The sequence below is a fragment of the Staurois parvus genome, unplaced genomic scaffold (genome assembly GCF_062004578.1).
Source record: "Staurois parvus isolate SC_StPar_1 unplaced genomic scaffold, SC_StPar_1.0 ptg000783l, whole genome shotgun sequence".
Taxonomy (NCBI): domain Eukaryota; kingdom Metazoa; phylum Chordata; class Amphibia; order Anura; family Ranidae; genus Staurois; species Staurois parvus.
Genome location: NW_028318579.1, coordinates 2427095 through 2499183, shown reverse-complemented (window position 1 = coordinate 2499183; position 72089 = coordinate 2427095).

Genomic DNA, 72089 nt, shown 5'->3' with positions numbered 1-72089 from the left:
CAAATATGTATATTACAGTATTGCAAACACGGAACATTATTTGTGTAAAACAAAAAAAAAAAAAAAATTTGAAAAATGCAAAAAAAAACCTGAAAATATGTTATAATTAAATTTTTTGCTCTTTTAAAATAATAAACAGACGGTTCCTTTCCACAGATACAGCAGCTTTTATTTGTTATTAAACTATTGAGATAGCAGACCACAAATGCACTCGCAAAGTGCACAGTCCGTTTGCCTTTAGTGAATCAACCCCTATCTGTGCATATGTATACGTTTTGAGCAATCTGAGAGCCATTTCCCATGACTTATTGTATCACATTTTACATATTCATTAAAACAAAATACAAATATGTATATTACAGTATTGGAAACATGGAACATTATTTGTGTAAAACCAAAAAAACAAAAAAAAAATTGAAAAATGCAAAAAAAAATCATATTTTTTTTTAACTGAAAATATGTTATAATTTAATTTTTTTCTTTTTTAAAATAAGAGACAGACGGTTCCTTTCCACAGATACAGCAGCTTTTATTTGTTATTAAACTATTGAGATAGCAGACCACAAATGCACTCGCAAAGTGCACAGTCTGTTTGCCTTTAGCGAATCAGCCCCTATCTGTGCATATGTTTAAGTTTGAGCAATCTGAGAGTCAATTCCCATGACTTATTGTATCAAATTTTACTTATTCATTAAAAAAAAATTACAAATATGTATATTACAGTATTACAAACATGGAACATTATTTGTGTAAAACAAAAAAAAAAAAAAAAAGAAAAATGCAAAAAAAAAAAATCAGATTTTTTTTTTAACTGAAAATATGTTATAATTTAATTTTTTTCTTTTTTAAAATAAGAAACAGACGGTTACTTTCCACAGATACAGCAGCTTTTATTTGTTATTAAGCTACTGAGATAGCAGATCACAAATGCACTCGCAAAGTGCACAGTCCGTTTGCCTTTAGTGAATCAGCCCCTAGCTGTGCATATGTTTAAGTTTGAGCAATCTGAGAGCCATTTCCCATGACTTATTGTATCAAATTTTACTTATTCATTAAAACAAATTACAAATATGTATATTACAGTATTGCAAACATGGAACATTATTTGTGTAAAACATAAAAAAACAAAAAAAAATTGAAAAATGCAAAAAATAAACCTGAAAATATGTTATAATTTATTTTTTTTCTCTTTTAAAATAAGAAACAGACGGTTCCTTTCCACAGATACAGCAGCTTTTATTTGTTATTAAACTATTGAGATAGCAGACCACAAATGCACTCGCAAAGTGCACAGTCCGTTTGCCTTTAGTGAATCAGCCCCTATCTGTGCATATGTATACGTTTGAGCAATCTGAGAGCCATTTCCCATGACTTAGTTATTTTCGTTTGGTAACTTGGTACAGCTGCAGCACCGGATGGCGGTATGATAGACAGCAACCAGGGGCAATATTTCTGGATATTCTTCTTTGGATGTTGAAAGAATACAGCTACTCAACCTGCAACCTGGAGCTCTCTAGTTTTTCTTTTTGTATAAAATTTTACTTATTCATTAAAAAAAAAAATACAGATATGTATATTACAGTATTACAAACATGGAACTATATTTGTGTAAAAAAAAAATAGAAAAATGTAAATAATTCAATTAAAATCATGTTATAAATAATTGTATCAAATTTTGCTTATTCATTAAAAAAGTACAAATATGTTTATTACAGTTTATTCCAAAAAAATACCACTCCTAAAATTAGTGATAATTAGCGGCGAATTATATATATAAGTCACACAAATTCCTTTTGATGGTCCCTATGTGCAAACTTATTTACGCAAATATTAAGTGACATAAAATATATGTGACAAAAAAGAAACACAAAGCCCACAAAACACCGTAAAATATAAGTCCAGTGTAATCAATAATGAATTACAAAAAAAAAAAAAAAAATAGGGATCCCTATGATTAAGTCAGGTATGACGAAACATGTCAGGGTGTGACAGTGCAGCGGACCAGAAGTGATGCAGATACGCAACCGGAAGTGACGAGGCGGCTCAGGGAGCGCGCAGCGCAGCGATCGGCGGTGCGCTGTGTCCCTCGGACACAGCGGATCACCGATCTACGGAAAGAGCTGAAGATGACGGCTCGGTCATGTGATCAGCTGTGTCCAATCACAGCTGATCACATGTACAGACGGAAATGCCTGTTATCGGCATTTCTATCCTCTCAAGCTGTCATGCTGACAGAGAGGAGAGCCAGTAATCGGCTTTCCGCGGAGGGGACATGTACACTGATCATCAGGGCACTGATGATCAGTGTGTCCTGATGATCAGTGTGGCCCCAGAAGTGCCACCTGTCAGTGTCCATCAGTGCCAGCAGTCAGTGCTCATCAGTGCCACGTGCCAGTGCCCATCAGTGCCACATCAATGGCACATACCAGTGCATACCAATGCCACATATCAGTGCCCATCTGAGCTGCCTTTCAATGTCACCCATCAGTGCCAGTCAGTGCCACCTATCAATGCCAATCAGTGCCACCTATCAGTGCTGCCAATCAATGCCAACTATCAGTGCCAGTCAGTGTCGCCTATCAGTGCGCATCAGTGCCACCTATCAGTGCCAGTCAGTGCTGCATATCAGTGCCAGTCAGTGCCGCCTATCAGTGCCATATATCAGTGCCATATATCAGTGTCATGTATCAGTGCTGCCTTTCAGTGCCCATCAGTGATGCCTGTCAATGCCCATCAGTGCAACCTACCAGTGCCTCCTCATCAGTGCCCATCAGTGCCACCTATCAGTGTCCATCAGTGCAGGCTATCAGCGCCCATCACTGCAGCCTCATTAGTGCACATCAGTGAAGGAGAAAAATCACTTATTTACAAAATTGTATAACAAAAACTAGGAAAAAACTTTTTTTAAAAAAAACTTTCAGTGGTTTTTGGCTTGTTTAAGAAAAACTAAAAATCCCAGAGGTGATTAAATACCACCAAAATAAAGCTCTATCTGTCTCAAAAAAATGATAAAAATTTCATATGGGAACAGTGTTGCATGACCGCGCAATTGTCATTCAAAGTGTGATAGCGCTGAAAGCTGGAAATTGGCCTGGGCAGGAAGGGGGTATAAGTGCCCGGTAGGCAGGAAGGGGGTGACAGTGCCCGGTAGGCAGGAAGGGGGTATAAGTGCCCGGTAGGCAGGAAGAGGGTATAAGTGCCCGGTAGGCAGGAAGGAGGTATAAGTGCCTTGTGGGCAGGAAGGGGGTATAAGTGCCCGGTAGGCAGGGAGGGGGTATAAGTGCCCGGTAGGCAGGAAGGGGTATAAGTGCCTTGTAGGCAGGAAGGGGGTATAAGTGCCCGGTAGGCAGGAAGGGGGTAGAAGTGCCCTGTAGGCAGGAAGGGGGTATTAGTGCCCGGTAGGCAGGAAGGGGGTATAAGTGCCTTGTGGGCAGGAAGGGGGTATAAGTGCCCGGTAGGCAGGAAGGGGGTATAAGTGCCTTGTGGGCAGGAAGGGGGTATAAGTGCCCGGTAGGCAGGAAGGGGGTATAAGTGCCCGGTAGGCAGGAAGGGGTATAAGTGCCTTGTAGGCAGGAAGGGGGTATAAGTGCCCGGTAGGCAGGAAGGGGGTAGAAGTGCCCTGTAGGCAGGAAGGGGGTATTAGTGCCCGGTAGGCAGGAAGGGGGTATAAGTGCCTTGTGGGCAGGAAGGGGGTATAAGTGCCCGGTAGGCAGGAAGAGGGTATAAGTGCCTTTTGGCAGGAAGGGGGTATAAGTGACCGGTAGGCAGGAAGGGGGTATAAGTGCCCGGTAGGCAGGAAGGGGTATAAGTGCCTTGTAGGCAGGAAGGGGGTATAAGTGCCCGGTAGGCAGGAAGGGGGTATAAGTGCCTTGTGGGCAGGAAGGGGGTATAAGTGCCCGGTAGGCAGGAAGGGGGTATAAGTGCCCGGTAGGCAGGAAGGGGTATAAGTGCCTTGTAGGCAGGAAGGGGGTATAAGTGCCCGGTAGGCAGGAAGGGGTATAAGTGCCTTGTAGGCAGGAAGGGGGTAGAAGTGCCCGGTAGGCAGGAAGGGGGTAGAAGTGCCCGGTAGGCAGGAAGGGGGTATAAGTGCCCTGTAGGCAGGAAGGGGGTAGAAGTGCCCGGTAGGCAGGAAGGGGGTAGAAGTGCCCGGTAGGCAGGAAGGGGGTAGAAGTGCCCGGTAGGCAGGAAGGGGTATAAGTGCCCGGTAGGTGAGGGGTTAAGAATCACTCTGTAAAATAACGTTTAGTACAGTATTGCAAAATAATGTAAAAAATATTTTTTTTCCCCCGAAAATATGTTATAGTTTAATTTTTTTTCCTCTTGTAAAATGAGAGACAGACGGTTCCTTTCCGCGGACACAGCAGCTTTTATTTGTTAATAAACTATTGAGATAGCAGAGCACAATAGGGATCAGGAGCGGGGAGGAGAACAAACAGAATCCATCGTAGGCAGACGAACGCTTAACCTTTGTAGCTGCTTAAACAGCTCGCTGAAGATTGCGTGCAGATCCGGCGCGCTCCACGCTTGTCATGTCTCACTTCTAGTCGATAATATTGTTAGACTTACCGAGTTTACTCAGCTAATCCTTTTCATGCCCAATAATGAGGATGAGAGCGTGAACAATTAATAAATCATTACCAGCTGTGTTACATTGTATCATTTATTTGCCTGAACATGAGGGATGTACACATGAAATGGCAGCATTTATTGAGGGCTAAGAGGTGCGCCATTGCTGTGACGATCGTGCCAAATCTGGCGGTATACTGTACTTCAGACCCGCTTCAATGCTCGTCCTTATTCCATCAACAAGCAGACGCGGAGGCCTTAGGCCTCATGCATGCAACCCTCTGGGAAAAAAAAAAACGCATAACGCTGGTAAAAATATCTAACAAGTAACAAAACTGTGTAAAGGTGAATGCCCCGGAAGACGTTTGCTTATGACGAAACACGTTGGGTGGAGCTTCCCTTCTGACGTCATCGCGTCTGACGTCATTGCGTAAGAATTGCAGTTGTTTCTGCTGACTGACGGTCTATGGTTGCCCTTTAATTTACTATGCTTGTAAGTGCATTTTTGTTCATTTAATAAATTCATTTTTAACCTACTGCACTAGGAGGGGCACCTCTTCATTGTATAGGAGTACATGTCCACCTCATGGCACCAGGATGGCCTGAGGAGCCTCGGATGGTACACGGTATCTGATCATATGAGTCTGCACGGAATTACGTTTTACTGCATTTTTCCGCATTCCAGTACAGTTCTGTGCAGAAAAAATTATAAATGTTAATTATAAATAGGGGCCAGGGGCAGACTGACCATTTGGAAACTCTGGCACTGCCCGAGGGCCCGGGGTCAGTAGGGGGCCCCATGAGATGCCCCTGGTACCTTTTTCATAGGCTTTTTTGAGTTTTGGTAAGGACACAGGGGCCCCATGAGTTGTCAGTCCGCCCCTGATAGGGGCATGTGCGTTTCGGTGTGTTTTTGATGTGTTTTGCTGCGTTCCAGTACGGTTCTGCGCAGGAAAAATGCAGCATGTTCTACTTTTCTTTTTCACAAATGTAACACACTGGAACTGCGAGCACTGATGTGAACTATGACACTGACAAACATATAACCTGCTTTCTGTGTGTTTTGGATGCAGAATAAAAGCAACTGAAGCGCATGTAGTGTGAACTGGCCCTAAATAGGGACATGTGTGTTCCAGTGCATTTTTTGGTGCTTTGTGGTGCATTCTGGTGCATTTTTTATGCATTTTACCGCGCTCCACTACAGTTCTGTGCAGAAAAAAGTGCAGACTGTTCTACTTTCTTTCTGTAAACGGAATGCACTGTTACTGCAAGCACTGATGTGAACTATGTCATTGACAACCATATCACCTACTTTCTGTGCATTTTGGATGCAGAAAAAAAGCAACTGAAACGCATGAAGTGTGTACTGGCCCTAAATAGGGACATGTGCGTTCCAGTGCATTTTTGATGCATTTTGGTGCATTCCTATGTGTAATTGATGCATTTTACTGCGTTCCAGCACAGTTCTGTGCAGAAAAAATTATAAATGTTAATTATAAATAGGGGCATGTGCGTTCTAGTGCATTTTTGGTGCGTTCCAGTGTGCTTTTGATGCATTTTACTGCATTCCAGTACAGTTCTGTGTAGGAAAAATGCATCCTGTTCTACTTTTTTTCTGCAACCGGAACGCATTGGAACTACAAGCATTGATGTGAACTATGACATTGACCACCATATCACCTACTTTCTGTGCGTTTTGGATGCAGAAAAAAAGCAACTGAAACGCATGTAGTGTGAACTGGCCCTAAATAGTGCTTTCCAGTGCATTTTTGGTGCATTTTGGTGCATTCCTGTGTGTTTTTGATGCATTTTACTGCACTCCAGTACAGTTCTGTGCAGAAAAAATATGTCTTAATTATAAATAGGGGCATGTGTGTTCCAGTGTGTTTTTGGTGCGTTTCTGTGCGTTCTGATGCGTTTTTGATGCATTTTATGAGTTCCAGTACAGTTATGTGCAGAACAAATTATGCATTTTAATTATAAATAGGGGCATGTGTGTTCTAGTGCATTTTTGGTGCATTCCAGTGCGCTTTTGGTGAGTTTTACCGCGTTCCAGTACAGTTCTGTGCAGGAAAAATGCAGCCAGTTCTGCTTTTCTTTCTGCACCCGGAACGCACTGGAACTGCGAACACTGATGTGAACTATGACATTGACCACCATATCACCTACTTTCTGTGTGTTTTGGATGCAGAAAAAAAGCAACTGAATCGCATGGAGTGTGAACTGGCCCTGAAGGCTTACCAGAAGCCTTGTGACCCTCATAAGAGAAATCAACAAAAGTTTGAAAGACTGAAACTACTACATAAAATGTTTATTAGCTGCTTCTGTGCCGCTCCATGGCAGAAATACGGCTACAGGGCGGCACGTGTGCGCAAATTCACATATATATACATGATTTCGCAGTTCCGGGTAAGGGCCCTACCCACACTGCCATTCGCGGCCAGGACTGTCAATCACCAGGTCCCGGCATGTGATTCCTCGCCGGAACCCGGCGATCTCCAAATATTACTGACATGGGAGAGACCTGTATGTAAGCAATAGCGATCTCTCCCCTGTCGGCTCCTGCACACTGCTTTGTATGGCTCTGCATAGCAGCGTGCTTACAGTGAAACACACAGCCCCCATAGTAAAACAGCACACAGTTAACCTTTTGATCGCCCCACATGTTAACCCCTTCCTGCCCAGTGCCATTAGTACAGTGTCAGTGCTTTTTATTAGCACTGATCACTGTATTGGTGTCACTGGGGATGTCAGTGACACCAAGTAAGTTCCCCCCCAGTGTCAGAATGCCTGCCGCAGTCCCACTATTTGTTGATAATGCGACTTTACTGCTGCCATTACTAGTAAAAAATGTAAAAAAATTCCAGTATCTATATCTATACCGCCATTTGTAAACGCTATAACTTTCACGTAAACCGATTAATTTGCACGTATTGGGTTTTTTTTTTTTTTAGCAAAGACATGGAGCAGGATACATTTTGGCCTAAATTTATGACGAAATTTGATTTTTAATTTTTATTTTTTATTGGACTTGTTTTATGGCAAAAAGTCAAAAATATATATTTTTTTTAATTTTTTGGTATTTTTTTGTTTATAGTGCAAGAGAAAAAACACACAGAGGTGATCTAATACCACCGAAAGAAAGCTCTATTTTCTAGTTCTGTGGGGGAAAAAGGATGTAAATTTCATCTGGGTGCAGCGTGATGTCAGTGACACCAAGTCAGTTCCCCCCCAGTGTCAGAATGCCCGCCGCAGTCCCGCTATAAGTCACTGATCACCACCATTACTAGTAAAAAAATTGTTGGTCTTTTTTTGTTTATAGTGCAAAAAATAAAAACACACAGGTGATCAAATACCACCGAAAGAAAGCTCTATTTGTGGGGAAAAAACGATGTAAATTTAATTTGTGTGCAGCGTTGCATGACCGCGCAATTGTCAGTTAAAGTAACGCAGCGGCGTAACGCAAAAAAATGGCCTGGTTAGGAACGAGGGGTAAATCCTCTGGAGGGAAAGGGGTTAAAGGTGCATTGCTGTGAGCCAAATTTTTAAATTGTTTTTACTGGGTGTGTTTTATAGCAAAAAGTCAAAAATAAATGTTTTTTTTTTTTCAAAATTGTCGGTAATTTTTTAGTTTATAGCAGGGGCGGACTGACAACTCATGGGGCCCCCCGGGCAATTGGGGATCATGGGCCCCTGTGTCCTTGCCCAAACTCAAAAAAGCCTATGGAAAAGGTACCAGGGGCATCTCATGGGGCCCCCTACTGACCCCGGGCCCTCGGGCAGTGCCCGAGTTTCCAAATGGTCAGTCCGCCCCTGGCCACAGGTATAGCATATACATACTATGACATTGCTGGGCCCTGCCACTGTGTACAAAGAGATAACTAGCACGCAGGATTCTCAAGGATGCGGATGAATGGGTTCCAGAATGGCTATTATGAACAGAGAAAATTGGGTTTTCAGTTTTCTCCAGGGTTTCTAATTCCTTTATTGGGTTCTGGAGTTCAGAGGCTTCAAAGAGCCTTGTGAGGGAAGAAGCCTTTAATCCTATGTCCAGGTCTTACTGAAGACTAGTAGGCTGAGATGTGTACAGCCTTTATAATCATGGGCCTGTCTGTAGTTCAGGGCACCACCCAGGATACAAGAAGTACCCTGCCTAGAGGCCATGGCATGGGCCAGTGCAGCAAGAATTCCAAGACTGCAATAGAGAAAGGTACAGAGTTTTATATATGAGCACACTGTAATGATCTGGAGGACCAGACCAAAGGCCTAAGCTTGAGGCCTGAGAAGCAGTGCTGCGAGCAGGGGCGGACTGACAACTCATGGGGCCCCCGGGCAATAGGTGATCATGGGGCTCCTGTGTCCTTGCCCAAACTCAAAAAAGCCTATGAAAAATGTACCAGGGGCATCTCATGGGGCCCCCTACTGACCCCGGGCAGTGCCCAAGTTTCCAAATGGTCAGTCCGCCCCTGTGCAAGTGGCTTCCTTTCCTTTTCCATTTGTGTTTGAAGTGATGGTGGAACCCCTGTGAGGGCAACCTTTTGTTTTTATTGGAACTTTAGCTCCTTTAAATAAACGGCACCACCTGCCTGGAGTTTGCATGTTCTCCCTGTGACTGCGTGGGTTTCCTCCGGGTACTCCGGTTTCCTCTCACACTCCAAAGACATGCTGGTAGGATAATTGGATCCTGTCTAAATTGGCCCCAGTATGTGTATGTATGAATGTGAGTTAGGGACCTTAGATTGTACACCCCTAAAGGGTTAGGGACTGATGTGAATGTACAATATATATGTAAAGCGCGGCGTAAATTGACAGCGCTATATAAGTACCTGAAATAAATAAATGTCCAGGATCCGTCTGTGTGTGGTGGCTCTTGATGCACTGACTCCAGCCTCAGTCCACTCCTTGAGTGAAATCCCCTTGAAAATCACAGTACCTACATGGGTCCTAGCTGGATGAATGTAACCATGCAGAAAAGTCTATACTTAGGATTCCGCCTTAAGGGCTTTCGAATGAAACTAGTTGACTCAAAGATGACAATGCCAAGACAGTTGCCATTCCAATGTTCCATGTCATTCTCTTACCCTCTGTTTGTGTTGTAACACAACTTGATCCGTGATGAAAGCACAATACAGCGACAGGATATATAAAGAGCCACAAGTCAAGCTTTTTGCTTATATTCATTTCGCTCTAACATTGGCAAACGCCATTTAACAGATGGGCTGCGTTTCACTGCTCCAATCTGCTTGATAGATTACTGTCCAGGTTTATTATTTCCTCATGTTGTTTTATGCAGCTAGGAAGAATAAAAGAAAAAAAAAATAACTCAAGCAAAAAAAACATGGAGGAAATGATGCCCTCTGCAAGCTGAATTTTGGAACTCCTAACATTTCCAATTGAACCTCCACATGTATGAACTTGTTCATGGATTAAATACCATTTGTACGCAACGTAAGCTCTAAGCTCTTCGTCTTCCATCTGGTTCTTTGTTGAATATTTTAGTTGGAAAGAACTAGGGAACCTCTCGAGGCATGCAAAATGGAGTCTCTCCTGCCAAGTCTGTTAGTGACGATCCAAGCCAAGCAAGGATAATTATACCTCTGAGATGCTTGTTTAACCCCTAAATCTTCCATTTAGCTCAGGAAACATACTAAGTCAATATTGGATTGATGCTACCTCTTCGATGAGCCAGCCAAGCATAATACAGTAGCATAATTTGCAGCATGGCAGAGCAAAAGGGTTGTTTGTGATATCAGATGTACCATTTTGTTCATCTGATAGACATCTGTTAACATGTACAGACCATCTGTGATCAAAAATCTATATTTAGCAAGAGCTCAACCAAGACTGATAGTAAGGTCCTTTGCTGCTGCTATAGGCTGAACATTCTGGACTAAGCATGACCCCATTGGTAACTTAGACTCTTATGTTGAACATTCTGGACTAAGTATGACCCCCTTGGTAACTTAGACTCTTATGCTGAACATTCTGGACTAAGTATGACCCCATTGGTAACTTAGACTCTTATGTTGAACATTCTGGACTAAGTATGACCCCCTTAGTAATTTAGGCTCTTAGGCTGAACATTCTGGACTAAGTATGACCCCATTAGTAATTTAGGCTCTTAGGCTGAACATTCTGGACTAAGTATGACCCCATTAGTAATTTAGGCTCTTAGGTTGAACATTCTGGACTAAGTATGACCCCATTGGTAACTTAGGCTCTTATGTTGAACATTCTGGACTAAGTATGACCCCATTAGTAATTTAGGCTCTTAGGTTGAACATTCTGGACTAAGTATGACCCCCTTAGTAACTTAGGCTCTTATGTAGAACATTCTGGGCTAAGTATGACCCCATTGGTAACTTAGGCTCCTAGGTTGAACATTCTGGACTAAGTATGACCCCATTAGTAATTTAGGCTCCTAGGTTGAACACTATGGACTAAGTATGACCCCATTGGTAACTTAGGCTCTTAGGTTGAACATTCTGACTAAGTATGACCCCATTGGTAATGTAGGATCTTAGGCTCATTTCACAATGCTATAAAGATTGTTTTCTATAACAACTGTTGCTTTCACCAACGGTAACCAATGAGGTTTAAAAATAAAAGTCTTGTTGTTTAACTGCTTAAGGACCGCCCTATAGCAGATGTACTGCTACAGGGTGGCACCTGTGTGCAGAATCACGTGCACCCTTATGTATTATATAGTGATCATATCCCCCCCTTATGTATTATACATGGTGATCATATCCCCCCTTATGTATTATACATGGAGATCATATCCCCCCTTATGTATTATACATGGAGATCATATCCCCCCTTATGTATTATACATGGAGATCATATCCCCCCTTATGTATTATACATGGAGATCATATCCCCCCCTTATGTATTATACATGGAGATCATATCCCCCCTTATGTATTAAACATGGAGATCATATCCCCCTTATGTATTATACATGGAGATCATATCCCCCCTTATGTATTATACATGGAGATCATATCCCCCCTTATGTATTATACATGGAGATCATATCCCCCCTTATGTATTATACGTGGAGATTATACCCCCCCTTATGTATTATATGTGGAGATCATATCCCCCCCTTATGTATTATATGTGGTGATCATATCCCCCCTTATGTATTATACGTGGAAGTCATATCCCCCTTAAGTATTATACATGGAGATCATATCCCCCCTTATGTATTATACATGGAGATCATATCCCCCCCTTATGTATTATACATGGTGATCATATCCCCCCTTATGTATTATACATGGAGATCATATCCCCCTTGTGTATTATACATGGAGATCATATCCCCCCTTATGTATTATACGTGGAAGTCATATCCCCCTTATGTATTATACATGGAGATCATATCCCCCCCTTATGTATTATACATGGTGATCATATCCCCCCTTATGTATTATACATGGAGATCATATCCCCCTTGTGTATTATACATGGAGATCATATCCCCCCTTATGTATTATACATGGAGATCATATCCCCCTTATGTATTATACATGGTGATCACATCCCCCTTATGTATTATACATGGAGATCATATCCTCCCTTATGTATTATACATGGAGATCATATCCCCCCCTTATGTATTATACATGGAGATCATATCCCCCCTTATGTATTATACATGGAGATCATATCCCCCCTTATGTATTATACATGGAGATCATATCCCCCCTTATGTATTATACATGGAGATCATATCCCCCCTTATGTATTATACATGGTGATCATATCCCCCCTTATGTATTATACATGGAGATCATATCCCCCCTTATGTATTATACATGGAGATCATATCCCCCCCTTATGTATTATACATGGAGATCATATCCCCCCTTATGTATTATACATGGAGATCATATCCCCCTTATGTATTATACATGGAGATCATATCCCCCCTTATGTATCATACATGGAGATCATATCCCCCTTATGTATTATACATGGAGATCATATCCCCCCCTTATGTATTATACATGGAGATCATATCCCCCCTTATGTATTATACATGGAGATCATATCCCCCTTATGTATCATACATGGAGATCATATCCCCCCTTATGTATTATACATGGAGATCATATCCCCCCTTATATAAATAATACATGCAGCGCTACAAAGGGTTAATATATATTAACACAAAAGGGTAATAAGTGATGGTCTACTGGTGCTTAAATGGTGATTGAAAAAATGTCCTCATAACATGATACAATAGTCCCAGTAAACAGTGCAAAGGTGGTCGACTCCGTGCTGAAAGGTGTATAATATTATGCACTCACCAGAAAGCGCATAATATACGCATTTGAGTTGTCAGACCACTCTTGGTCCTGGAAAGCTGAAACAGTGTGGATCATCTGGCAAGCTGTCACTCTGATGGGGATACACCTTTCCTTGGCCAGCAGGGGGATTCCAGACATCCAGAGATACTCAATACCACTGATCCAGACTCCTCACCCAGGGCACTCATATGAGATATCCACCTTAAGAGAGGGGGGGGCTTGGCCAAAACGCCCACCCCAAAAAAACACTGATAGTGTAGTATGTTCAAAAAAAGCCTTTATTTGCAGAGTAAAATTGATGATCACTCACAGGGTATCCCAGGATCAAAGATGGCCGCCGGCCTCCACGAGGTGCGGAACGGCGTGACGTCACCGGCTAGGCTCCCCCCTTATGTATTATACATGGAGATCATATCCCCCTTATGTATTATACGTGGAGATCATATCCCCCCTTATGTATTATACGTGGAGCTCAAATCCCCCCTTATGTATTATACATTGAGCTCATATCCCCCCTTATGTATTATACGTGGAAGTCATATCCCCCCTTATGTATTATACATGGTGATCATATCCCCCCTTATGTATTATGCATGGTGATCATATCCCCCCTTATGTATTATACATGGTGATCATATCCCCCCTTATGTATTATACATGGAGATCATATCCCCCCTTATGTATTATACATGGAGATCATATCCCCCCTTATGTATTATACATGGTGATCATATCCCCTCTTATGTATTATACATGGTGATCATATCCTCCCTTATGTATTATAAATGGTGATCATATCCCCCCTTATGTATTATACATGGAGATCATATCCCCCCCTTATGTATTATACATGGAGATCATATCCCCCCCCTTATGTATTATACATGGAGATCATATCCCCCCTTATGTATTATACATGGAGATCATATCCCCCCTTATGTATTATACATGGAGATCATATCCCACTTATGTATTATACATGGAGATCATATCCCCCTTATGTATTATACATGGTGATCATATCCCCCCTTATGTATTATACATGGTGATCATATCCCCCCTTAATCTCCTCTTCTCAAGAGAGAATAAATTCTGTTGCCCTTCTCTGTACTTTTTCTAGTTCCCCAATGTTCTTTTTGTGAAAACGTATCAAAACACTTTAAGGAATAATACACAGGAGACACGAGGGCCTTTGGTTAGAATGCATTTCCCATGCTGTGAGAGGGGGAGACCATCACACGAGGCTCTTAGTGAGGGAGGTTCAGTGGATGTTTAGTTTGCAGAATAGAGTCCCATAGATTCTCATTCACAGGTGGGACCTTGATCTGCACCTGAGGTAGACTACTGTTGCCTTCCTGGACTAAATTTTTCCTTCTGACGGTTAGTCATGTGTCCATATTCACTTTTATACATTGTAATTTGTATTTCCTTTTTTAGTTCTTTCTAGTGATTATAGTTATATTGGTATTGGTATATTTTCACATACCTGATTAGAGAGAGCTGTACAGTTGGAGATTTATGGAAAGGTTAATTCATCTATCCCTTGATTGCCCTGCCCTCCCTTTTCCTTTTACACCTGTGAATTATATAAGTGTAGCACTACCCCCTTTGGAGTCACTGAGGTTTGGGTCCCCCAATAGTCCTGCACAGACAGGCAACACACATTTTCTTCAACACTTACACACTGGAGACAGTAAACAGCCCTTGAGCTTGATTTTCATTGTTTATTAAGGGATTTTGAACTTGGGTGGGGTTGAGGGGTGTATGGGATGCACGAGGAAACTACAAACTCGAGGACAACTCCTTAGCAACTACACTGCTCCGAAAAATGTAAAGGAACACTTTGAAAACACATCAGATCTCAATGGGGAAAAATCTCATGCTGGATATCTTTACTGATATGGACTGGGCAATATGTTGGGAACGTAAGGATTCCCCATCGTTTGATGGAAATGTGATATTTCCTCCCAGATCTGGACCCGGGCATCACTGAGCTCTTCAACAGTTTGAGATGCAACCTGGCGGCATCGGATGGACTGAAACATGACATCCCAGAGGTGTTCTATTGGATTTAGGTCAGGCGAGCATGGGGGCCATTCAATGGTATCAATTCCTTCATCCTCCAGGAACTGCCTGCATACTCTCACCACATGAGGCCGGGAATTGTCGTGCACCAGGAGGAACCCAGGACCCCCTGCACCAGCGTAGGGTCTGACAATGGGTCCGAGGATATAATCCCAATACCTAATGGCAGTCACGGTGCCATTGTCTAGCCTGTAGAGGGCTGTGCGTCCCTCCATGGATAATCCTCCCCAGACCATCACTGACCCACCTTCAAAACGGTCATGCTGAACCATGTTACAGGCAGCATAAAATTCTCCACGGCTTCTCCAGACTCTTTCACGTCTGTCACATGTGCTCAGGGTGAACCTGCTCTCATCTGTGAAAATCACAAGGCGCCAGTGGTGGATCTGCTAATTCTGGTATTCAATGGCAAATGCCAATCGAGCTGTATGGTGCCAGGCAGTGAGCACAGGGCCCACTAGAGGATGTCGGGCCCTTAGGCCACGTTGGAGACCCCTGAGTTAAGGTATCGGGAGTATTTTAACAAGTACGAGTAATCATGAAAAAAGTTGGTATCGGCACCAATCCCACTGATGTCGGGACAATTTTTACACCCAATGGCCACAGTCTGGCCCCCGAAAATCTGATGGACAGTAAACTGGCCCTATGTTTAGAAGGTTTGGAGACTCCTGAGTTAAGGAATCGGGAGTATTTTAACAAGTACGAGTAATCATGAAAAAAGTTGGTATCGGCACCAATCCCACTGATGTCGGGACAATTTTTACACACAATGGCCACAGTTTGGCCTCCTGAAAGTCTGCTGAACAGTAAACTGGCCCTATGTTTAGAAGGTTTGGAGACCCCTGAGTTAAGGTATCGAGAGTATTTTCACAAGTAATCATGAAAATGATCAGTATCAGCAATGATCCCACTGATGCCGGGACAATTTCTACAACCAATGGCCACAGTTTGGCCTCCTGAAAATCTGATGGACAGTAAGCTGGCCCTATGTTTAGAAGGTTTGAAGACCCCTGAGCTTAGGTATCGGGAATATTTTAACAAGTATGAGTAATCATGAAAATGCTCAGTAGCGTCACCGATCCCACTGATGCCAGGACAATTTCTACAACCAATGGAAACAGTTTGGCCCCCAAAAGTCTGATGGACAGTAAACTGGCCCTATGTTTAGAAGGTTTGGAGACCCCTGAGTTAAGGTATCGGGAGTATTTTAGCAAGTACGAGGAATCATGAAAAAAGTCGGTATTGGCACCGATACCACTGATGCCGGGACAATTTCTACAACCAATGGCCACAGTCTGGCCCCCAAAAGTCTGATGGACAGTAAACTGGCCCTATGTTTAGAAGGTTTGGAGACCCCTGAGTTAAGGTATCGGGAGTATTTTAGCAAGTACGAGGAATCATGAAAAAATTCTGTATTGGCACCGATCCCACTGATGCCAAGACAATGTCTACACCCAATGGCCACAGTCTGGCCCCCCCGAAAGTCTGATGGACAGTAAACTCACCCTATGTTTAGAAGATCAAAGACGAATTCTCCTGCGCTCTAGGACTCAGGCAGGTGGCGAATAGATGGAACCAGGCCTGGAGAAATCGTCCACCAATGCATAAACGGCTGTTCGGCTCCAAAACAAGGCTGGGGAAGCCCAATCAATACTGCAGAATGAAATGAAAATGAGAAGCGCACCAACCTTGCGCATTACCTCAGTAACCAAATTTATTAATTGTAAAAAATATACTCACAAACAGCGAATGAAATCAGGCATGTAAGTCCTCACAGGGACTTGAAGATAGCGTGAGTCCCATCAAGAGAATGGGTGTTCAGTATAACTGACGCGTTTCGAAGGCCGTCCCTTCTTCATCAGACCTCTTTGTGAGTATATTTTTTACAATTAATAAATTTTGGTTACTGAGGTAATTCGCAAGGTTGGTGCGCTTCTCCTATGTTTAGAAGGTTTGGAGACCCCTGAGTTAAGGTATCGGGAGTATCTTAACAGGTACAAGGAATCATGAAAAAAGTCGGTATCGGCACCAATCCCACTAATGCCAAGACAATTTCTACACCCAATGGCCACAGTCTGGCCCCCAAAAGTCTGATGGACAGTAAACTGGCCCTATGTTTAGAAGGTTTGGAGACCCCTGAGTTAAGGTATCGGGAGTATTTTAGCAAGTACGAGGAATCATGAAAAAATTCGGTATTGGCACCGATCCCACTGATGCCAAGACAATGTCTACACCCAATGGCCACAGTCTGGCCCCCCCGAAAGTCTGATGGACAGTAAACTCACCCTATGTTTAGAAGATCAAAGACGAATTCTCCTGCGCTCTAGGACTCAGGCAGGTGGCGAATAGATGATACCAGGCCTGGAGAAATCGTCCACCAATGCATAAACGGCTGTTCGGCTCCAAAACAAGGCTGGGGAAACCCAATCAATACTGCAGAATGAAATGAAAATGAGAAGCGCACCAACCTTGCGCATTACCTCAGTAACCAAAATTTATTAATTGTAAAAAATATACTCACAAACAGCGAATGAAATCAGGCATGTAAGTCCTCACAGGGACTTGAAGATAGCGTGAGTCCCATCAAGAGAATGGGTGTTCAGTATTACTGACGCGTTTCGAAGGCCGTCCCTTCTTCATCAGACCTCTTTGTGAGTATATTTTTTACAATTAATAAATTTTGGTTACTGAGGTAATTCGCAAGGTTGGTGCGCTTCTCCTATGTTTAGAAGGTTTGGAGACCCCTGAGTTAAGGTACCGAGAGTATCTTAACAGGTACAAGGAATCATGAAAAAAGTCGGTATCGGCACCAATCCCACTGATGCCAAGACAATTTCTACACCCAATGGCCACAGTCTGGCCCCCGAAAATCTGATGGACAGTAAACTGGCCCTATGTTTAGAAGGTTTGGAGACTCCTGAGTTAAGGAATCGGGAGTATTTTAACAAGTACGAGTAATCATGAAAAAAGTTGGTATCGGCACCAATCCCACTGATGTCGGGACAATTTTTACACACAATGGCCACAGTTTGGCCTCCTGAAAGTCTGCTGAACAGTAAACTGGCCCTATGTTTAGAAGGTTTGGAGACCCCTGAGTTAAGATATCGAGAGTATTTTCACAAGTAATCATGAAAATGATCAGTATCAGCAATGATCCCACTGATGCCAGGACAATTTCTACAACCAATGGCCACAGTTTGGCCTCCTAAAAATCTGATGGACAGTAAACTGGCCCTATGTTTAGAAGGTTTGGAGATGCCTGAGTTAAGGTATAGGGAGTATTTTCACAAGTAATCATGAAAATACTCGGTATTGGCACTGATCCCACTGATGCTGGGACAATTTCTACACCCAATGGCCACAGTCTGGCCCCCAAAAGTCTGATGGACAGTAAACTGGCCCTATGTTTAGAAGGTTTGGAGACCCCTGAGTTAAGGTATCGGGAGTATTTTAACAAGTACGAGGAATCATGAAAAAAGTTGGTATTGGCACCAAATCCCACTGATGTCAGGACAATTTCTACACCCAATGGCCACAGTCTGGCCCCCCGAAAATCTGATGGACAGTAAACTGGCCCAGCGTTTAGAAGGTTTGGAGACCCCTGCGTTAAGGTATCGGGAGTATTTTAGCAAGTACGAGGAATCATGAAAAAATTTGGTATTGGCACCGATACCACTGATGCCAAGACAATTTCTACACCCAATGGCCACAGTCTGGCCCCCGAAAATCTGATGGACAGTAAACCGGCCCTATGTTTAGAAGGTTTGGAGACCCCTGAGTTAAGGTATAGGGAGTATTTTCACAAGTAATCATGAAAATACTTGGTATCGGTGCATCCTTACTACAGAGCAATAATAACCTGATGCAGTTCAATAAAACGCCAAAAAATGAAGTGTGGCAGAACACATACACTTTGCATACATATTTTCAGACATAATTACACCCGTCCATATCCCACACACCCATATATAATTAATACACAGGTACAGAAGTAGGAAAAAGCAGCCACCTCTTTTCTGAATGTCAGATTGTTGAGCACAATAATTAACCCCCCCCCCCAGACACAATGTAGCATGGGGGGGGGGGGAACTGTCTACTGAACGTCAGTTCACCATTTCCAGAGATTACCACCCTGTTTACTAAAATGCCTATTTAGCAAATAGACATTAGCCCGGTACATGGAGAGCCTTCAGTGTCCTGGAAACACTGCGCAGAAAACATTACTGACACAAAGGGTAGCATTCAGCCCCGATCAATCATTTCTCCGGCTTCTGAACTAGCAGAAAATGGGGCCTAAATGAGTGCCAATTAGGTAATAATAGCATCGAGCTTTCCTTGGAAGTGCATTGAGATGATAGGATGTACGGTGCTATTAAGGCACAAATGACGGTTATTATCGCCATAACTCCAGCTCTGCCATGTAATGTCGTGATTTAAATCACTCTGAAAGCTTACTTTGTGAAAATTAGTTAGTCGGAATCTCTTAATGTCCCCCCGTAAAGGTGTTCCAGGGCTCGTCCTTTTATGTTAAACTTCTAATGAACAAACGCCTTTTCTTACCGGCAGAAATAGATAAGGTTGGTTATTGGAAGTAAATACACCGCATTAAATATAGAAAGATCTCAGGGTATGATTCAAAGCTGTGGCTCTTTGAAGGTAAGGTGTACTTGCAGCCACGTTTTATTTTTCTTTCAAATTTTGCTTAGAGTGGATTTTCTATTTCATATCCCGCTTTACGTATTGACATACCTCCATAGAGCCAGCCTGTCCAGGCAGTATGGTCACCTCCATAGAGCCAGCCTGTCCAGGCAGTATGGTCACCTCCATAGAGCCAGCCTGTCCAGGCAGTATGGTCACCTCCATAGAGCCAGCCTGTCCAGGCAGTATGGTCACCTCCATAGAGCCAGCCTGTCCAGGCAGTATGGTCACCTCCATAGAGCCAGCCTGTCCAGGCAGTATGGTCACCTCCATAGAGCCAGCCTGTCCAGGCAGTATGGTCACCTCCATAGAGCCAGCCTGTCCAGGCAGTATGGTCACCTCCATAGAGCCAGCCTGTCCAGGCAGTATGGTCACCTCCATAGAGCCAGCCTGTCCAGGCAGTATGGTCACCTCCATAGAGCCAGCCTGTCCAGGCAGTATGGTCACCTCCATAGAGCCAGCCTGTCCAGGCAGTATGGTCACCTCCATAGAGCCAGCCTGTCCAGGCAGTATGGTCACCTCCATAGAGCCAGCCTGTCCAGGCAGTATGGTCACCTCCATAGAGCCAGCCTGTCCAGGCAGTATGGTCACCTCCATAGAGCCAGCCTGTCCAGGCAGTATGGTCACCTCCATAGAGCCAGCCTGTCCAGGCAGTATGGTCACCTCCATAGAGCCAGCCTGTCCAGGCAGTATGGTCACCTCCATAGAGCCAGCCTGTCCAGGCAGTATGGTCACCTCCATAGAGCCGGCCTGTCCAGGGAGTATGGTCACCTCCATAGAACCAGCCTGTCCAGGCAGTATGGTCACCTCCATAGAGCCAGCCTGTCCAGGCAGTATGGTCACCTCCATAGAGCCAGCCTGTCCAGGGAGTATGGTCACCTCCATAGAGCCAGCCTGTCCAGGCAGTATGGTCACCTCCATAGAGCCAGCCTGTCCAGACAGTATGGTCACCTGCTGACTTGGCGCCATCCACAGTCAGCTTAACCCCTTGGTGCCGGTGCCTCCCGGCCCTTTAACCCTTTGAGGACCAAGGGACGTATTTGTCCCATGTTTTTAATTGCCTGTATCATCTGATTAACCTCCCTGGCGGTATTCCCGAGTGTAGCTCGGGGTAAAATGTCAGTACCAAAAGCGGTAACCCTGAGCTAGACTCGGGCTTACCATGCGGCGCTGCATAGGGAGTCCCTGCAGAGCTTACCTTGTCCTTCGCTCCCGCGATGCGTCCCCTGCAGCGTCCCCGGCCATCTCCTCCGGCTGATGCCGGCATCCCGCTTCTGTGTTCTGGTCCCTGTGACGTCGGGACGTACGCGCGCCGGCGGCGGCGGGAAATTTGAAAATTTAAAAAAAATTTCATTTTTTTAAAAAAGAATTTTACATAGTAAAACATTGCTGTTTAAAACCATTTCACATACATTTTGTCCTTACTGCTTTTGTGCCCTGTCTGCATTTTGACTGTTCTCTCTGCCTGGAAACTGAGAAACGTCCATGGTGTCCAAAAAGCGCTCCTTTAGGTCAAAAGCGGTTTTAGACCGGCTAGAGAACAGCGATAGTAAATCAGAACCACTTGCAGAATTGAGTGATAATGATTCGTGGGGGAAATTCCTCATCAGACACTGAAAACGATTCTGCGACTTTGCTCAGCGATGTGCGAACTTGGCGCTATATTTCAAATTTCAGTGTTTTTGGTTTGATTATATTATTGAATTAAATGTATTATTATTATATTATTATTTTTTATGATTATTTATTAAATTATAATTTATGATTTTGTGTTTCAAATTTTATCATACCCGGAATGTTTACTAGACTCTTGCTCGGACAGATTTCAGTGAGTTATTCCTAAAAATTACAGCCTACAATAAAAAAAACTACATATTTCCATGCAAAATAATGGTACCGCTTTCAGCACCAAAAATCTGAAATAATCATACCGCCAGGGAGGTTAAGAACTTAAAATACTTTTTTTTTTTTTTGGTTTGAGTCAAAATATTAGTTCTTAACAACAAATGGATCTAGCTTTTTGCCAATTATTTCATGAAATGGCTTAGTTACAGCAACTGAAGTCTACGATCTTTAAAAACAAAAAATTGATTCTTTTGGCGTTCGTAATCCTATGGTCCTCAAAGGGTTAAGGGTTTCAGAAGCCGGGAGGCGGGGCGGGGTTTAGGGACATGTGACCACCGTGACACGCCATCACGGTGGTCACATGATCGGGAAAGGTCCCGATCGAAAGAGGAGATCGGGACCTTTCTGTGAGTACCAGACATGTGTGCTGGGAGCGCTCTCAGCAGATGTTTTCCTTAATTGCACGCAAATGTGTGGCCACACGGCATCAAGGCCCAGACGCCGGGAGGCCGCACATTTGCGTGCGGCCGGCATTAAGAGGGTTAAAGTGGTTGTAAACCCTCACATATACCCGATGAAGGGAGTGGCCTCAGGTGATACACAGGATGAAAATATCCTTCTATATAAATTGTACCTGTTTATCTGAAGTCTTCTCTTCTCTATATCCATTAAAAATTTAGAATTTATACAGCTTGTCTGAGCTTCCAGAAAGCAAGGGGTGGGGAGCTGAAGGTAAAGGAACAATATTACTCCCTCTCTCCATATGGCGAATAGATGGAATATGAAAAAAGGGACTTTAAATGTGGCATAGTCTACCAAAAATATCACAAATTGATAAAATATACAAAACTTTATTACAAAAGATAATATACAGAGATATTTAAATGTTCTGTTTTATATCCTGCTTTTCATATTGACATACCTCCATAGAGCCAGCCTGTCCAGGCAGTATGGTCACCTGCTGACTTGGCGCCATCGACAGTCAGCTTAAAGTGGTTGTAAACCCTCACATATACCCAATGAAGGGACTGGCCTCAGGTGATACACAGGATGAAAAAAATCCTTCTATATAAGTTGTACCTGTTTATCTGCAGTCTTCTCTTCTCTAGATTCATTCAAAGTTCAGAATTCATACAGCTTGTCTGAGCTTCCAGAAAGCAAGGGGCAGGGAGCTGAAGTTAAAGGAACAATAGTACTCCCTCTCTCCATATGGTGAAGAGATGGAATATGAAAAAAGGAACTTTAAAGGTGCCATAGTCTACCGAAAATATCACAAATTGATAAAATATACAAAGCTTTATTACAAAAGATAATATTTATTTTAGATACTTATATAGCACTGTCAATTTACGCAGCACTTTACATATACCGTATTTTCCAGCGTTTCAACCCCTGAAAATCTTCTGAAAAGTCGGGGGTCGTCTTATACGCCGGTGCGAGCAGGTGTCAGGGCGGCACTTTTTCAAGGGGCGGTGCGGCACCGCCCCCCCTCCTCCTCCAACGGACACCAAGTACAGGGGTGGGCAGAGGGGCTGCTGTACCTTACCTGGCTCCGGTCCCACGACGATCCGGTCCAGGAGGCGCGGCTGCTCCTTCTTTCAGTTCGGCCGCTCGATAGTCACATGGACGCTCGGCTCCGCCTCCTCACCGGTGATTGGGCGCCAGCACTGGAAAGGCACACAGGCGACCAATCACCGGCGAGGAGGCGGAGCCGAGCGGCCCCGCGAAAATCGAGTGGCCGCACTGGAAGAAGGAGCAGCCGCTCCTCTCCCCCACTGACACTAACGATGGGGCACTATTCCTCCTCCACACTGACACCAACGATGAGGCACTGTTCCTCCCCCACTGACACCAACGATGAGGCACTGTTCTCCCCCACTGAAACCAACGATGAGGCACTGTTCCTCCCCCACTGACACCAACGATGAGGCACTGTTCCTCCCCCACTGACACCAACGATGAGGCACTGTTCTCCCCACTGACACCAATGATGGGGCACTATTCTCCCCACTGATACCAATGATGGGGCGCAATTCCTCCCACTGACACCAATGATGGGGCGCAATTCCTCCCACTGACACCAATGATGGGGCGCAATTCCTGCCACTGATACCAATGATGGGGCGCTATTCCTCCCACTGACACTAATGATGGGGCGCAATTCCTGCCACTGATACCAATGATGGGGCGCTATTCCCCCCAACTGACACCAATGATGGGGCGCTATTCCTCCCACTGACACCAATGATGGGACACTATTCCTCCCACTGACACCAATGATGGGGCGCTATTCCTCCCACTGATACCAATGATGGGGCACTATTCCTCCCACTGATACCAATGATGGGCCACTATTCCTCCCACTGACACCAATGATGGAGCACTATTCCTCCCACTGACACCAATGATGGGACACTATTCCTCCCACTGACACTAATGATGGGACACTATTCCTCCCACTGACACCAATGATGGGGCACGATTCTTCCCACTGACACCAATGATGGGGCGCAATTCCTGCCACTGATACCAATGATGGGGCGCTATTCCTCCCACTGACACTAATGATGGGGCGCAATTCCTGCCACTGATACCAATGATGGGGCGCTATTCCCCCCACTGACACCAATGATGGGGCGCTATTCCTCCCACTGACACCAATGATGGGGCGCTATTCCTCCCACTGATACCAATGATGGGGCACTATTCCTCCCACTGATACCAATGATGGGCCACTATTCCTCCCACTGACACCAATGATGGAGCACTATTCCTCCCACTGACACCAATGATGGGACACTATTCCTCCCACTGACACTAATGATGGGACACTATTCCTCCCACTGACACCAATGATGGGGCACGATTCTTCCCACTGACACCAATGATGGGGCACTATTCCTCCCACTGACTAATGATGGGGCACTATTCCTCCCACTGATACCAATGATGGGGCACTATTCCTCACACACTGACACTAATGATGGGGCACCATCATTGGTGTCAGTGGGAGGAATAGTGTCCCATCATTATTATCAGTGGGAGGAATAGTGCCCCATCATTGGTATCAGTGGGGGGAATAGTGCCCCATCATTGGAATACCGTACTGAAACAGCATACCATATTGAAATCAAATCTGATGTTTTTATTTGGTGTGCGTTGGAAGAGGGGTAGTCTTATACGACGAGTATAGTTCAAACCCTATATTTTAACAGGAAAAGTAGGGGGTCGTCTTATACGCAGGAAAATACGGTATATTGTACATTCACATCAGTCCCTAACCCTCAAGGGGCGTACAATCTAAGGTCCCTAATTCACATTCATACAAACACATACTAGGGACAATTTAGACAGGAGCCAATTAACCTACCAGCATGTCTTTGAAGTGTGGGAGGAAACCGGAGTAAACCCACACAGGCACAGGGAGAACATGCAAACCCCAGGAAGGTGGTTCTGTGGTTGGGATTCAAACCAACGGCCTTAGTTCTGCCAGGTGGAAGTGCTAACCATTTAGCCACTGTGCTGCCCAAATATACAAAGATATTTAAATGTGCCATAGTCTACCAAAAATATCATAAATTATAGAGCAGGGTAGGCAACCTTTGAAAGGCAGAGATCTTCCTGAACAACATGAAAGCGATCAAAGATCATCGGGTTGGGAGCCCTTATTTTTTTTAAATATTAACAAGCGAGGCATAACTAAATAAAAAGGAAACTTAGACAAATTTAATAAAAAATGTCACTGTGAAAAAATAAACTTAGTTTTCTATAGAATAAGTTCACCTTTTGCTAAAACATAATAAATACACATTTTTTTGTAGGTAAGAAAATGTGCATTTATTATTTTTTTTGTTGCAAGAGCATGTAAACCATTGGACCAGTGGTCAGTAGATTGCTAGTGCCATGCAGGTCTTCTGCACACCTGTCAGTATATCTGCTTGCTCATACAGGATGTATGGGATGTAGTGGATGTATGGGATGTACGCGATGTATGTGATGTATGGGGTGTATGGGGTGTATGGGATGTACGGAATGTATGGGGTGTATGGGATGTATGGGATGTACGGAATGTATGGGGTGTATGGGATGTACAGGCAAGCAGATATACTGACAGGAAGATTCAATGAACTATCACAGCACCAAGGTGATTCATTGCCCATATGGGATGTGCGGGATGTTCGGAGTGTATAGGGTGTATAGGATATATGGGATGTACGGGGTGTATAGGATGTACGGGGTGTACGAGATGTATGGGATGTACGGAAAAGCAGATATACTGACAGGAAGATTCAATGAACTATCACAGCACAGCACAATAGTGGTTCATTGCCCGTACGGGATGTGCGGGGTGTACGGAGTGTATGGGATGTATGGGATGTACGGGCAAGCAGATATACTGACAGGAAGATTTAATTAACTATCACGGTGCTCCACAGCACCATAGTGGTTCATTGCCCGTACGGGATGTACGGGATGTACGGGGTGTATGGGGTGTATGGGATGTATGGCTTGCATGGGATGTATGGAGTGTACGGGGTGGATGGGATGTACGGGATGTAAGGGGTGTACGGGGTGGATGGGATGTATGGGATGTAAGAGGTGTACTGGATGTAAGGGGTGTACAGGATGTACGGGGTGTACGGGATGTATGGGGTGTACGGGATGTACGGGGTGTATTCAATGAACTATCACAGCGCTCCACAGCACCATGGTGGTTCATTGAGAACTGCAAGCCGACAGCCACTAAGGCTGTCAGGACTTGTAGTTTCTCATGCACAGCAGACTGTGAACGGGTGACGCTTGCGGGCAGGCGTAGCCCCACTTGGCCGTGTTTTTTACAAATTTTGACAGCTAGTGGGAGGAGAAAAACCCCTTTTAGTTATTAAAGCGGGGGGCAGAGGCCGGTCTATTCATAACATGTTACACCCTGAATATGGGTGAACTTATCCTTTAAGAGTGGACATTGTAAGTCAGTAGGGCAGTGGACAGGGTGTGATCTGTGTCAGAAGGGCAGTGGACTGTGTCAGTAGAGCAGTGGCTGGTGTCAGTAGAGCAGTGGCTGGTGTCAGTAGGGCAGTGGACGGTGTCAGTAGGGCAGTGGATGGTGTCAATAGAGCAGTGGCTGGTGTCAGTAGGGCAGTGGCTGGTGTCAGTAGGGCAGTGGACGGTGTCAGTAGGGCAGTGGATGGTGTCAATAAGGCAGTGGATGGTGTCAGTAGAGCAGTGGATGGTCTCAGTAGGGTAGGGGACATTGTCATGAGAGCAATGGATGGTGTCAGTAGGGCAGGGGATGGTGTCAGTAGGGCAGTGGATGGTGTCAGTAGGGCAGTGGATGGTGTCAGTAGAGCAGTGGCTGGTGTCAGTAGGGCAGTGGATGGTGTCAATAAGGCAGTGGATGGTGTCAGTAGAGCAGTGGATGGTCTCAGTAGGGTAGGGGACATTGTCATGAGAGCAATGGATGGTGTCAGTAGGGCAGGGGATGGTGTCAGTAGAGCAGCGGATAGTGTCAGTAGGGCAGAGGTTGGTGGTAGTAGGACAGTAGATGGTGTCAGTCAGTAGAGCAGCAGATGGTGTCAGTAGGGCAGTGGATGTGTCAATCAGTAGGGCATTGGATGGTATCAGTACAGCAGTGGACAGTGTCAATATGGGAAGAGGTTAGTGCCAATGGGGGAAGATGTTAGTGACAGTAAGATAGTGAATGGTGTCAGTCAGTAGGACAGAGGACGTTGTCACAGTAGATGTGTAAATTAGTAGGGCATTGGACGGTATCAATAGAGCAGTGGACAGTGTCAATAGGGGAAGAGGTTGGTGTCAGTAGGGCAGTAAATGGTGTCACCCAGTAGGGCAGTTGATGTGTTAAAAGAACAGTGGACGGTGTCAGTAGAGAAATGGACGGTGTCAGTAGGGCAAAGCTTGGAGTCAATAGGGCAGAGTTGGTGTTGGCAGGACAGTGAATGGTGTCAGTCAGTAGGGCAGTGGATGTGTCAGAAGAGCAGTGGACGGTGCAGGGGCGGACTGACCATTCGGGAACTCGGGAACTGCCCGAGGGCCTGGGGTCAGTAGGGGACCCCAAGAGATCCCCCTGGAACCTTTCATAGACTTTTTTGGGTGTGGTATGCGTGCGGGCGAGGGCACAGGGGCCCCATGATCCCTTATTGCCCGGGGCCCCATGAGTTGTCAGTCCTCCCCTGGGACGGTGTCAGTAGGGAAGTGGACGGTGTCAGTAGGGCAAAGATTGGAGTCAGTAGGGCAGAGGTTGGTGTTGGCAGGGCAGTTTATTTACAACATTATCTTTTATTTTCTACATTTTTTTAGGAGCCCTGTTGGGGGGGGGGGGGGTGAAATATCAGGGATCTAAACCAGGGGTGGACTGACAACACACTGCATATATGTGAACCCGGGCTCACACTCACATGTGGAGGTGCCCTGAAAACCGGCACCAGTCTGCAGTGGCATCCCAAGGCAGGTACAGGGGGTGCACGCCGCACCGGGTGACACCGACTGCACGGGGTGACACCGGACCCGCTCCACAAAAAAGGTAAGTTGTAAAGCAAGCCGACGATCCACGCAGGATAGGTCCAATCAGGGGCTAACTGACAACTCATGGGGTCCCCGGGCAATAGGGGATCATGGGGCCCCTGTGTCCTTGCCCAAACTCAAAAAAGCCTATGAAAAAGGTACCAGGGGCATCTCATGGGGCCCCCTACTGACCCCGGGCCCTCGGGCACTGCCCGAGTTTCCAAATTTTCAGTCCGCCCCTGATCTAAAAAGACCCCTTAAGGCCGGCCATACATGGGTAGAAAATCAACAAATATTTTGTTCGAAAATCAAACCTAAGAATAATCGGCTGATTTTCGCTCTGTTAAGTGGGTCAATGGCACCGGCCGATTTTCGTGGTTCCTCCCCTTTTCAGTGATCGGGCATGTTGGACAATTTGTAAAAAATGACCGATTTTCGACTCAATGATGGTCAAATTGTACGATAATTTTTCCGAAAAGAATATGCGCATGAGCTGTAACCTGGAAGGTACAGAAGTTTTGCCTGTTATATGGGGGGAACTTTCTGACTCGGTCGGCCGATATTCGAAATCAGTGATGGCACCATTGGATTACCGAGCGAACAACGTTTCCGATTTTCGGACGAAAAAATGTTCGGAATTCGAGCCATGTATGGCCTGCATAAATCTCACTTTTGAGACAAAGAAAGAGACCAAGGACAGAGATCCCCCAGTCCCTTTCTCTGCAGCCTCAGCTGCACTGAACAATAAATGGGAGGGAAGAAAAGGTATTTATAATGTATTTTTTCTATCTATACACAAACGTTTTGCCTTTCATTTCTATTTTAAACTCAATGGGTTGTTTAAGGTGAAGGCTTACATCTACTTTAACCACTTCCCATCCAAGCCGTTGTATATAAATGGCCAGACGGTGGCACTGCAGGGTCAGGTGGCCCTTTATCAACGGCCTCTCCGCCCCCTGCTTGTGCGTGCTCCCTGGGAGTGCACAGCACCGCGATCCGGTGCCCGCTGTGTCCTCTGGACACAGTGGAACACCGATCGTGGGACGGGACCTCTGTACGAGGTCCCGATCACGTGATCACTGATTGGCCAATCAGTGATCACATGCAGAGTAGTAAGCAAGATGTCACTTGTGACATCATTGCTTACTACGTGTAAAATCTGTGAATGATCACAGAGGTCACATGGTACAAGGCTATTCACAACAGCTTTGTACCATGTGACAAGCTGTGACCAATCACAGCTCGCACAGTATTTCTCAATGGCTGCATAAATACAACTAGAGAGAAGGAGAAATGATTGCTTTTACAGCCTTTATGGGTGTAAAAGCAATCAGTGTAGAAAAAAAAAATCTTCATCACCCCCCACAAGTAGTACAGTGTCACCATGCTGACACTGTACTGCAAGGGTGACAGTATGTAAAAAAAAAATAATATAAAAAAAAATAAAAAATGTAAAAAAAAAAGTTTAAAAATTATAATTTTTGGTTATAAACTAATTTGGGTTATTTTTTGTTTTACTAAAAATATAACGGAATACATTTTGGCCAAGATTTATGATGAAATACTATTTGCAAAAGTTTATAAGAAAAACACTTTTTTAAAAATTTTTGGACTTTTTAATTTACATAGCAAAATAAAATAAAAATCCCAGCGGTGAATAAATACCACCAAAATAAAGCTTTATCTGTCTCAAAAAAATACAAAAAAATGTATATGGTTACAGTGTTGCATGACCGCGCAATTGTCATTCAAAAAGCTGAAAATTGGCCTGGACAGGAAGGGGGGTAAGTGTCCAAACTGGAAGTGGTTAAGCTATTTTTTGGTTCTTATATATTTTCCTGAACGTGTTCCCTAAATTGAAACTTCCGATTTTTGGGAATTTTTGGATAAAATGATGACGAGTTGGTAAAATGATGAAGTTTTTTTCTTTGTTTATACCCCGTTTGGGCATTTTTTTTTTACCCAAGAATACCTTGTGGAGCTACCCATCTTCTACTATAGCTAAAACAAAATGACATTTGGAAGGAATTCCGCAGGAAGACAATTTCCTGGCATTTAATCCCGGCACGGCTCCTATATATGTGCCTCCGAGTTAAACAAAACTGCGCTCTCCACACAATCCGCGCTCTAAATATACTCTTTAAGTGCTGCCGGTGGCTAATTTTATCTTTGTCATTGGATTCATTTTAAATCTGTGTTAATTCAGCCTTACTTGCACTAATACCACCTACAGTATTCATTAACCCCTAGCAGGACTGAGGGGGGCACCCTGTTGCCTGGCGTTGGGGGCCACGGGAGGCTCGGTGGGCGCCCAATGGGTTAAGATGACAATGACGGTAATAATGGTCCAGTGCCTTCGCTGAGTGTTAAGTGACTTCCTGACCAGCTGCGCCATTATACTTAATTACCATGCAGAGCCTTTGAAAACGACATAAATACCATTCCAGCTTCTTCTTTGGTTGCACTCTCCTACAAATGGAAATTTCCACTGGATTTAAACTTTGTGGAACAGCAAAAAAAAAGAAAAAAAATGGAAAGTTGTTCTGCAATATGAGTGGCACATTCAGATGGCAATTCAGCTTTCCAGTTTTAACACTAACCCTTCCCGTAACCCCAACACTAACCCTCCCCCTAACCCCAACACTAACCCTCTCCCTAACCCCAACACTAACCCACCCTGTAACCCCAACACTAACCCACCCTGTAACCCCAACACTAACCCTGCCCCTAACCCCAACACTAACCCTCTCCCTAACCCCAACACTAACCCTCCCCGTAACCCCAACACTAAATCTCCCCCTAACCCCAACACTAAATCTCCCCCTAACCCCAACACTAACCCTCCCAATAACCCCAACACTAACCTCCCCCTAACCCCAACACTAATCCTCCCCCTAACCCCCCGTAACCCAAACACTAACCCTCCCCATAACCCCAACACTAACTCCCCCCCAACCCCAACACTAACCCTCCCCGTAACCCCAACATTAAATCTCCCCCTAACCCCAACACTAACCCTCCCAATAACCCCAACACTAACCTCCCCCTATCCCAAACACTAACTCTCCCCATAACCCCAACACTAACTCCCCCCCAACCCCCACACTAACCTCCCCCTAACCCAAACACTAACCCTCCCCCTAACCCTAACCCTCCCTGTAACCCCAACACTAACCCTCCCCGTAACACTAACACTATCCCCCCTAACCCTCCCTGTAACCCTAACACTAAACCTCCCCCTAACCCCAACACTAACCCTCCCCGTAACCCTAACACTATCCCTCCCCCTAACCCTAACACTAAACCTCCCCCTAACCCCAACACTAACCCTCCCTGTAACTCTAACACTAACCCTCCCCATAACCTCAACACTAACTCCCCCCCAACCCCAACACTAACCCTCCCCATAACCCCAACACTAAATCTCCCCCTAACCCCAACACTAACCCTCCCAATAACCCCAACACTAACCTCCCCCTAACCCAAACACTAATCCTCCCCATAACCCCAACACTAACTCCCCCCAACCCCCACACTAACCTCCCCCTAACCCAAACACTAACCCTCCCCCTAACCCTCCCTGTAACCCCAACACTAACCCTCCCCGTAACACTAACACTATCCCCCCTAACCCTCCCTGTAACCCTAACACTAAACCTCCCCCTAACCCCAACACTAACCCTCCCTGTAACCCTAACACTAATCTTCCCCATAACCCCAACACTAATCCTCCCCGTAACCCCAACACTAATCCTGCCCGTAACCCCAACACTAACCCTCTCCCTAACCCCAACACTAACTCTCCCCCTAACCCCAACACTAACCCTCCCCCTAACCCTAACACTATCCCTCCCCCTAACCCTAACACTAACCCTCACTGTAACCCTAACACTAGCCCTCCCCCTAACCTCAACACTAACCCTAATACTAACCCTCCCTTTAACCTTAAAACTAACTGTTCATGTAACCCTAACACTAACTTTTCCTGAAACTCTCGTACTAACCCTCAGTGTAACACTAACTTCACCTGTAACCCTAACACTGGCCCTCCCTGTAACCCTAACACTAACCTTCTTTGTAATCTTAAAACTAAACTTTCTTGTAACTCTCTTATTAAGACTTTCTGTGAATCTCACACAAATCCTACCTGTAACCCTAACACTAACCTCCTTTGTAACCCTAAACCTAACTTTCCCTGTAGGTCTCATATTAACCGTCCCTGTACCTCTAACACTAATCCCACCTGTAACCCTAACACTAACCCTCCCGTTAACTCTCATACTAACCCTCCCTGTAATCCTAACTCTAACCTTACCTGTAACCCTAACACTAACCTCCTTTGTAACCCTAAAACCAACTTTCCCTGTAAGTCTCGTACTATCCCTCCCTGTAATCCTAACACTAATCCTCCCAGTAATCTTAACACTAACCCTCCCTGTATCCCTAACATTAACCCTCCCTGTAACCCTAGCACTCACCTTTGAAATCCTAACACTAACCTTACTTGTAACTCTCATACTAAAACTTCATGTAACCTACACACTAACACTATCTGTAACCCTAACACAAAACTCCCCTGTAACTCACATTTACCACCCCTGTAACCCTAACAATATTACTATCTGCAACCCTAACATTAAACCTCCCTATAACCCTAACACTAACCTTCCCTTTAACACTCATACTAATCCTCCTTGTATCCCTAAAACTAACCCTCCCAGTTACACTCATATTAACCCTCCCTGTTATCCTAACAATAACCCTCCCGTTATCCCTAACACTAACCCTCCCCGTATCCCTAACACTAACCCTCCCGTTATCCCTAACACTAACCCTCCCCGTATCTCTAACACTAACCCTCCCAGTAACCCTAACACTAACCCTCCCTGTTATCCTAACACAAACCCTCCCCGTATCTCTAACACTAACCCTCCCTGTTATCCTAACACCCTCCCCGTGTCTCTAACACTATCCCTCCCTGTATCTCCAACACTAACCCTCCCCATAACCCAAACACTAACCCTCCCCGTATCTCCAACACTAACCCTCCCCGTATCCCTAACACTAACCCTCCCTGTATCTCTAACACTAACCCTCCCCGTAACCCAAACACTAACCCTCTCCGTATCCCTAACACTAACCCTCCCCGTATCTCTAACACTAACCCTCCCCGTAACCCTAACACTAACCCTCCCCGTATCTCTAACACTAACCCTCCCCGTATCCCTAACACTAACCCTCCCCGTATCCCTAACACTAACCCTCCCCGTATCTCTAACACAACCCTCCCCGTATCCCTAACACTAACCCTCCCCGTATCCCTAACACTAACCCTCCCCGTATCTCTAACACTACCCTCCCCGTATCCCTAACACTAACCCTCCCCGTATCCCTAACACTAACCCTCCCCGTATCCCTAACACTAACCCTCCCCGTATCCCTAACACTAACCCTCCCCGTATCTCTAACACAACCCTCCCCGTATCCCTAACACTAACCCTCCCCGTATCCCTAACACTAACCCTCCCCGTATCTCTAACACAACCCTCCCCGTATCCCTAACACTAACCCTCCCCGTATCTCTAACACTAACCCTCCCCGTATCCCTAACACTAACCCTCCCCGTATCCCTAACACTAACCCTCCCCGTATCCCTAACACTAACCCTCCCCGTATCTCTAACACTAACCCTCCCCGTATCTCTAACACTAACCCTCCCCGTATCTCTAACACTAACCCTCCCCGTATCCCTAACACTAACCCTCCCCGTATCCCTAACACTAACCCTCCCCGTATCCCTAACACTAACCCTCCCGTTATCCCTAACACTAACCCTCCCCGTATCTCTAACACTAACCCTCCCAGTAACCCTAACACTAACCCTCCCTGTTATCCTAACACAAACCCTCCCCGTATCTCTAACACTAACCCTCCCTGTTATCCTAACACCCTCCCCGTGTCTCTAACACTATCCCTCCCTGTATCTCCAACACTAACCCTCCCCGTAACCCAAACACTAACCCTCCCCGTATCTCCAACACTAACCCTCCCCGTATCCCTAACACTAACCCTCCCTGTATCTCTAACACTAACCCTCCCCGTATCTCTAACACTAACCCTCCCCGTAACCCAAACACTAACCCTCCCCGTATCCCTAACACTAACCCTCCCCGTATCCCTAACACTAACCCTCCCCGTATCTCTAACACAACCCTCCCCGTATCCCTAACACTAACCCTCCCCGTATCCCTAACACTAACCCTCCCCGTATCTCTAACACAACCCTCCCCGTATCCCTAACACTAACCCTCCCCGTATCCCTAACACTAACCCTCCCCGTATCCCTAACACTAACCCTCCCCGTATCCCTAACACTAACCCTCCCCGTATCTCTAACACTAACCCTCCCAGTATCTCTAACACTAACCCTCCCCGTATCTCCAACACTAACCCTCCCAGTTACACTCATTAATCCTCCCTGTTATCCTAATGTTAACCCTGCCTGTAACCCTAACACTAACCTTTTTTGTAACCCTAATGCCAATCTTCCCTGTAGCTATCAAATTAACCCTCCCTATAACCCTAACACTAACCCACCCGGTATCCCTAACATTAACCCCCCCTGTAACCCTAGCACTGACCTTCTTTGTAATCCTAACACTAACCTTCCTTGTAACCCTCACACTAACCCTACCTGTAGCCCTAACATGAAACTCCCCTGTAACATTCATATTTTTCCACCCCTGTAACCCTAACAATAATACTACCTGTAACTCTAACACTAAACCTCCCTATAACCCTAACACTAACCTGAACTTTAACCCTAACACTAAGATGCCCTTTAATGCTCATGCTAACCCTCCCTGTTAGCATGAGCATTAAAGGGCATCCCTTTAATGCTCCCTGTTATCCTAATGCTAACCCTACCTGTAACCCTAACACTACCCTCCTTTGTAACCCTGAAACTAACCTTCCCTGTAACTATCAAATTAATCCTCCCTGTAACCCTAACACTAACTCTCCCTGTATCCCTAAAATTAACCCTAACACTAACCTTCCCTGAAACTCGCATACTAACCCACAGTGGCTAAATGGTTAGCACTTCCACCTGGCAGTACTAGGATTGTTAGTTCAAATTCCAACAACGGCACCACCTGCCTGGAGTTTGCATGTTGTCCCTGTGCCTGCGTGGGTTTCCTCTAGGTACTCTAGTTTCCTCCCACACTTCAAAGACATGCTGGTAGGTTAATTGGCTCCTGTCTAAATTGGCCCTAGTATGTGTATGTATGAATGTGAGTTATGGACCTTAGATTGTACGCCCCTTGAGGGTTAGGGACTGATGTGACTGCACAATAGATATGTAAAGCGTTGCGTAAAGTGACTGCGCTATATAAGTACCTGAAATAAATAAATAACCTTCCCTGAAACTCTCATGCTTTTCCCCCTTTAACCCTAACACTAAACCTAACACCAACTCTCATATTAACCCTTCCTGTAACCCTAACATCTCCCAGTAACTCTCATGCTTATCATCTGCTACATAACAAGAATTCCCCTCTAATCCTCACATTTATCCTCTGTCACCCTAACACTAATGCCACCTGTTACCTTACTGCGAGGATAGCTTTCTTCTAATTCCTGGAGTTACAGTTTAAAGTGTTACTAAACCCCCAACAGTACAATCAGTCTGTAGATGCAGTAAAGCATGCTTGTTACACTCATTGTGGAACCTAAGGGGTTAATTCTCTGCATTGTGTAAAAAGGCTGTTTGATCCTGTCTTCTCTGGTCCTCCCCTTCTTCCAGTGCCCCCCCTCTTATCTCATGATAATTCATATCATGTGGATTCACTCTGCACATGCCCAGTTTATTGTGTATTGCTAAAAAGTTTTGGGGGGTTTTTTTCTTGTGAGAGTGCCAATCAGCTCTGTCCAGACAGAGGTCAGGTGTTCTGCATCCTCCTAGAGCAGAATGAAAACTCCTACTACAAGCTTTAACCAGTGCTTCGCTGGACACTGATAGAAGTCACAAGACTGCTAGATACTGCTGATGAGAAAAGGTATTTAGTAGTTTATATTTACTAAAATAATTGCATTTCCATGTTGTCTGTACTGTGGGAGACCAGATATATAGTGAATGCAGGGTCCGGGGAGAGCGGATATAGTGAATGCAGGGTCCGGGGAGAGCGGATATAGTGAATGCAGGGTCTGGGGAGACCAGATATAGTGAATGCAGGGTCCGGGGAGACCAGATATAGTGAATGCAGGGTCCGGGGAGACCAGATATAGTGAATGCAGGGTCCGGGGAGACCGGATATAGTGAATGCGGGGTCCAGGGAGAGCAGATATAGTGAATGCAGGGTCCGGGGAGAGCGGATATAGTGAATGCAGGGTCCGGGGAGACCGGATATAGTGAATGCAGGGTCCGGGGAGAGCGGATATAGTGAATGCAGGGTCCGGGGAGACAGGATATAGTGAATGCAGAGTCTGGGGAGAGTGGATATAGGGAATGCAGGGTCCGGGGAGACCAGATATAGTGAATACAAGGTCCGGGGAGACCAGATATAGTGAATGCAGGGTCCGGGGACACCGGATATAGTGAATGCGGGGTCCGGGGAGACCAGATATAGTGAATGCAGGGTCCGGGGACACCGGATATAGTGAATGCAGGGTCCGGGGAGACCAGATATAGTGAATGCAGGGTCCGGGGAGAGCAGATATAGAGAATGAAGGGTCCGGGGACACCGGATATAGTGAATGCAGGGTCCAGGTTTTAGTAACACTTTAAGCTGGCTTTTGTTGGTTTTTAAAGCTGAGCTTCGGGCACAACAACGTTCATTTAAATGTATTCTTCGACAGCCTCAATAGGTATAAATTCCCTCTTTGAGCACCAAATGCCTTTCTAAATCCAGGTATTACCTTAGAAATAAAAGTCAGTGACATCATCACGGTGCTGTACAGCCTGTACAAAAGCCCAAAAGGCTTCCCCCCTACAGAAAATTACAGGAGGGGGCGGAGACAAGACCAGTCACCCTGCACAAGGAGAGAGAGCAATAGTGACAGTCTTTATTACAGGAAGTTCCTGCACAGAGGTAAAGTTGTACACTGGATTACTGCACAGATCTGGAAGAAATACACAAAGAAAACCTAAATTCAACTTTATGCCCACCCACCAAATATTAAGGGGGTTCCCTTTTGCCACCCAAACAGCCCCTTTTGCTGCCAAAACCCGCCCTGGCAAGGACATTACCAGACCTATGAAGGTATACAGAGGTATCTGACAATACCCGCCACCATCTCTAGGTGATAACAAACTCAGTCTGCTGGAATGAAAAGTACATCTGGTGCTTGTGCTGCTGTAACCATCAACTGAGTCTTGTAGTTGGAAAGGAACAACCAAAAGAAAGAGCGCATAGTATGGAGATGTATGAGATTATGGAGTCTCAGGCATAAATACTCTGCAATCCAAGCCTGGGTCAAGTCTATACTCCCAGCAATATGGTCATATGTCCATCAATAAAGAATGACGAGATGCACTGCACCCATAGGTATTAATCTGTTCAAGGAATGTATCCCAGTTGGGATGTATCACAGCGCTCCTTCGGCTTTACCTATAACTGTCTCCTCCTCCACTCCCTCTTTCCATAGGGGTCCCTCAAGGTTCTGTCCTTGGACCCCTTCTCTTCTCCATCTACACCTCCTCCCTTGGTCACTTGATAAACTCCCATGGCTTTAAGTACCATCTCTATGCTGATGACACACAAATCTATCTTTCTACTCCTCACCTCACCCCTTCAGTCTCCTCTCACAGTACGAACCTACTAAGTGACATATTGGCATGGATGTCACTCCACTTCCACAAACTCAATCTTTCCAAAACTGAGCTCTTAGTATTCCCTCCAGCCTGTGCCCCCTCCCCTGACTTCTCCATCAAGATCAATACTACAACCATCAGTCCCTCCCCTCATGCCAGGGTACTAGGTGTAATCCTAGACTCCCATCTGTCCTTTCAGCCCCAATTCCAATCACTGTCCAAATCTTGTAGACTTCACCTCCGCAACATCTCCAAGATACGCCCGTTCCTAACCTCGGAAACTACTAAGCAACTTATTCATTCCCTGGTTATATGTCTCCTCGACTATTGTAACTCCCTCCTCATTGGCGGACCTCATCGCAGGCTATCCCCTCTTCAGTCTATCATGAATGCTGCTGCCAGACTCATCCACCTTACTAACCATTCTGTATCTGCCATCTCTCTCTGCCAATCCCTCCACTGGCTTCTACTCAGTGTCCTCCATCCCTCTCTGCCAATCCCTCCACTAGTCTCCACTCAGTGTCCTCCACCCCTCTCTGCCAATCCCTCCACTGGCCTCCACTCAGTGTCCTTCATCCCTCTCTGCCAATCCCTCCGCTGGCCTCCACTCAGTGTCCTCCATCCCTCTCTGCCAATCCCTCCACTGGCCTCCACTCAGTGTCCTTCATCCCTCTCTGCCAATCCCTCCGCTGGCCTCCACTCAGTGTCCTCCATCCCTCTCTGCCAATCCCTCCACTGGCTTCCCAGTGGCCAATGAATAAAATTCAAAACATTAACAATAACATATAAAGCCATATATAACTCCGCCCCAAATTACATCATGGATCTTGTCTCCAAATATCACCCAAACCGTACTCTCCGCTCCTCCCGCGACCTACTTCTCTCTAGCTCCCTTGTCTCCTCCTCCCATGCTCGTTTCCAGGACTTCTACAGAGCCTCCCCCATCCTCTGGAACTCTCTACCCCAATCTATCACCTATTCTGCCCACTTTTAGGCGATCTCTGAAAATCTCTTCAGGGAAACCTATCCTGCATTCAGCTAATAATGGAATCTTCTATTCCTTCTACCAGTCCATTCCCCGCAGTTATTACCTTTTGTACCACCAGCCTCTTTGTTTTAGATTGTAAGCTCCAAGGATCAGGGCCCTCCTAACCCTCTTGTATTGAACTGTATTGTCTCCCATTATATTGTAATACACTGAGCAAACTGTTGACGCCATATAAATCCTGTATAATAATAATAATAATGTGTTGCAAAAGTCAGATGAAATGGGCATCCGCTTTATTGAAGATAGGCATAAATCCGCATAAAAAATTGCATTCACATAAACAGGGACTCTCCCATATTGTCATTCAACAGTACTGTGATGTGACGTTAAGTGGACTTGACAAAGAGGCTGTCACCTCGAAACATGTTGTCCTGGAGATCGTCAGATGGTCACCCAAACTAGTAGCACAACCTTCCTCCTACTGACACCAATAATGGAACACAACATTCCTTCCACTGACACCAACAGTGCAACACAGTCTTCCTTTTTCTGATGCCAATGATGGGACATAGCGCTGCTATAGCATTCCCACTCATTTTTTTTTTTTTAACCAATCACTTGAATGGGGTGCCCTACATTTGAGAAATGCCTCAAAGAAGCTCCAAAACCTATTGGCACATTTGTAGCACATTTGCCAAGTGACAAAACGCATGGCAAACATACGCTTGCTACCTGTGCTGGCAGTGCCATTAACAATCATTACCACTGAAAGTGCCTTGCGCGTTTGCGGTGTTTCAGAAACGTGCTGCACAACGGGCGTTTTCTGTGCAATTTGTTGCATGTTCCAGAAGTACCAGGTGTGAATAGAGCCTAAGGATGAAACAGGCTTTAACCACTTGAGCTCCAGAGGATTTACCCCCCTTAATGACCACGCCTCTTTTTGCTACTCGGCGCTGCACTAATTTTTTTTTTTTTTCCAAAAAAAAGAGGTGTTTATTGAAAACAAAACACACAGATTGATACAAGACAGAATAAAATTTCAAACGGGTTGAACATAGGTCATGTGGCAAAACATATATCATACAGAAGAGCATGAAATCCAAAGCAGAAATGAACAAATTGGATGAGTAAAACCACGACAAGGTTGTGCCTGCAATATTCCAGTGTGCTTGTCAAACGAATAGAGCAAGAAGGCACCAGGCATTCTACAGTAATGTCTCAAAGTATGGTGCTATGGAGGAAAGGAAGGTGCGTACAATATCTAAGCAGAAGTCCAAACTACAGGTTTGAGATAGTGGAGGTGGCGGAGAGCGTATATGGGAGTAGATAGTCATGGAAATCGCTAATGGGAAAGGAGATAAGATGTTGACATCATGCCTAATGCTCTGCGGAATAATTATCTGGAGCTTGTACAAGCATAAGAGAGGAGAAAAAAAAGAGGAAGGAGAGAAGCGCGAAGGAAAGAAAGAGAAAGAAAAGGGGAAGAGAAGAAAAAAAAAAAAAAAAAAAAAAAAAAAAAAAAAAAGGGGGGGGGGGGGGAGGGAAACATATGGGTAGAAGGGAGTGAGGGAGGGGGTGACTGCAAAAAATTATTGGATCATCAATACGGGTCATATCAGGTGCGGTAGAAGTCTAAATTAACCTTAGTTGCAAATAAATGTGGGATGTACACGAAGGAGGAGGAGTATGTTGACCACCATCGGGTCAAATACAACTGAGTTACAACAGTAGGGAACCTAAGTCAAGTCAAACAGGTTGGTCCATAAGAGACTGATATGCAGGGGTGGTCAGGAAATGAGTCCAACAGGCCCAAGTGTGGGAAAATTTCGTAGGGGTATCAAGTGCAGTCGCAATCAGTTCTTCCATAACTGCCGTTTTACCCACTCGGGTGAGCCAATCGCGTATAGAAGGAGGGCGTGTGGAACCCCACAGAACAGGGATGCAGAGTCTGGCTGCATTGATCATGTGCATAGCTAAGGATTTGAAATACTGCCCCCCGGAAAGGGAAGAGTGATGAAGGAGGAATTGAGCCGGAGAGAAATCCACAGGCAAGGTAGTTACAGACACCACTAGCCTGTGTACTTCTTGCCAAAACGGTTGCAGAACAGAGCAAGACCACCAGATGTGAAGGAATGATCCATCTGAGGTCCCACATCTCCAACAACTGTTGGGGAAAGCGGGGTTGAACCGATGAATTTTCCAAGGGGTTCGGTACCATCTCGAGGCTATTTTGTAGCCATTTTCCTGAGTCGAGACGTTGAGGGAGCATTTATGGGAATGCTTAAATACCCGGTCCCAGTCTAAGTCCAATAGGTTAGTTTCAAGATCTCTATTCCACGCTCGACATGATGGGAGGGAGTCATAAGTCCGATTCTCCAGTAGGAGGGGATAGATCTCCGAGATCAGGTGCTTTCGTGGTTCAGCTTTAGCGCAGATAGTTTCAAAAGGGGTAAGAGAACGGCCCCAGTCGAACGGGGGTTTCTGTGAAAGCAGATAGTGTCTAATCTGAAAATATACCCAAAAAGGGAAATCGCGGACACCTAGACTTTCAGTCAGTTCTCTGAGTGTTTTCACCTTGCCTTTGTGGAGAAAATGTTTCACCAAGATCTGTTTATGCGGCCAAAATTTCAGTAAGAAGTCCTTGTGCATTCCTGGAGGGAAAGCAGGATTGAGACGAATAGAGGTTAACGGGTTGGGTGTTTCGGAGATGGATGCAAATTTACAAGCCAAGCGAAAAGTTTTTAAGGTAGGCCCCACTAAAGGGTGAGTGAGAAGGGTATGAGGCGTGTGCTGCGGCAGAAGCCAAGGAATCGATGCCAGGGGTAAGGGTGAGCACGCATCTTCTATATATATCCAGTCCTTGGAGGCAGTGTGAACGTGCCAATCAACTACCCGGGAAAGGTGACATGCCCAGTAGTAGCGGTGAAGGTCAGGGAAGCCAATTCCACCTCTAAGCTTAGGAAGGGTCATTTGGGAGAAAGCAATGCGCGGACGCTTATGATGCCAAAGGAATGATGAGCAAAGTCTTTTGCACGATATAAAAAAGACAAGGGGCAAATGAATTGGCAATGTTTGGAAGAGATATAGAAGGCGAGGAAGTATATTCATTTTGATTATTGCTGCCCTTCCAAACCAAGAGAAGGAAGGACGATGCCATTTATTAAGGTCTTCCTGCAGAGAGCGCAGAGCGGGAAGGAAATTTTTCACATAGAGGTCGTCCAGATTACGGGTAAGCTGAATACCGAGATAGGTTAAGGATTCCTTTTCCCAATGGAATGGGAATTGGAGCTCACAGGAGGAGACAAGCTCAGCAGGCAGGGTAATGTTAAGGGCAGCCGACTTGGAGAAGTTAATTTTAAAATTCGATAAGAATCTGAAGAGGGCAAAATCCTTCAGTAGGTTGGGCAAGGTGATGTGAGGATCAGCAAGAAATAGGAGAATATCGTCTGCGTAGGCTGCGAGCTTGTAGTCTTTGTCCGCTACCCTAATCCCCTTGATATCGGAATTCGAGCGAATTTTCCGTAGCAAAGGTTCAAGGGAGAGGACAAACAGGAGCGGAGAGAGGGGGCATCCTTGCCGTGTGCCATTCCTTAGATGAAAGGAATTCGATAAATGACCGTTCACCCTCACTCGAGCTGTCGGATCGGAGTATAGGGCCATTATGAAGTTAAGCATCTTCTCACCTAAACCCAGTGCTACTAGAGATGCCTTCAAGAAGTCCCACGCAATCCTATCGAAGGCCTTTTCTGCATCCAGGGAGAGAAAAAAACCAGGAGAGTTAGACTTATGGAGCCAATGATTAAGGTTAAGGGCCTTAATGGTATTGTCCCTTGCTTCTCTCCCAGGGACAAAACCCACTTGGTCTAGGTCAATCAGGGAGGGGAGCAGGGGAAGAAGACGATTAGCGATGATCTTCGCAAATAACTTGATGTCCACATTCAGCAAGGAAATGGGTCTGTAATTAGAGACCTGTGTGGTATCTTTCCCACTCTTAGGGATAACTGTGATGTGAGCCTCCAAAAGGCGGTTTTGCGATCGGGAAGGATGAGAGAGAGTATTGAAAGCCAAAAGAAATGGGACACTCAGGATATCCAGGAAAGATTTATAGTAAGCTACTGTAAAACCATCAGGGCCCGGACTCTTACCCGGTTTCATCTGTTTTGTTGCGGACTGAAGCTCAGTTAGGGTCAGGTCCCCTTCCATAGCCTGAACCAGATCTTCGGAGAGGGCCGCAGGACCGTAAAGGCGAAGGAATTCGGAGATCAAGGAGGTTCTGGACCTGTCTGTATGTATAGGGGGACGTTCCGGAGAAAGATTGTATAAATCTCTATAGAAGCGTTCAAAGTGGGAGGCAATATCGGGGTCAGATGTAGCCTCGGTGCCATCAGAGCCCCTGATTTTATGTACCGTCATGCTGGCTCGTTTCTCACGAAGCGCTCTAGCTAGAAATTTCCCGCTCTTATTTGCGAATTCGTAGTACAGTTTTTGAGAAAGAATGTATTTTTTCCTAACAACCTTACCCAATTCCGTAAGAAGTTGTGAGCGAGTATTTGTAAGGTCTGCAAGGGTCGACGCAGCCAGAGTCCGCTTATGTGCTCTCTCCAAGGAGTGAATCCTGTCTGTGAGGAGTCTCAGGCGCTCCTGCTTGGCTCTCTTACGTCTCGACGCAGTAGCCATGAGGATACCCCGTATAACACACTTATGAGCTTCCCACTGCGTGAGGGGAGAGGTGTCCGATGAGCTATTCAAAGAGAAATATTCAATCAACTGAGAGCGGATCTCTTGTTCAATAGCAGCGTCCGCTAGAAGGGAAGCATCCAGACGCCAATATGTTGAGCGTGAGTGAGCAGTGGGGAACCGGAGAGACATAGTGATGGGATGGTGATCTGAGAGAGTCATCGGTTCTATGGTAGCAGCATGGAGGAATGGAAGATCTGATTGCGACAGAAAAAAGTAGTCTATCCTAGAGTATTTGTTGTGTGGCGGAGAGAAAAAAGTGTAGTCTTTGACGGTAGGGTTGAGGATACGCCAGGAGTCGTGTAGTTGCAAGAGCTGAAGTTGTATGCGTATTTGCTTCAGAGCCTTGTAAGGCAAAAAAGAACATCCCGAAGAGGAATCTATCAGGGGGCTCAAAGGTACATTCAAATCACCTCCCAATATCAGCATCCCTGATTGAAAAGCAGCTAAAGTGGAGGTAAGTGAACGCATAAAAGGGACCTGTTTAATATTGGGCGCATATACGTTAGCAAGTGTGATTGGTCTGTTGGCAAAGACTCCCTTTATAAGCAAATATCTACCTTCGGGGTCCGCCAGGGAATCTGCTATTTGGAACGGAAGGTGCCTGGCGAACAATATGGCCACCCCCTTTGATTTAGCTAGAGGGTTAGTGGCATGGAGGACCGTAGGAAAGTGGAAATTATATAACTTGGGAATGGAGTCTTGTCGAAAGTGCGTCTCTTGCAGAAAGACCACATCTGCTTTCTGTTTATGTAAATAGGAGAGAAGCATGGAACGTTTTTCCGGTGTGTTCAATCCCTTTACATTTAGTGAGAGGATTTTCAAAGACAAATGACCCGCCATTGAGGTGGAAGAGAGCATGATTGCTATCTAGTGTCGTCTAAGTCAGATGTAACGGTGTACTACGGATCAGGAGGGGGGGGGAAGGAGGAGGGGAGAAGGGGAAAAAAAAAAAAAAAAAAAAAAAAAAAAAAAAAAAAAAAAAAGGGGGGGGGGGGGAAGTAGAAGGAGAAAGAAAAAGAAAACAGACGTATGAGAACAAGAAAAGGAAAAAGAGGAAAGTAGGTAATAGACGGCTTGGGGAACAGACCCGCTGTTCCACGTGAGAAAAAAAAAAAAAAAAAAAAAAAAAAAGGGAAAGGAAGTTCAGGAAGAAAAAGAGAGAAGCGCGAGAAAAAAAAAAAGGGAGAGAGACCAGAAAAGATATAATAATCGTAGCCGAATAGAGGAATCAGTATAAGCTCACTGAGCTCACTGTGTGGGGGTCAAAGTCGACGTAGAACTAGGAAGTGAACCATTGCCGGCCGGCATCCCTCTGTGAGCAATGATGTAGAGGGAAAAAGGAAGGATGCGGGGTACGAAGGGTGCAAATAGTGTCGGGAGTCCTATAGATTAAATAACCAGAAAATGACCACCTGTCCTCTGCGGGGAAAGAAATGTAACGTAACGCTCAAAGGGTGAGAACTGGGAGAAGGGGCATAGGCGCAATATGACTGGGGGGGTCGCAAAACGAGGAGCAACAGTACACTATGTGTAGAAAAAGTGCGCGGACGCTTACAAACCAGGATAGCCTATACTAGTGTGAGATCAAGACCGGTTAGGGACTCAGCAATATGAGTAGAGTAGTGAGGGGCCCTCACAAATATTACAGGCAAACCGTATCATAAGGCGTAAGGAAAATTAGACATCAACAGCAAAACATGTGAAATCGTGTCATAACAGGCTTAACACACAGAAACCCCTAAGCAACCACCGGTGAGCGACGAAGCTTCTTAGGATCAAAACCAGGCATGCAAGCTTATAATCTGAAATGAGCTAGCTGATATGCATATATATATATACACATATACATACATGTACACATACACCTACAAGAACATATAAAAAAAAAAAAAAAAAAAAAAACCCCACACACCCATAGAACAATATAGATTAATAACCAGAAAATGACCACCTGTCCTCTGCGGGGAAAGAAATGTAACGTAACGCTCAAAGGGTGAGAACTGGGAGAAGGGGCATAGGCGCAATATGACTGGGGGGGTCGCAAAACGAGGAGCAACAGTACACTATGTGTAGAAAAAGTGCGCGGACGCTTACAAACCAGGATAGCCTATACTAGTGTGAGATCAAGACCGGTTAGGGACTCAGCAATATGAGTAGAGTAGTGAGGGGCCCTCACAAATATTACAGGCAAACCGTATCATAAGGCGTAAGGAAAATTAGACATCAACAGCAAAACATGTGAAATCGTGTCATAACAGGCTTAACACACAGAAACCCCTAAGCAACCACCGGTGAGCGACGAAGCTTCTTAGGATCAAAACCAGGCATGCAAGCTTATAATCTGAAATGAGCTAGCTGATATGCATATATATATATACACATATACATACATGTACACATACACCTACAAGAACATATAAAAAAAAAAAAAAAAAAAAAAACCCCACACACCCATAGAACAAAATGACCTCTGAATCCTCCGAGTAGCAGGGGGGGCGGGCATCACCTCTCCCAGTTCAGCATAGTAAAGGGGACAAGGAGGCGAAAGGGGGATGTGTACGAGGGTAATCGAGGGCGTGATAGTCCTCAGGTTAACCTCGTCAGTCAAAGTAGTAGGTAAGGACAACCCGGAGAGAAAAAAGGAGGACTCAAATCCGGGTGAACTATCTAGTGGCAGAGGGAGGCGATGCTCATCCACACAGCCAAACTCCATGTACAGTAATTGCCGCTACCAACCCCTATAACGCTACTGCCCATCCCAGCATACAGTAACCATATCCCCTCAAACCGCCCCCCAAGAGAGAAATTAGGTCACTGACACAATCCCACAAAGAGAATACATTACAGATCAGGCAGAGGCGTCATCCGAAGGACCAAGATGTGCCGGGCAGTCCAAGGTGTAGGGGGAGCGAACAGCGTAATACTGAGCAGTCTCTTGCAGGCCGCAGGACATCTTCAGGGACGTAAGATTGAAGCTCATTTAATACCATAAGGACGGAGCTGAAGGATGGAAGTCTTCCAGAATGCAGACGGATGGTCAGAGGGCCCAGGAGGCTGTGAAGAGGCGCAGGTCAAGAAACAGCGGGGGGCGGAGAGACTGCCAAAGGAAGCTGAGTGTGTTTGAGCGATGACCTGGATGGATCCAAAAAAAAAAACTGTTCCCCAATGTGGGGGGTGAAACCGGTTTGCATACGGTCAATGTCCGTTCCCATATCATGTAGGGAGAAGTGAGGAGGCCCTTTAAGTGTATACAGGGCCATAACTGTATGTAAGTTCTGTAGAGCAGAGGATGTCATCCTGGTGGAGAAGAGGTATGTGTCGCAAAGTGTAAGTTCAACAGGCATTGATCAGTGCACAAAGAGGTAACTGGAACTTTCGTGGCAAAACTGTAAGAAAGCGTTCGTGGAATTGGCCAAATATAGAAACCTGGCGAAAACATGCGCCGGAAAGGTATTGCTGTATGTGGATTCCGGACTATTAGATTTCGCGCCGCGGCTTCCTATGTGCAGGAGAGGCCGTCGGGCTGAGGATGGCTGTTGCGCCCCCTGTGGGGAGTCTCGGAGGAGTCGTCGGAGGCATCCGACCTCTACGGTTAGATTGAGCATGCCAATCCATAGCACTGTCCACCGATCCCGGGCCCTGAACTGGTGGCAATCTTATGGAGCTGTACCAGTCAGGTAGGTCAATCAAAGGTATGTCCAGGGAGGAACAAAACAATGGCAATTCTTCAGGGGATCTCAGGTTGCATGATTGTCCGTTAGCTTGTACAGAGAGGCAGAACGGGAACCTCCATCTATAAGTGATGTTACGTGATCGGAGCACGTCCAGAAGGGGACGTAATGCACGGCGTTGTTGTAGGGTAATGCTGGATAAGTCTTGAAACAGTTGTAAGTCTGCGCCTTCATATGAAAGATGCCTTCTGCCTCTAGCACATCTGAGGATATCCTCTTTGAGCGGGAAACTTACAAGGCAACAAATGACATCCCTGGGTGGGTCTGCGTCTCCCCTCCTAGGGCGGGTCGCTCTGTGTACACGTTCGATGTCAATTGGGGTTGCTGGCGGGCGACCAAGGAGGTCATTAAATATGGCCATTACCGCATTGGGGATATCGTTAGTTTCCACTGATTCTGGGAGACCACGTATTCTAATGTTATGTCTGCGGCCACGGTTGTCTAGATCCTCAACATGTCTGCAAAGTTCTCTGATAGTAGAAGTGTGCCTCACTGATTTTTGGTGTATGTCTAAAATGGCAGATTTGTTTTGCCTGGAGGTGGATTCCACCTGCTCCATGCGTGAGCCCATGGCCCTTATATCCTCCCTTAAATCTCCTAGGGCATTAGTGAGCGTGGCAGACAGGGTGGCCTTGATGTCTGCTGCCACTGCATGAAGATCCCTTAAGGACAGGGATTGGGATGCAGGATGGATGTCATGGTGTGGCACTGTGTCCGGAGCAGCCGACAAGGCAGAGCAGGAGGGAGCTGTTACATCAGCGGCAGCAGAGGGAGGGGGCGAGGGGGATGCAGAGGGAGAAGGAGATGACTGCGGCCTTTCCCTCTGCTGCTGGGAGCGGAAGAGCTCCTGTATATGCCGCCCCTGCATTCCCTGGCTCCGTGGGGATCGTGATCGGGCACCGGCTGATGTCCGGTCCGACTTCCCCATAGTGAGACAGCACTCACTCACCCCGCTCCTCCGTAAGGCGGTGTAGAGGGATCCGGCCGGCGGGAGCTCTCACTCTAAGCGGCCATCATCCAGCCGCGGCAGACCACGCCCCCGGCGCTGCACTAATTTAACTGATAATTGCGCGGTCATGCAATGCTGCACCCAAATGAAATTTACGTCCTTTTTTTCACACAAATAGAGCTTTCTTTTGGTGTAATTTGATCACCTGTGCGCTTTTTATTTTTCACGCTATAAACAAAAAAAGGCCAAAAATTTTGAAGAAAAACAATATTTTTTATTTTCAGCTATAAAAAATATATAGTAAACTCAAAGTTGGTTATAAATTCAGGCCAAAATGTATTCTGCTCCATGTTTTTGGTAAAAAAATCCCAATAAGTGTATATTGATTGCTTTGTGTGAAAGTTATAGCGTCTACAAACTATGGTATAGATACTGCAATTTACGCCATTTTTTTACTATACAGCGCTGCTCTAGTTTAACGGACAATTGCGCGGTCATGCAATACGGTACATAAATGAAATTTACATCCTTTTTTTCCCCACAAATTGAGCTTTCTTTCGGTGGTATTTGATCGCCTGTGCGGTTTTTTATTTTTTGCGCTATAAAAAGGCTGACAATTTTGAGGAAAAAAAACAATATTTTGGACTTTTTGCTATAAAACATGTCCAGTAGAAAAAAATGCAAAAATCAAATTTAGTCATAAATTTCTGCCAAAATGCATTCTGCGACATGTCTTTGCTAAAAAAAAAACCAATACGTGTAAATTAATTGAAAGTTATAGCGTTTACAAATGGCGGGAAAGAAACTGGGATTTTTAGGTTTTTTTTTATACTAATAATGGCGGCGATCAGCGAATTATGGCGGCGATCAGGGACTTATGGCAGCGACCAGCGACTTATGGCGGGACTGCGGCGGACATTCTGACATTGGGGGGTACTGACTTGGGGTCACTGACATCCCCAAAAACACTAATACAGTGATCAGTGCAAAAAAAACAACACTGACACTGTACTAATGGCACTGGGGAGGAAGGGGTTAACTTTATTTAGCAGGGAAGGGTTATAGGAGTGAGGGGAGTGTTTTACTAGGGGGCGGGGGTGTGTACTGGGTGGGACAAGGCTGATCGAGAAAGAGAAACTGTTCTTTCTCGATCAGCTCATCCTCGAGCTGACAGGGAAGTGACAGACAGCACAGCTACTGCAGCTGTGCTCTCTGTCACTGTTTGCCGCCAATCGCCGAGACAAAGCCGCTAAGGAGCGGCTGTGACCCGGCGACTGACATCTGCGGCGGTGATCCACGGGACAAATAGGGCGGCGGTGCGCCTCGCGTGCGCCCCCTATTTGTTTACAAAACACACGTTTTAAAACGTGGTTTTGCCTGCGAGTGCCACCCTGCCGCCGTATATGTACAGTGGCTGGGCGGCATGCGGTTAAATGGCTCTAAAGGGGTTAAAAGGAATAATACGGTTCTTCTATGTCGTGACATGTCTGGTATTCATTCCTGTAGACTTGTAAAGTGACCAAAAGATTAACTTTAAAGTGTTACTAAAGGCAGATTTAAAAAAAATTAAAATAACAAATATGTTATGTACCTCACATTGGATTGGATTTTTAAGGCAACCTTGGAATACAAGTAAACCAAACAATTTTTTAAAAGAAGTTTTTACATTTTATTGACACATCAATTCTTATTTCCCCAATAAAACATGACTTTTTGGCTAATAACAAATATGTTATACTCTTCTGCTCTGTGCAGTGGTATTGCACAGAGCAGCACCGATCCACCTCTTTTCGGGTCCCCTGCCGGCGATCCCAGCTCCTCCTTTTCTTTGTGTATCCCCATAGTAAGCAATTTGCTAAGGGGCACACACTGCATGCTCGCTCACAACCTGTGTTTCTACAGAGTCGCGCTCCGTAGACACATACAGCGGGACTTAGCCCCACCCTCCACTTCCTCTTCACTGCATTTGACTGACAATAGCAAGGGCAGCACAGTGGCTAAATGGTTAGCACTTTCACCTGGCAGTACTCGGGTCGTTGGTTCAAATCCCAACCATAGCACCACCTGCCTGGAGTTTGCATGTTCTCCCTGTGCCTGTGTGAGTTTCCTCTGAGTACTCCGGTTTCCTCCCACAAGCCAAAGACATGCTATTAGGTTAATTTGATCCTGTCTAAATTGTCCCTAGTATGTGTATGTATGAATGTGAGTTAGGGACCTTAGATTGTACACCCCTTGAGGGTTAGGGACTGATGGGAATGTACAATGTATAGGTTCTGGCCAGCTCAGTGGATTGCTTTAAAAAAGTCCTGGATTCTTTCTTGGATACACAGAATATAACTGGATATAACATTTATAGGTAAAGTTGATCCAGGGAATATCCGATTGCCTCTCGGGGGATCAGGACGGAATTTTTTCCCCTGTAGGATCGTGCTTTGCTGGGTTTTTTTTGCCTTCCTCTGGATCTCCCTCTCTGCCAATCCCTCCACTGGCTTCCACTAACCCAAAGTATAAAATTCAAAATACTAACCACAGCTTACAAAGCCATCCACAACACTGCCCCTAGCTACATCGCCAACCTCATCTGCAGATACCACCCAAATCGCCCACTCCGCTCCTCCCATGATATCTTCCTCTCTAGCTCCCTCATCATCTCCTCCCATACTCGCCTCCAGGACTTCTCCAGAGCCTCTCCCATCCTCTGGAACTCCCTACCACAGTATGTCTGGTCAGCCCCCACCCTGTCTGCCTTTAGGCGATCTTTGAAAACTCACTTCTTCAGGGAAGCCTACCCCACCTCCACCTAAGAACTGTACTTGAATCACCTCCACCAGATCATCCCCCGCAGCTATCACCTTTTGTACCACCTCCCCCTTCCTTTAGATTGTAAGCTCCACGAGTCGGGCCCCCCTATTCCTTCTGTACTGAAATGTATTGTAATTGTCCCTTATATTGTAAATTGCTGAGCAAACTGTTGGCGCTATATAAATCCTGTATAATAATAATAACTAGACAATCTACAATTTCTGGGGAAATTGTGTAAAGTGTTCTTGCCGCAACCTTTACCAAATGATTGATGAAATGTAAGCAGTGCACATTGCAAGCCTGATAGTGAGAAATGCATTTCAGCTTGTATTTTGAAGCTCACAGTCCAGCCTCGTGAGTCATCTGCCTCTTGAGTGACCTTTGGTTGCTGCACCTGGAGAGGGCGGAGTAGGCTCACTGTGCTGAGACAGCTGGGTTGCTATGACAACTCACTCTGAGAGGAATGTCAGCATGCCTGTTCTAAACAGGCTTTTTAAACTTGCCAAGTTCAATTGCGTGCTAAAATTAGTATTAATTAAATATTAAAGAAAAGAAACATAGTGTCTTATCCGGGATATCAATTATTTATTTTTATTTAAATTTTTTTTTTATTTTAATTTTAATTTTTATTTTATTTTATTTTTAATTTTATTTTTATTTTTATTTTAATTTAATTTTAATTTTATGTTAATTTTAATTTTATTTTTATTTTAATTTTATTTTTATTTTAATTTTATGTTAATTTTAATTTTATTTTTATTTTATTTTAATTTTATTTTATTTTTAATTTTATTTTTATTTTTATTTTATGTTATTTTAATTTCATTTTTTTTTTAATTTTATGTTAATTTTATTTTTATTTAATTTTTTTTTTATTTTAATTTTATTTTAATTTTAATTTTTATTTTTAATTTTATTTTAATTTTAATTTTATTTTTTTTTTATTTTAATTTAATTTTTATTTTATTTTTATCCAGACTGAATAACAATACCATCTCATTTATACAGAAGGAACTGTCATTCCCACTGCAAATATTTTTTATTTATTTTAATTTTAATTTAATTTTTATTTTATTTTTCATTTTATTTTTATTTTAATTTTAATTTTTAATTTTATTTTTATTTTAATTTTATTTTATTTTTTTATTTTAATTTTAATTTTATTTTATTTTTATCCAGACTGAATAATAACACCATCTCATTTATACAGAAGGAACTGTCATTCCCACTGCAAATATTTTTTATTTATATTTTTCATTCATAGTTTTTGTTTTTTCACATTGATAAATTAATTTATTTTATATATTTACACAAATCATATATTTAAGTATAATTAATTGATGTAATTATTTGATTATCGGTGGTACACTTATGAATTCATTATATCACATAAGGTAGAATATATTGGAGCGCAGTACACTACTGGCATTCGTGAATATTTTTAGTGACAGCAGGGTTAGCTGAACGTTTTGATATAAGATATGTGTAGGTGGGCTTGAAAATGAAAGAGTGATGGCAGTTTACAAATCATGTTCTGATTTTTCCTTCCACACTGTAGCTTTCTCACTTCTCACTCTAATGTGACTCAGCTGCCCCCTGAGTGACCTTTGGTGCACCTGTTACCTCAGTCAGTCACAGGTGTGTGACAAGCTCTGCTCTAAACACAGTGCTCAAACTTGCCAAATTCACTGGCGATTGCCATCTTCAAACGCTTGTAGTTTTAAAAGTATAAATGCTACCGTGAAAAGGTTTATACTGTGACAATCACAAGAAACAGACCTAAATTTTGATGTATAGTATGTCTCTGCAATATTAAAAATGAAGGCACAGTCGCAGTTTAAAAACGTCCCTTAACATTTCAGGTGGCTGTGAGTGAAGTTTCAATGAAAGTCAATGGGAGGGGTTATTTGCAAACAAATGGTCATATTCTGAAAACTATCAGGAGTATGTCCTAGCCGTGAACATTTTTAGTGACAGCAGGGTTAGCTGAACGTTTTGATATAAGATATGTGTAGGTGGGCTTGAAAATGACAGATTGATGGCAGTTTACAAATCATGTTCTGATTTTTCCTTTCACACTGTAGCTTTCTCACTCTAATGTGACTCAGCTGCCCCCTGAGTGACCTTTGGTTGCACCTGTTACCTCAGTCAGTCACAGGTGTGTGAGGTGCTCTGCTTTAAACAGGCTATTTAAACTTGCCAAGTTCACTGGCGATTGCCATTTTCAAACGCTTGTAGTTTTAAAAGTATAAATGCTACCGTGAAAAGGTTTATACTGTGACAATCACAAGAAACAGACCTAAATTTTGATGTATAGTATGTCTCTGAAAGATAAAAAATGAAGGCACAGTTGCAGTTTAAAAACGTCCCTTAAAATGTCTTGTGTCTAAAGTGGAGTTTCAATGAAAGTCAATGGGAGGGATGAGGTCCAAACAAATGGTCATATTCTGAAAACTATCAGGAATATGGCTTAGCTGTGAACATGTTTAGTGACAGCAGGGTTAGCTGAACGTTTTGATATAAGATATGTGTAGGTGGGCTTGAAAATGAAAGAGTGATGGCAGTTTACAAATCATGTTCTGATTTTTCTGATTTTTCCTTTACACACTCTAGCTGTGCTCTGCTGCTCAATGCATTCCTATGGGAAAATTTCGCCGCAAAAACCGCGATATTTCTTGAACGATTCGGCGAAACGTTCCACAAAGTAATAGCAATCCGATCGGGAACAATCCGCACGTTTTGATATATTACTTGTATTTGTAGTGTAAAAACTGTGGGAGGAGTTAGCGTGGCAAATATGGCTATAATAAGAAACGGAATAAGAATAAGAATATATATGTGAGATAACAATAAGTGTTCCTTGCTATGCAAGAACACTTAATAATCAACTGTGGGTGTAGGATTATAACTTTTTTTTTTAATGGTTGAACTGGATGGATTTTTGTCTTTTTTCAGCCAGACTAACTATGTAACTATGTAAAGCATTGCATAAATTGACGGCACTATATACAGTGGGGCAAAAAAGTATTTAGTCAGCCACCAATTGTGCAAGTTCTCCCACTTAAAAAGATGAGAGAGGCCTGTAATTGACATCATAGGGAGACCTCAACTACGAGAGACAAAATGAGGAAACAAATCCAGACAATCACATTGGCTGATTTGGAAAGAATTTATTTGCAAATTATAGTGGAAAATAAGTATTTGGTCACCTACAAACAAGCAAGATTTCTGGCTCTCACAGACCTGTACCTTCTTCTTTAAGAGGCTCCTCTGTCCTGCACTCATTACCTGTATCAATGGCACCTGTTTGAACTTGTTATCAGTATAAAAGACACCTGTCCACAACCTCAAACAGTCACACTCCAAACTCCACTATGGTGAAGACCACAGCGCTGTCGAAGGACACCAGAAACAAAATTGTAGACCTGCACCAGGCTGGGAAGACTGAATCTGCAATAGGCAAGCAGCTTGGTGTGAACAAATCAACTGTGGGAGCAATAATTAGAAAATGGAAGACATACAAGACCACTGATAATCTCCCTCGATCTGGGGCTCCACGCAAGATCTCACCCCGTGGGGTCAAAATGATCACAAGAACGGTGAGCAAAAATCCCAGGACCACACGGGGTGACCTAGTGAATGACCTGCAGAGAGCTGGGACCAACGTATCAAAGGCTACCATCAGTAACACACTACACCACCAGGGACTCAGATCCTGCAGTGCCAGACGTGTCCCCCTGCTTAAGCCAGTACATGTCCGGGCCCGTCTGAAGTTTGCTAGAGAGCATTTGGATGATCCAGAAGAGGATTGGGAGAATGTCATATGGTCAGATGAAACCAAAATAGAACTGTTTGGTAGAAACACAACTCGTTGTGTTTAGAAAGAGAGAGAATGCTGAGTTGCATCCAAAGAACACCATACCTACTGTGAAGCATGGGGGTGGCAACATCATACTTTGGGGCTGTTTCTCTGCAAAGGGACCAGGACAACTGATCCATGTACAGGACAGAATGAATGGGGCCATGTATCGTGAGATTTTGAGTGCAAACCTCCTTCCATCAGCAAGGGCGTTGAAGATGAAACGTGGCTGGGTCTTCCAACATGACAATGATTCCAAACATACTGCCCGGGCAATGAAGGAGTGGCTTCGTAAGAAGCATTTCAAGGTCCTGGAGTGGCCTAGCCAGTCTCCAGATCTCAACCCCATAGAAAACCTTTGGAGGGAGTTGAAAGTCCGTATTGCCCAGTGACAGCCCCAAAACATCACTGCTCTAGAGATCTGCATGGAGGATGGGCCAACATACCAGCAACAGTGTGTGCCAACCTCGTGAAGACTTACAGGAAATGTTTGACCTCTGTCATTGGCAACAAAGGATATATAACAAAGTATTGAGATGAACTTTTCATATTGACCAAATACTTATTTCCCACCATAATTTGCAAATAAATTCTTTCCAAATCAGCCAATGTGATTGTCTGGATTTTTTTTCTCATTTTGTCTCTCATAGTTGAGGTCTACCTATGATGCCAATTACAGGCCTCTCATCTTTTTAAGTGGGAGAACTTGCACAATTGGTGGCTGACTAAATACTTTTTTGCCCCACTGTAAGTACCTGTAATAAATAAATAAAATAAATAAGAGCCAATGGCTCCGGCTGCTGTTCGAGTCCCTGTGTGAGGAGGAAGAGAGGGCAGAAGTGATACATCTGTGAGCAGCATTGAACTTTTCTTCCCTCTCTTCCCCTTCCCACGGGGAAATTGAATACATTAAAGCAATGCATTAAGGTAAAAAATGTTTGAGGTTTGGTATCACTTTAACTTCCTCTCCAGCACTGGAAGGGTGGGAGGGTTGCAATATCCACTTGGGCAAGAGCCTATGAAAGTAATTAAAAGATATACATTATTCATTGATCAAGCCACTCACTTCCTTAGCTAAAGCTCTTAGAACTTGCGTCGGCAGCACATTTAATAAAATCCACCGCATAATTTCAAACGTTTTGTCTGAATAACAATGTACTGTTTCTACTATGATATATTATGCAAAGCATCAAAACAACAAAAGGAAAACGCATGACAGAAAGCCAATACATCCGATAAAACAACCTCCATATAAATCAACATACAACCGACCAAAGCCCGCCTTTGAATAACGATCAGAATTTAAAATCCGCCAACAATCATGTCACTAGTCTCCTTCGGGATATCGAATAATTCTTCGGGAACTGCTTCTGTCTTCTCCGTCTTCTGTACAATAAGATAACATGTCATTCCCTATGACACTTTCAATTTTATCTCCTCTTTATTTTGACCATTAAAAAAAAATACTTCTCAACTTTCCAGAAGTTTTATGCAACGTGATGCGTAGTTAGCGGCTTGTTGAAGAGTTGACAGGCCACCAATCAATTTGGAACCCGTCAAAACTTCTGCCACATGAAACCTAATTAAGTCGGTCTGTTACGGCAAATTTAACCTTTACCAGAGATAATAGTCATTATGTTTCAAAGCTGATAGAAGAAGGATTTTACGGGGCAGGGTTTTTCAATTTTTTTTTCTTGACAGCCCATATTTATAAATTCACGGGGAAGTGGGGACCCAACGGAAAAGAACGATGTGTTTGTCAGTACAGATATGTCATAATAATAACAACAAAATCCTCTTCCTAAGTAAAATATTTTTAGAAAATAAGATAGGTGTTCATAGTTTTTAGCGTGACTCTGCAACTTTCCAAAAGTTTTCAAGATCGGGTCTACCTGTAAAAGAAAAACATACATACTTATCTCTAAAGCCACCTACACTGCTGAATGACACTCTGTTGCTGAGTAATGGCCCCATGAAATCCAATAGGAAACTTCCATGAGTCCTGATCTCAGCAGCTCTCGTTTAGTTCCTCCAGTTGACCTTCAAGTCACTGCTGATGTATCAGGTATTTACCTGTAGGAACCACAGAAGACAAAGGAGATGGACACTCCAAAAAGTGATGGTTTCCAAGCATCTTGATGTCGTCAATAACTAAATATCGCTGAAATTTGGTCAGTTTCACTTATCCCTTTTCAACTGTATTGCATAATTCCAGGTGTTCCAGAGATACGTTGTACTGTTGGCACTCACTCAGGATAGCGCTGCTTGTGCATGTTTTAGTGACGGCATTTGAGGAATAGGTGATGTTACCAGGGGTGTATTTACCACAAAGAAAACAAGGCATTTGCCTAGGGTGGAATTTTTCGGGGGGGGGAGGGGGGGTAGCACTGTCCCTTGGAAGAAGGGACACACACAGCATGGGGACCTGGTGGGTTTTGAGATAGGCTGCGGGTTTCATGACGGTGGATGCACAGCCTGACTCTCGTTCCCGGGGATGTCGGGAGCTGTGAAGGTGAGTGTCTCTCTCTCTCTTGCCATGGGGGATGGTGGCTGGTGTATTGGGGGGGCAGTGGTAGTGGAATGCTCTCTCGGGTCGCAGGCAGGGGTGTTGTTGGTCAATGTCAGGCTCTCTGTGCAGGGAGGGAGGGTGCGATTTTTGTGTTGCGTAGGGCAGCACAAAACCTAAAATACACGACTGGATGTCACCCTTTATGTTGGCAACATCCAAGAGGGAGAGATTTCTATAAGACTGGGAAAGGCAGCATGGTGAGCATGGCATATACAGTCATGGCCGAAATTGTTGGCACCCTTGATATTTCTCCAGGAAATCATGTATTTCTCACGAAACGTATTGCATTAACACATGTTTTGCTATACACATGTTTATTCCCTTTGTGTGTATTGGGACAAAACAAAAAAAGGGAGGAAAGAAAGCAAATTCGACATAATGTCACACAAACCTCCAAAAATGGGCTGGACAAAAGTATTGGCACCCTTTCACAACTGCGGATAAATAAGAATGTTACAAGCATGTGATGCTCCTGTAAACTCACCTGGGGCAAGTAACAGGTGTGGGCAATATAGAAATCACACCTGAAAGCAGATAAAAAGGAGAGACGTTCACTTAACCTTTGCATTGTGTGTCTGTCTGTGCCACACTAAGCATGGACAACAGAAAGAGGAGACGAGAACTGTCTGAGGACCTGAGAACCAAAATTGTGGCAAAATATCAACAATCTCAAGGTTACAAGTCCATCTCCAGAGAACTAGATTTGCCTTTGTCCACAGTGCGCAACATTATCAAGAAGTTTGCAACCCATGGCACTGTAGCTAATCTCCCTGGTCGTGGACGGATGAGGAAAATTGATGAAAGATTGCAACGCAGAATAGTCCGGATGGTGGATAAGCAGCCCCAAACATGTTCCAAAGACATTCAAGCTGTCCTGCAGGCTCAGGGAGCATCAGTGTCAGCGCGAACTATCCGTCGACATTTAAATGAAATGAAACGCTATGGCAGGAGACCCAGGAGGACCCCACTGCTGACACAGAGACATAAAAAAGCAAGACTACAGTTTGCCAAAATGTACTTGAGTAAGCCAAAAGCCTTCTGGGAAAACGTCTTGTGGACAGATGAGACCAAGATAGAGCTTTTCGGTAAAGCACATCATTCTACTGTTTACCGAAAACGGAATGAGGCCTACAAAGAACAAAACACAGTACCTACGGTAAAATATGGTGGAGGTTCAATGATGTTTTGGGGTTGTTTTGCTGCCTCTGGCACTGGGTGCCTTGACTGTGTGCAAGGCATCATGAAATCTGAGGATTACCAAAGGATTTTGGGTCGCACTGTAGGGCCCAGTGTCAGAAAGCTGGGTTTGCGTCCAAGATCCTGGGTCTTCCAGCAGGACAATGACCCCAAACATACGTCAAAAAGCACTCAGAAATGGATGGCAAAGAAGCGCTGGAGAGTTCTGAAGTGGCCAGCAATGAGCCCAGATCTAAATCCCATTGAACACCTGTGGAGAGATCTTAAAATTGCTGTTGGGAAAAGGTGTCCTTCCAATAAGAGAGACCTGGAGCTGTTTGCAAAGGAAGAGTGGTCCAAAATTCCGGGTGAGAGGTGTCAGAAGCTTATTGATGGTTATAGGAAGCGACTGATTTCAGTTATGTTTTCCAAAGGGTGTGCAACCAAATATTAAGTTAAGGGTGCCAATACTTTTGTCCAGCCCATTTTTGGGGTTTTGTGTGACATTATGTCATATTTGCTTTTCTGCCTCTGTTTTATATTTGTTCCAATACATACAAAGGGAATAAACATGTGTATAGCAAAACATGTGTTAATGCAATACCTTTTTTGTGTGAAATACTTGATTTTCAGGAAAAATATCAAGGGTGCCAACAATTTCGGCCATGACTGTAGTTCTCTTAGATTGGCCACTTAGGATGTGGCTGGGGTAGGACAAGGAGATGCTGGGTTTCTGGGAATGCCCAGTTTCTACTCTAACATTGGTGGGCAGTGTGATTTTCTGGCCAGTAGGAGCTGTGTAGTTCTGGTACCAGAGTTATTTTTCTGCGGGAGGCACAAGACATAGAACAGCTTTTTTCGGTAAGTACCTGTTGAGCACAAATGGGAATTCTGTCAACCACAAACACCAGAAAAAGAGTAGTGCATTTCCCAATGGGACACAATGTCCACCCACTGACATTGATAAGGAGACACAACCTTCTTCCCACTAATAAATATGTGGGAACACAACCTTCCACTTATTGACTCCAATGATGGGATACATCCTTCCACCCACTGACATTAATAAGGAGACACAACCTTCTTCCCACCAACAAATATGTAGAGACACAACCTACAACCTATTGACTCCAATGATGGGACACATCCTTCCACCCACTGACATTAATAAGGAGACACAACCTTCTTCCCACTAACAAATATGTGAGGACACAACCTTCCACTTGACTCCAATGATGGGATACATCCTTCCACCCACTGACATTAATAAGGAGACACAACCTTCTTCCCACTAATAAATATGTGGGAACACAACCTTCCACTTATTGACTCCAATGATGGGATACATCCTTCCACCCACTGACATTAATAAGGAGACACAACCTTCTTCCCACTAACAAATATGTGGGGACACAACCTTCCACTTATTGACTCCAATGATGGGATACATCCTTCCACCCACTGACACCATTGTGTCAGAGCATCTGTGAATTAAAAATATGACATAGGATTTCTAAGTTTAATTCCAACTGGTCTAAGTTGTGGATACTGTAGGTACGAAATATTAAAGGATCACGTTAAGGTTGTCAGAATTATATCACAGACAAATTGGCTTGACATTTTGGAAAATTTGATCTGCAAGCAAGATTGTATACAGATCCATTAAATGGTGACGTCTGAAGCAATGAACAATGGAGAAAATTGACCCTCCAAATGAATGAAACAACTTGTACACAGCATCTACACTCACCAGCCACTTTATTAGGTAGATCTGTTCAATTGTTTGGTAGCACAAATTGCTAATTAGCCAATCACATGGCAGCAACTCAATGCTTTTAGGAATCTAGACGTTGTGAAGACAACTTTCTGAAGTTCAAGCCAAGCATCAAAATGGAGAAGAAAGGGGCTTTAACCTACCTAGCGGTAATCCAGAGTGTGGCTCGGGGTTAATTTTCAGTACCAAAAGTTGTAAGCCCGAGCCACACTGGTTACTCCATAGTGCTTCTCCTGCTTTCCCCTCGATCCCTACCTTGTCCTCCCACTGTGTCCTACGGCCGATGTCGGCATCTGTCTTCCGGGTCTTCCGGGTTCCGTTCCCTGTGATCGTCGGTACGCACGGGTTCGGGGCCAGTGGGAAATTCATTTTAGGAAAAGACTAAAATAAATTTAAAGCGTTACTAAACCCAGGACCCTGCTTTCACTATATCTGGTCTCCCCGGACCCTGCATTCACTATATCCGCTCTCCCCGGACCCTGCATTCACTATATCTGGTCTCCCCGGACCCTGCATTCACTATATCCAGTCTCCCCGGACCCTGCATTCACTATATCCGCTCTCCCCGGACCCTGCATTCACTATATCTGGTCTCCCCGGACCCTGCATTCACTATATCCAGTCTCCCCGGACCCTGCATTCACTATATCCAGTCTCCCCGGACCCTGCATTCACTATATCTGGTCTCCCCCCGGACCCTGCATTCACTATATCTGGTCTCCCCCCGGACCCTGCATTCAATATATCCGCTCTCCCCGGACCCTGCATTCACTATATCCGCTCTCCCCGGACCCTGCATTCACTATATCCGGTCTCCCCGGACCCTGCATTCACTATATCTGGTCTCCCCGGACCTTGCATTCACTATATCCGCTCTCCCCAGACCCTGCATTCACTATATCTGGTCTCTCACAGTACACACAACATGGAAGTGCAATTATTTTAGTAAATATAAACTGCTAAATACCTTTTTTCGTCAGCAGTATATAGCAGGCTTGTGCCTTCTATCAGTGTCCAGCAGAGCACATGTTAAAGCTTGTAGGAGGAGTTTTCATTGTGCTCTAGGAGGATGCAGGACCCCTGACCTCTGTCCGGACAGAGCTGATTTGCCCCTCACTGATCACATGCATTCTCCCAAGAAATAAAAAACCTCTCTAGTCAGGAGAGGGAACACTGGAAGAAGAAGGGGAGGATCAGAGAAGTCAGAATCAAACAAACAGTCTTTTTTTACACAATGCAGAGTATTAGCCCCTTAGGTTCCACAGTGAGTGTAACAAGCATGCTTTACTGCATATACAGACTGATTTTAGTGTTGGGGGTTTAGTAACACTTTAAATACAAAGACACATCCAGACGTATATATTCTGTATATCCAGGACGAAATATCATTATCTAAAAGGGAAGTTATAATCACATTATATTTGCGTTTGTAGTCTTTATCATTGTTCTTAGAAATGTGTGTGTTATAATGTAGCCATAATCAAATAGTAGTTTAAGTATGAAGAAAATTTTTTTTCTTGTGTATCATCAATATTTGAATTATGGCCTGATATGTATGAACCCCCACCTCTTTATAATTCATTTTTCCATTTAATTACTACTACCACAAATTAATATCCATGATATTTTATGTTTTTAGGTAAAATCACATTAATTTCTTTTTGATAGTCTCAGTCCATACCTACATCTTATCTTACGGTTTTATTCAAAGGATTTCTGCATGGTAAAATAACTAAGTCAGCTTAAATTAATTTGTATAAATTATTTTTGTATTGGAGGCACTGCGGTTCATCGAATTATTAAACGATCAGTATAGCTGACTAAATGAATCATTCAGATATTCTCTCGCAATTGATGGGACACAATCTTCATGCCACTGCCACCAGTCTTCTTCCTACTGACACCAAAGATAGGACACAACCCTCCTCCCGCTGGCACCAGCAATGGGAAACAACCTTCCTTCTGGGGCATATCGAAACATGGAAGCAACAATGGGGCACCCAGATAACTCCATTCCCATAGTACTCCTACTCATTCACACAAATTGTAAAGTGTAAATAAAAAACACAGAAACAGTAGCCCTTTCAGTAGAAAAAAAAAATCCAATGATGTACATCCGTCGTCAAACATGTTGTCCGGTGATGGAGATCCACATCCATCACGATACCCAAAGCCCACCGGCCCGTGAAGGTTTCCCTCTGGTTGATGTTCCTTCATTCCCCATCCTGGACATGTAAGAGGAAATGAGAGGAAATCCCTTTAAAGTTAATGGAATTTCCACCTTTGATAGTTGTTATGAGAACAGGCGTCCTCATTGGGGGTTTTCCCCTCACCTCTTGCTCTGGTGACCACCAGGATAAATAGAGGGGTGAATGCACCCCAGTGGAGACACAGAAAGGAGTAAAAACTTTATAAAAGGTTCTTACCCTTCCCTACTATACCCCACTCCCAAACAAAAAAATGCTTGACTATTGCAGAGATAGGCTTGTCCGCTCCCCATTACCACCATGACTGTTCCGTACAAACCCCCCTTTCCCCTTAACCAATTATACTTACAAAACACATGACACCAATTTTAGAGTAAATGGCCAACATGGCCTTTTATTAACAACACAAATTTAAATACACCAACCATTCCTTATAACAGAAACCCAAAGAATTGTTGTTGGTCTTCGAAGGCACCCCCAATAAATCCGAAATGCACCTGCGGACAACCATATACACTAGGCCTCCAGCCGCAACCAACCAGCTCGGAGACAACCATACCGCCCGCAGTGCAGCACCACCACCTTCCAGGTAAACCTTGGTTAACTGGGAATGTCCCATACCACCGATGGGTCCCACACCATTGTTTTTACCTTCCAAGATAAGAAACGCCTCCAAAGACCAACAACCACCCAGGAACCAACATAACCCCCCTTTACCTGGAGGGACCCAATACTCACCAAAAAAAGGGGAGGGCGGGAGGGAAGCTCTCACTCCTGACTTCCAGCTCAACTGACGCCCCCTCACTGAAACCCCCCACCCTAAGGTTCAGGAAACCCCACCTACTCTCAACCTTCCACCAACCAAATACCCCCACTATCAAAACAAACCCCTTGGATCTGCCTTAACCCTTTCTGTTCCTCCTTCCCCACTCTGGGCCTAGTCATGTATGCCCTGCGCCATTTCTTCTCTCTTTTTTCCTATGGGCATTTCTTTCTCCTACACTTTAATAATAATACCAACTAAATGCTGCACATGCCATTATGTCAGTTTGAAAATGTCTGTACTATGCATCAAACACCAAGAGCATTTGTAGGTTACAGGAGCTGCACTCATGCGGCCAAATCACTGACATGAATTACAGATAATAACAGCGGCTCTGACCCCACAAATCAGGCGTCTTGGGTGGAAATGTCTATAGAAGGGACAGAACTGGGATTTTAATGGATGTAAACAAAGCATAAACACTGGGAGAACATCTCGGCTTCGACTTGTTAAAATGTTTTCAGGACTCTCTGTACTCCCTGCAAAAAACCAGACTCCCGAACCGCAATGTTTCCTCCATTTATCAATGTCTTCATAAAAGTTAATAAAGCACACGCATTAGCGGCAGATAATAACTTTTTGTCACTTAGAAGCTTAGCGTTTAATTGAAAAGCTCCCATCATATGTCATCCTTACAGACTATTTTACACCCAACTTACTAATGTTTCAGTTTCCTTTGTGTTTATTACAGAGAAACCTCTTGAGAGAGAGATAACAGGCTTTATCTAAAGGCAAGTGGTACCTAGCAAAATACATGGTCTGCCATTGCAACGACATAACACAACTCACATACCAATATGCCACGTCCTCCAAGAGACTTTACTGAACCACAAACAGCATGACGGGCTTAAATATATTATGGTGAAATGCGTCGAGGAAAGGCGGTCCCTGGGAAGGGACATCTGGCATGTTGTCGTGCCATTTGTAGTTGAATAAAGTCATTTAGAGGAGTTGACATATCTGTGTGTGGTTTGTATTAAATTATTGCCTTGGGATTGTGAGCATGAATGGGCTCCTGTGCTGGCAGTGGAAAGGGGTCTGGAGCAATGTGGTTTGTTTTGGATGATCTGATATGGGCTGCCTGTCAGGGCAGGGCTGTGGAACGGACAGGTAGGCCTAGTGGCAGGGTAACGCACTGACTGACAACCACCACCAACAGACCAAAGTCCCTCAGGGCGCAGAGTCTAAGTCCCAGGCTGCCCTTCACCAGGGCCCCTGATGGTGGGGATGGACTTGACGCAGCCAGGAACCAGGTCGCGGCCCCTGAGACACCCCGGCTGAGGTAATGGCCGCTGCCAATGGCGTGTAGCTGGTAGGAAATGACAATAGCGTAGTCAGGCAGGCCGGGTCGACAACAACGGGACAAAACGGTACAAAACAGTAGACAAGAATCACAGCTCACGGGCCGGGTTCAGCAACGGAAGGTCAGATCAACGGAAAACACAGAGAAGGGTCTAGTCACAAGCCGAGTCAGATACCAAAAGAGTCACGAGAGTATACACAGAGCTGTAGCGACACAAAGACACAAGACACAAGTGCAAAGAGCATGTGCGGATCACAGGCTTATATGTACTCAGCCACACCCCTCTGGGGGATGGACCTCAGAGACCTGAAGGCATAAAAGACTCCCACCATGCTCTGCAGAAACCCAAGATGGACGCCAGTACATGAAGCCGCACAGTCTCTGGAAAAGGTAGGACCTTGACACTGTCATCATCACAGATTTAAAAAAAAAAATGTCTGTTTATCATGCTGTACTAGGGTTTCCTTTCTTTATCACATGTGTTTGTGATAGCACTAGGTTAGAAGTGAAAATTGGCTCAGCTCTCTGATGGAAGTCTAGTATAGATGGGCCCATATATTATTATTATTATTATACAGTATTTATAAAGTGCCAATAGTTCGCTCAGCGCTGTACATTACAAAGGGGGACAGAACATGTGACAGAACAAAAACAATACAATGCAAACCATGAGGGGATTGAGGGCCCTGCTCTTTCGAGCTTACAATCTAGGAGGGAGGGGATGGTGGCACAGGAGGAGATAGCTGTGGGGGATGGAGTGGTAGGAAGAGTGGAGGAGGTCGGCAAGTTAGCAGGGGGTGGGGTAGGCTTCCCTGAAGAGATGGGTTTTCAGGGTGCGCCTAAAGGAGAGGAGAGTAGGTGATAATCTGATGGGTTGGGACAGGGAGTTCCAGAGGATGGGTGACACCCTGGAGAAGTCCTGGAGGCAGGCATGGGAGGAGGAGACCAGGGGACTAGTGAGAAGGAGGTCTTGTGAGGAGCGGAGTGTGCGTGTTGGGTGGTACTTGGATATTAGGTCAGTAATGTAATTCGGGGCAGTATGGTGCACGGCTTTGTACGTCAGTGTTAGGATTTTGAATTTGATCCGTTGCGCAATTGGAAGCCAGTGGAGGGATTGGCAGAGGGGGGTGGTGGAGATGGAGTGGTTGGAAAGGTGAATGAGTCTGGCTGCCATATTCAGGATCGACTGAAGCGGGGATACCCAGCGGCGAGGCAGGCCAGTAAGGAGGGAGTTGCAGTAGTCGAGTCGTGATATGATGAGGGAGTGGATGAGCTGTTTAGTGGTTTCTGGGGTAAGGAACGTGCGGATTTTGGCGATGTTGCGGAGGTGGAGTCTGCATGAGTTTGTTAAAGATTGGACTTGGGGCTGGAAGGATAGGTTGGAGTCCAGAATGACACCAAGTACTCTGGCCTGCGGGGCGGGTTTGATGGTGGCGTTGTTGGATGTGATGGAGAAGTCATATATATGGGAGATTATAGGGTACCGAAGGTCGTTCTCATTTTTGGGGCACGTGCAATTTTAAAGCTTGACGTGTTGAATATTTACTCACTGCTGTGACAGTGCAAGGTCCTGCCACCAGGAAAGTGGTTGGAAAAAGGACACAGGGTTCACACATGTGCAGAGTGCAAAACTCTGGGATATCAATTATGAGTGGAGAATATTGTTTTTACAGCTTTCTCTGGATTTTGGTATTCCCGGATTGGGCTCCGTAGTTTGAAAGTGCCTTGGGAGGGAAGAAATCTCCATCCCAGTGTCCAGATCTTGTTGAAGATCAGCATGGTGTGTCCAGGTGCACACAGCCCTTATAATGAAGAACTGGGAATAGTTCAGGGCTCCAGCCAGGAGGGAGGTGTACTGCCCAAAGACAGGTGTGTGTTTCTGTTTGGAGACAGAGGTGATCTATTCAAGAGACAGCACTTCATGTTGGAAAGATTTTATACCCATGGGACTGAGAGAGTTGGGACAGCCAAGAGAGTCTGGGAGACTGCGAGAGTCAGAGAGACTAAGAGTGCTTAAGCAACCGGGAGAGAGTCCAGCAGGCTGAAGGAAACTAAGTCAGGAGACCTACCTAGAGGCCAGAAGTGGGCCCATGCAGTAAGGTGCTGTAGCCAAAGTTGAGTGAGCCAAGAAAGTGGTAAAACTTTGTTTTTCCTTTAATAAAAGTGGCCTACCAGACCCTTAAACTGAAGTTTGGACTGACATGGACTCACTAAAGACGCTTACCACTACTGAGCTAACCAATCCCCATATCACACCACGAATCTCATCTTTTATATTTTACAAACAAAATGGGTAATCTATTGTGTTATTATTATTATTATTTAAAAAGGATTTATATCGCGCCAACGGTTTGCTCAGCGCTTTACAATATAACGGGAGACAATACAGCAACAATACAGTTCAATACAAGAGGGAAAGGAGGGTCCTGCTCCTTGGAGCTTACAATCTAGGAGGGGTTTGTGTGTCCTAAAATTTTAGTGTATTTTTTTTATTGGAAATTAGGTTTGATAACAAATATTGCCAATATGATGTGATTTAAAAAACTGGAACCACAACTATTATGTTCTCCGGGGTGTCTAATTTTAGAAAAATGGAAATAGGTTAGATAATCTGAGATCTTCATCTGTTTTGTAACCTTGAGAAAGTATGAGATCTTTGGGCCCCAAAACCTATTGGGTGTCTGTGGTCCTTTCCATGGTTACTTATTTAACTAATAAATAATTTTTGGGCTCTTGGATCATTTTGTTCTCATACACACACAGATTGTATATTTATCTTATCTTTTAACCTGCCTGGTGGAACCATGAGAGGCATTGAGCCCTGTTTAGTTCTCAGACATGATAAACACTTTTAAGAGGCAAAGTATATTGTGATGCTTGTGGGTTTGCAGCTCAGGGTTAGTGAGTGAAAATGAAAAACAACCTTTCTATGCTCAGAACTGACACATTCTGGAGCCCCCCAACTGTATACTTAAGGACCATACATCTGGTTTAAGTTTTTTTGCAAGGAGTGTCTCTGACCCAAAGCTGCTGTGAGCTGCAGAGTGAATGAAAAAACAGATTAAGATGATGCCTGCAGCCAATACATAAATAGGATCTAGTTTGTGGTGGTCAACCAAGGTCCAAGGGGTTTGGTCCTACAGAACTTGCCAGTGGTCTCTGGTGCAGCTTAAAGGTTCTCATGGAAAAGAAAAGAGGAAGGCAGAAGAGCCCTTATAGTGTAATCAATTGGGTTCCACAATAGGAAGAATAGAAGAAAAACGAGAAAATGACTTACAACTGTTGAGGCTGCGGTCACCCTAGGGGGGAACATCAACCTTCCAAGTACGCAGATGTAAAAAAGACCTGTCTCCACACAGGAGGAAGGTGGTTTCTCTCAATGCCATGTGAACAGATGGAATACCCACCGAAATCTGCAGTCATATGGCACAGAAGAGGTTTCTTCAGGTACCCAGGACACTCTCTATTAGCTGTCCAGAGGGAGGGTTCTGTCAGCCTCCAAAAGACTGCAACAGTGGCGATGTTGTCACAATTAAGGGACTAGTCAGTGGCAAGCACAGACTGCAACACTGGATCACCAGTCTCAAGTAGGGTGGTAGGATGGAAACCTGAAGAAAGATTTAAAAACACACCTTTCTTCACTCAGAACTGACATTCTGGAGCACCCCAAACTGTATTCTTGAGGACCCTATGTAATTTTCTCCTACATTGTCACAGTGGCAAGGCCTTGCACTGGCATTACAGTGAAGAAAATAAGTATTTGCTCCCCTGCTGATTTTGAATGTTTGCCCACTCACAAACTGCAAGATTCTTGAAGTCCAGTGTGAAGTTTCCACAGTCTGTGTTGATTTGGGGAGTCATGTCATCTGCTGGTGTTGGTCCACTGTGCTTCATTAAGTCCGGGGTCAACACAGCCGTCTACCAGAAGATTTTGGAGCACTTCATGCTTCCTTCCACAGACGAGCTTTATGGGGATGCTGACTTCATTTTCCAGCCGGACTTGGCACCTGCCCACACTGCCAAAAGCACCAAAACCTGGTTCAATGACCGTGGGATTACTGTGCTTGATTGGCCACCAAACTCGCTTGGCCTGAACCCCATAGAGAATCTATGGGGCATTGCCAAGAGAAAGATGAGAGACATGAGACCGAACAATGCAGAAGAGCTGAAGCTATTGAAGCATCCTGGTCTTCCATAACACCTCAGCAGTGCCACAGGCTGATAGCTTCCATGCCACGCCGCATTGAGGCAGTAATTGCTGCAAAAGGGGCCCAAACCAAGTACTGAGTACATATGCATGCTTATACTTTTCAGAGGTCCGATATTGTTCTATGTACAATCCTTGTTTTATTGACTGTATGTAATATTCTCATTTTCTGAGATTGTGGATTTGGGGTTTTCATGAGCTGTAAGCAATAATCATCACAATGATGACAAATCACGGCTTGAACTATCTTGCTTTGCATGTAATGAGTCTATCTCATATATTAGTTTCACCTTTTAAGTTGCATTACTGAAATAAATGAACTTTTGCACCATATTCTAATTTTTCGAGTTTCACCTGTATGTATGTATGTATGTGTATATATATATATATATATATATATATATATATATACACACATACATAATCTCCCAGAAGTGAGTCCACCCCTCACATTTGTTTAAATATTTTATTATATCTTTTCATGTGACAACACTGAAGAGATGACACTTTGCTACAATGTGACGTAGTCAGTGTACAGCTTGTATAACATGTAAATTTGCTGTCCCCTCAAAATAACTCAACACATCGCCATTAATGTCTAAACCACTGGCAACAAAAGTGAGTCCACCCCTAAGTGACAAGGTCCAAATTGGGCCCATTTAGCCATTTTCCCTCCCCGGTGTCATGTGACTCGTTAGTGTTACAAGGTCTCAGGTGTGAATGGGGATCAGGTGTGTTACATTTGGTGTTAATCGCTCTCACTCTCTCATACTGGTTACTGGAAGTTCAACATGGCAGCTCATGGAAAAGAACTCTGAGGATCTGAAATAAAGAATTGTTGCTCTACATAAAGATGGCCTAGGCTATAAGAAGATTGCAAAGACCCAGAAACTGAGCTGCAGCACGGTGGCCAAGACCATACATTGGTTTAATGGGACAGGTTCCACGCAGAACACGCCTCGCCATGGTTGACCAAAGAAGTTGAGTGCATGTGCTCAGCGTCATATCCAGAGGTTGTCTTTGGGAGATAGACATATGAGTGTTGCCAGCATTGCTGCAGCGGTTGAAGGGGTGGGGGTCAGCCTATCAGTGCTCAGACCATACGCCGCACACTGCATCAAATTGGCCTGCATGGCTGTCGGCCCAGAAAGAAGCCTCTTCTAAAGATGATGACCAAGAAAGCCCGCAAACAGTTTGCTGAAAACAAGCAGACTAAGGACATGGATTACTGGAACCATGTCCTGTGGTCTGATGACACCAAGATCAACTGATTTGGTTCAGATGGTGTCAAGTGTGTGTGGGGGCAACCATTTTGCCTGGATCTAATGCTCATGTTTTCCATTGGCCTCTTACAAAGTCACTGATGTTACTAATGGGTAAATGCTAATACAGCTTACATTAAATTCATTATTATGATTTCAATATGTTATATACTTCTATTTTTTTGGCCTATTTTGTACAATTTCAGAATTATATACTTTGTCTCCCCGAAGAAACGGGCTGTGTCAAGTGAAACGCGTCGGAGAAATAAGCAAAGTATCAACTCAGAATGATTATGTCAACTATGATATCCATGCCATCCAAGGACATACTGGGGTTTATTTACTAAAGCTGGAGAGTCCAAAATCAGACTCCCTTCTGCATAGAAACCAATCAGCTTCCACGTTTTATTGCCAAAGCTTCATTGAACAAGCTGAGGTTAGAAGCTGATTGGTTTCTATGCAGAAGGGAGTCTGATTTTGGACTCTCCAGCTTTAGTAAATAAACCCCACTTTGTCATGCTGTTTATTAATGTTGTGTCTGTCATAAGCAATACATGCTGTTTAAGATGAATGTGTTATGTGCTCAATTTTCATTATTACAACTGTGGTCTGAATTTTATTAATAAAAAGGTGTTATTGTTACATTTTTTGATTATTTAATTTTGTGGTATGGTGCCTTTAAAGCCCCATCAGTTTTTTCAGCTCTGAATGTGTATTTGTCAGTGCATACTGCCATACTCTTCCTGACGGCATGTCTACATTAACCATTGGAGTACCGGGCAATTTTACACCTTCCTGCCCAGGCCATTTTTCAGGTTTCAGCGCTCTCACACTTTGAATGACAATTGCGCGGTCATACAACATTGTACCCAAACTAAAATTTTATCATTTTCTTCACACAACTAGAGCTTTCTTTTGGTGGTATTTAATCACCGCCGGGGATTTTATTTTTTTGCTAAATTATCAAAAAAAGATCGAAAATTTTGAAAAAAAAACCACATTTTTCTTTGTTTCTGTTATAAAGGTTTGCAAATAAATAATTGTTCTTCATAAATTTAGGCCGAGATGTATTCTGCTACATGTCTTTATTAATTTACAAATTAGGATGTATTTTTTAGTTTGTAGGAAAGTTATAGAGTTCACAAACTATGTTATAGAGCTGAATATTGATCAATCCTGAAGTACTGACAGCCAATCTAATTTCTTGAGGTCCAAGAATGTCAGAACAGTACAGATATCCCCCAAATGACCCCTTTTTGCAGAGTAGACAGTCTGACATACTTCATAACAGGAATGGCGAGTTCTTTGAAGTTGTATTTTTTTGTCATCATTTTTTGGAAAATGAAAAAATGCAAAAAATTATTTTCACTTTTTTTTTTTTTTAAATACTGTCACCAGTGCAGTACAGCGTCATCATATAACTGGCATGGCGGTGATCAGGGACACTGACTGGTCACAGTATGAAAAAAATATATATATATTTTTTTTTTTTTTATTATTTTTAATTTATTACTTTTTTTTTCTTTTTTTTAAGATTTTTTTTCATATTTCACTATGTCCAAAGTAGTACAATGTTACCATAAAAAAAAAAAAAATACTGATCACTTCCCCAAAGTAGTACAATGTTACCATAGTAACATTGTACTACTTTGGGGAAGTGATCAGTATTTTTTTTTTTTTTTTTACACAATTTGCTTATAGCAAAGAATTACTTTGCTATAAGCAAGCATTTACCTGAATGACATCGATTCATTCAGGGTTTTTTTTTTTTGTGCTTAGCTGTAATTTGGCCACAGATAATCACATGACATGTGCATGTGATTAGCTATGACCATTCACAGCTAGACATTAGTATGC